Source organism: Schistocerca cancellata, chromosome 4 (genome assembly GCF_023864275.1).
Source record: "Schistocerca cancellata isolate TAMUIC-IGC-003103 chromosome 4, iqSchCanc2.1, whole genome shotgun sequence".
NCBI lineage: Eukaryota > Metazoa > Arthropoda > Insecta > Orthoptera > Acrididae > Schistocerca > Schistocerca cancellata.
Genome location: NC_064629.1, coordinates 869,600,530 through 869,672,618, shown reverse-complemented (window position 1 = coordinate 869,672,618; position 72,089 = coordinate 869,600,530).

The window sequence follows — 72,089 nt, the reverse complement described above, 5'->3', positions numbered from 1 at the left end:
ATCAGAAATCATTGCTGTTACCTCTTTCAGAGAATTCTTTGTAGAAAGACATAAAAGTACCTTTATTTCTCACTATGTCAATAATAGTTTCAGTAATCTATAATGAAGTTATAAATAGCTCACCAACTTCACTACCATGCCATTGTAGACAATCTCTTCCAGCACTGAACTATGGAGGTCTTCACATAAGAATCAGTCAATCGTAAACTTTACACTCCTCCCCTGTCTTGCTTCCGCTATTAAGATATTTGAAGAAATGTAGGTGTGTAAGACATTTCTAGAATGTTTACATCTGATTCCTAATTTGATCAAGCTGATATGGGTTTCAAACAGTTTTCCCAAAGTATTGCATCCATATAACATATACAGAGGTGACAAAAGTCATGGGATACCTCCTAACATTGTGTTGGACTTCTTTTCACCCAGAATAGTGCAGCAATTTGATGTGGCATGGACTCAACAAGTTGTTTGAGGTCCCATTCAGAAATATTCAGCCATTTTGCCTCTACGGCTATCCATTACTGTAAAAGTGTTGCCAGTGCAGCATTTTGTGCATGAAGTGACGTCTCAATTATATCCCATATATGTTTGATTGGATTCGTGTCAGGCAATCTGGATGGTCATATTATTTGCTTGATTTGTCCAGAATGTTGTTCGAACCAATTACGAACACCTGTGGTCTTGTCACATGGCACATTGTCATCAACAAAAATTCTGTCATTGTTTGGGAACATGAAGTCCATGAACAGCTGTAAATGGTCTCCAAGTAGCCAAACATAACCAGAGGTCACATTCCATTTCATGTAAACACAGTGCAAATCATTATGGACCACCAGCTTGCAAAGTACATTGCTGACAATTTGGGTCTATGACTTTGTGCGGTCTGCACCACACTCAAACCCTACCATCAGCTGTTACCAGTTGAAATTGGAACAACCAGAACATGGTTTACAGTCAACTTGGGTCCAACCAATGTGGTCACAAGCCCAGGAGAGATGCTGCAGGGGATGTTGTGCTGTTAGCAAAGGCACTCATGTTGGTGGTCTGCTGCTGTAGCCTGTTAACTCCAAATTCTGCCACAGTGTCCCAATTATAAGTTTGTTGCATGTCTTACATAGATTTCTGTGATTATTTTATGCAGTGCTGCTTGTATGTTAGCACTGACAACTCTTCGCAACCACTGCTCCTTCCCATTGCTAAGTGAAGACCATTGGCCACTGCATTTTCTGTGGTGAGAGGTAATGCATGAAATTTGTTATTCTCAGTATGCTCTTGACACTGTCAATCTTGGAATACTAAATTCCCTAATGATTTCCAAAATGGAATGTCCCATATGTCTACCTCCAACCACCATTTTGTGTTCAAAGTCTGTTAATTCCCATTGTGTGGCTGTAACCATGTGGAAAATGTTTTTACACGAATCACCTGATTACAAATAACAACTCCACCAATGCACTGCCCTTTTATACTTTGTGTAGGCAATACTACTACCATCTGTATATGTGCATTTCACTATCCCATGAATTTTGTCACCTCAGTGTAAGCTCTCCTGAATGTCAAATCTAGGCCTTTTGGATATCAGCCCAATATTTGATCAAGATAAATTTTTAAATATTGTAACTAACTATTCAAAGTGATTAGGTGCATTATATACTGGTTTTCACAACTAAAAATTTGCCATAGATCGAGTCTGTGTCCAATGTTTCACTGAAATGCAGATAACCAGAGTGAACTATAACTTAACTTATAAACTATAGTGATAATAGAACTGTAATTCCTGACAAAAACTGATATGGCTCTAATACCTTCAGTGCTCAATGGGTCTTATAAGAATAGCATTGATTTAAGTTAATCCTAATACAATGAAAATCAATCACCATTCCTTGCTCTTAAAACACCCATTACTTCTTAACAGTTTTACAGTTCACTTCTGAGATACACATCCTTAAATTGTTTACCATATGAAAAGCTGTATTAGTCTGATTTTTTTGTGTATGATAAGTAAAAATAGTTATTGTGGTATAATTTGTGAAGATGGAGTACTAAATTCTCATTCAGTTATTCTTGTACAGGATCTTCATATTTCCGTGTAAAGCCATGGGTTAAACCTGGTGTCTTCCTATCACTCAAGGTAGCACATTAATTAAGCCTCAGGTCGTTCATTCACAAGTTTTCAAGGAAGGGGAGGAGGGGAGACCAACTCCCCATTCGGTTATCCCCATTTACATTTCCTATAATTTGTCTAAATTGCTTCACGTAAATATCAGAATGGCTCCTTTGGAAAAGCAGTGACTGTATTATAAAATTTGTCCTTGCCAAACAGAGTTTGTGCTTCATCTCTAACAACCTAACAACTTCTGTTTCATGTTGAATCCTACTGCTTCATCCTCCCTTCAATATAAATTTTTATTTAACTCACGGCTGAACAAATTTATTTGCAAGTTGATGTAGTTTGTATTGATAGCCTGGGAGATCTTCAAGTAGTACTATTGCTATTTGTAGAAATAGAAGTCAACTACTTTCATTTTACACTGAGGACACGATAGTGATGTTACATGTCATAGTTTAAGACGAATCACTCTTCTCAACCTCGCTCATCTACATTTCTATATCGGTGCTTTGTATTACAGGGAATTCTTGATTTCAAATTTTGGCTGTCCACTGTTTGATATAAATGCCACAAAAGTATGTAAGGATATTATAGTTGTAAACACACACACACACACACACACACACACACACACACACACACACACACAAACACACACACACACACATCAAAACATATTTGTATGTTGGTGGGTACAATGTGCAAATTATTAATGCAGAATCAGAAAGTCATTCTGATAAAACTATTACTGTCAAGTTAGAAGTTTATAAAGAACACAAAAACTCAGAATTTGCATCTTAACATTGATTCACTTTGATATGCCAATGAATAACTGAAAAGTGGAATGGAAAAAAAACCTCTGCTTTTCTCTGTTCATATGCATCACTCAGTGCCACACATCCCAAAACTGATTAGAAATTAACACTGTTCACTGTCTCTTTATGAAATAAACACTTCATGAAAGTACTTCCCCCTTTTTTTGATTAAGCCAGTAATTTATTCCCTGACTGAAAGTTTTTTTTATTTTTTCTTTGCTTTTGTTAATATCAGACCTACGGAGGTCCAGCTGCAGAAGTCACATAGTGGCTTATGGCAGTCCAGCACACTTCTTTTATAAGCAATAAAAATCTGCTTCCTACTATGTGCAGCATAATTTCTTTAATGTTGTCCTGTTGTGACAGATCTTTAACTTGTACTTTCACATTTACCCCTTTACAGTGCACATCAGAATTAGCAATAGAAATCTATTCTTGAGAATAACTTAACTGCATTGTGTCATGGATAGTGGCGCAGCTTAATCTTGGGAAGGAACCAGACTCGTCAAAAAAATTACAGATCCACATCACTTCTTTGCCACATGTACAAATTGTATGAGAAGCTCACTAATTCTGAACTACGTGGCACACTCTGTCGATTTAAAATTTATCCCTCAATAAGCTGGCCTTCGACCCGGAAAATCAACTATCAATTAATTTTTGTACCTGATAGAACTTATAGAAGAAGGGTATGAAAGTAAAAGGATTAAAGGGCTAGCATTGTTAGACCTCAGCTCTGCAAACGATACAATCAGCGATAGGTTGCCTTTCCAGAAAGTCTACAGTGCAGTCAGAGAATACCACTCTGTCATGATAGTTGAGACTCTCTTACAAAATAAACAATTTTACGTTGTTCTCGATGAGGAAAAGAGCCAGTAATGAAACCAAAGAAATGGACTGGCTGAGGGAAGCATTCTGGACCCTTTCCTTTTTAACCTGTACACTAACGACCAACCAACACCTAGTCATACTAAGCATTTCCTGTATGCTGATTACATGGCAATCACAGCTCAAGAGAGTACTTTCGAGGACGTCGGGCAGAAGCTGGAGAAAGCATTCAGACTTGTCCCAATATTATCAAAATAACTCTCTTAAACCGAATCCTTTGAATACTGAAGGAAGAGCTTTCCATCTTCGATTTCAGCAAGGAAAGTGAAAGCTCAGTGTTTCCTGGAATAATACATCGGAACACACAAATAATTCAACCTGTCTGTGTGTGACGTTGGATAGATCTCTGACATATGGACACAAGTGCGAAAAGATCCGTCAGAAGGTGGGCTCCAGAAATAATATTTAGCAAAAATTCGTCAATAGCAATTGGGGATAAAAACCCACTACCTTGAGGACCACCACATAAGTACTACGCATCTCTACAGACGAATACACCTGCTCGGTATGGAGTAGATCATCCCACGCAAAGAAAGTTCAATTAATTCTTAATGAAATATGTCGAATAACAGCGTGGCATATGAAACTGACGCTCCTATTGAAGCTATACAGAGCTGTTATTCTTGCAAGTCCCATCTCACGAAGAACATCTCAGGAATTCACAGAGAGGTTCAGACAAACCATCGATGATCGACGTATTCTCACTGGCACTGAGTGCGAGCCTGGACGATTGACGTTCAATAAAAGGTTCTTATACAAGGCCACTGAAGACCCATCACCTGACTATCCGCCAGCACATATAGTTCTCGGCGGCTCCGCAATAAACTGGCCACATGGAGGACCCTGAACCAGAACATGAAAAAGGGTGGCCCTGGTGAAAGCTAACATGATAAGATAGAATCATGGCAATATGGGTTACCAGAAGTGCGATTGTGGTGCTGTACAAGACATGGAAGATCTCCTGCCCTGTCCAAAGTGTTCCTACAGATGCAACATCGACGATTTGTGATTGGACAAGAAAGAAGCTCTGGACGTGGCTCAGTACTGGTCTGAAAGACTGTGATTTGGTTTCCGGATACGAAAAAGTAAAGTAAAGTTAGTCTAAACAAACCTTATTTTTTGTAAATGACTCTCTCTGAATACTAAACCTTTCTACGCTACAGTGAGCCCATTACCGCAGTTGAGACTACTAATGTGTGGTGGTTCATTGACACTAGAATGTTTGTAAAAGAAATTTTCATCACTATGGTTTAACAAGAAAAGGGAATGCACTTGTTGACCACTAGAGTTTATTTCACTGTGCTGAGTCAATGATCAAATCTTTCCGCAGTGAGATCACTTTAATGATAATACGTCAGTCTGATGACAGCATTAATGTTGATGGCTCCTTCGGCGCTCTTTGGGCAGAGTCGAGAGGACTACGTTTACACAGACACATCACTCTTTTACATTAATCTCCTACCAGTTCCACACATTGGTTTGGTGTGACAAAGTTTGTTCTCAGTACATAAGAATCACTTTCTATTTTTCTTGAAGTATAATTCCTATTATCTGGTTCTGTACGGTCAGTCCACTTTAGAAAACTCAGGAAGCATACTGCTAGTTATTTTACACATTTTACTGTTTCCAGCGATTGCTCCCCATTCGTGTAAGTATTTCAGCGCAATACGTCCCATTTTATTTCGGTTGAGGATCAGCTACTGGTCCTGCAACATGCGTCGATTTTCAGCAGTTCTTCCTACATTTAGCTACAACTTTCTTGCTTTAAAATAAGTTTTTATTGAAACTGTCTCGATACGCTTCACACAATGACAAAAAGACGAAGATGCCATACATATTATTAAATATATGTTGCACTCGTATTTTTGTCTTGTCCGATGTTTTTTAGATTTCTGATGATTACAGCTTACTAGTCAAAAGCGCTCAACAGTTTTCTTTGTATTTAGTATAAATAAAGCGAATTTAATAAAAAAGTACGTCTATTTGAACAAAATAGGTCACGTGCTCCATTTGACAATGTCAAGTTTCATTCTAACTTTACGACTATCCTCTATATAACAGACTCATGAAGCTTCCCATACATCAATTTTTCATTCTCCATAAGGATAATAGCTCACGTTCAGCAATTTAAGCCAGTCGTTACGAACGTTTGTACAAGGACCCTTCTTAAACACAGGAATGACCTGCGAACTTTGCTGATCACTTGGAAATTATCGTGCAGAATGGGAACAGAAATCAACAAAATGGTGAAGGTACAGAGACTGAACAGGTGCTAACGGAAATCTAGCAGGACCAGTTATGCTCTGTTCAGGCCGAGGCGCGCCATACATTTGTATGACGTTGCGATGATTCGATGATTATTGACATACGTAACGAAAACTACAGAGAAGCAAAACTTAATGCAAGTGTCAAGTACCATAAAGACAAAAGAAAGTAAATGATGATATGGTTAATGCGGTACTGTGAGAAGTTGGCGAAACACTGAAAGTTGTTGTTGTTGTTGTTGTGGTCTTCAGTCCAGCGACTGGTTTGATGCAGCTCTCCATGCCAGTAAAGTTGCATGTCCTTGGGAAAAATTACGGCTGTGGTTTCCTCTTGCTTTCAGCCGTTCGCAGTACCAGCACAGCAAGGCCGTTTTGGTTAATGTTACAAGGCCAGGTCAGTCAATCATCCAGACTGTTGCCACTGCAACTACTGAAAAGGCTGCTGCCCCTCTTCAGGAACCACACGTTTGGCCTCTCAACAGGTACCCCTCCGTTGTGGTTGCACCTACGGTACGGCTATCTATATTACTGAGGCACGCAAGCCTCCCCACCAACGGCAAGGTCCATGGTTCATGCGGGGAAGATCGAAGTCAAAACAAGGCAGCTGGAATCGTAACATTCGATTAGAATTATTAAGATATTTGAGAGAACCACCTAATGTGGATATACGAGATAGGGGTAATACCCTCAGACCTTAAGATGGATAAAATAATGTTGTATCAAAGAAAGGTGGCAACAGATGTCAATATTACTAAACTTCCTGTTTAATAAGGTATGGATGTAAAATACTAACAGAAATTGTATAGAAAAAGACGTAACGATTGGCAGAAGCCGACTTGTAGAAAGATCAGTTTCGATCCCAGGGACATACGAAAACACGAGAAGCAATACCGAAACAACGATGCACCTTATAACATATGTTGAAAGAACCCAAACTCAAATTTATAGCATTTGTAGATTTGAAAAAAAAACTTTTGTCAAAGTAGAGTAGTATACACTCTGTGCCATTCTGAAGTTATCACGGTTAAAGTTCAGGGAGTTGAAGACTATCTACAATATGTACAGAAATCAGGCTATTGTTATGGGTCCAAGGACATGAAAGGGAGAAAGTAATTAATAAGAGTGCGAGACAGAGTTGTAGCCTGTTTCTCCCGTTCTTTAATCTGCACATCCTGCAAGCAGTAAAGGAGATTAAAGGAAAATTTGGAAAGAGGGTTAAAGTTTAGGAAGAAGGAATAGAAACTTTGAAGATTGTCGATGAGGTAATGATTCTGTGAGAGATGGCATCGACAAAGGACTTGGAAGATCAGTAGAACGGAATGAATAGTGTCTTGACAAGAAATTATAATATGGGTAGCTACAAAAGTAAAATAAGGATATGAAGGATAGACGATTTAATTCACGTGATGCTGAGGGAATGAGATTAGAAAATCAGACAAGTCTACTAAAAGTAATAGACGAGTCTGTTCCAGTAAATTAACCGACGACAGCAAAAGCAAAGAGGATATTTTACGCAGAGTAGCCAAGACAATAAAAATACGTTAACTTCGAATAGGAATTTACGTGTTAGGTATTGTCTCAGATAGTTTTTGGGGCGTACCCATATTTGGAAGTGAAACTCGGATAATAAGGAACACAATAAAAAAAAGAAAGTTTTCAAATGTGTCTACAAAAGGATGCTGAAGATTGGATGGGTTGATCGAGGAACTAATAAAGACGAACTTAGCAGATTCGGGGAGAACAGATCTTATGCCATAATTTGAATAAAAGAAGCGATATTTTGACAGGACACATTTGGAATCGTCAAAGATTAGTAAATTTGATGATTTAGGGAAGAGGGAGGGGAGGGGTAAAAGGCTTGAGATAAGTAAGCAGGTTCAAATGGATGATGTAGAATGCCGTAGTAACGCAGGTATGAAAAGACTTGCACAATACAGACTAGCGTAGCGAGCTGAATCAAGCCAATCTTAGGACTGAGAACTACAATGACGACAACATCGAATAGCTTCGCACAGCCATCAAAGGCATATAGTTGTACTTTTTGAAGTACTTGTTTACAACTTCTTGAGTATATTAAGAGTATAAGAACAGCCTGCAGACGTCAAGTGTCCAGATTCAAACAAACAACGTCTGATACACAGTTTATGCTTACCATATCACACACGGCCATATAATTCCTCGCTAGACATGAGAATTCTAATTATTATTATTCTCGAGTCAGAAACATGCAGATTTACAGTAGCCATACATATTACATGTGCCCAGTACTTTGCAACCTCCAAGGCGCTTGGAGTGGCTTGCAGGAGATCAATCTTCGTGCAGGATGTAGGGCACAAAAGGCACTGGAGCATATGGCTTGTGGTTTGTTCTTGTCCACAATCACAGGAAGTATCTTCTGTTATGAAGCCCCATCTCTTCAGGTTGTCTCTGGATAGTCCAACTCCTGATCGTAATCTGTAAAGATTTCTACACCAGCCAGCTCGCGTTGTGTCCAGGTGGTAGTTCTTCAGCTTCTGGCGTCTGCAGGGGAGGCGTCGACTTCTTCCATAACTCCAGCCTTGCCTTCTCTGGTGAAATGGTGAGCTTCTCGGATGTTCTCAGGAAGCTCTTTCGCGATCTCAGCCGTTGCTGTGGTGGATTATGTCCGTGCAGTAGATGGGCACTGTCCTGTTCCACTTTCAGTCTCTCCTTGTTGGCAGCCACTGTTCTGCGTACCCATGGTGGCGCTATTCCAGCCAGGCAGTAGTGCTTATCAGTTGGGGTAGGTCTTAAGCAACCTGTGATCAACCTGCAGGTTTCGTTGAGAGCAATGTCTACTTGTCTGGCATGAGATGACCTGTACCAGTCTGGAGAAGCATATTCAGCAGTAGAAAAGCACAGTGCCATTGCAGAACAGCGAATAGTTTGTGGATGTGATCCTAACTGTGTCCCCGCTAGCTTGCGAATTAGGTTGTTTCGAACGGAGATTTTCATTTTGGTGTTCTTGAAGTGAGTTTTGAATGTCTGAGTTCTATCGAGAGTGACTCCCAAGTATTTAGGTGCGTGATGATGCTGGGGTTGGATGCCTGACCATGCAATATTTAGCTCACGATTAGCTTACCTGTTCCTTAAATGAAAGGCACACACTTGTGTCTTCGAAGGGTTTGGTCTGAGTTGGTTCCGATCACAGGATCACAGGTTCCGGTTGTAGTAGCTTGACAGTGTTCTAAGTGCTGTTGTCAGGTTTCTTTCCACTCTTTCAAAGCATGAGCTCTGCGTAGCAAGGGCTAGGTCATCTGCATATGAAAGGAGCCTCCACGAAGATTGCAATGATTTCCGACCAAGATAAGACTTGCAATCGGGCGTACCCTGGGCGTCAGGTTTCTCTTGCAGCTGATCCTTTCACACCAGAAACATCATTTTGGTCCTTTTCAGGACCACAGTTGACCATCATATCGATGAATATAGGATTCTAATGGTATTTTACTACCAAGCGTGCACTAGTTTAATTAAAGATATCATTCTACGACGGCGTGCTGAAAGGTAGTGCATCCGAACTTTTCATGTGAAAACACTCAAATATTTTTAAATAAAACGGACGTTATTAACATTCTACATCTTTATTCTTCATATCTATATATTTGCAGTCCTTTGCCGCAAGAGAACTCCGAATTGTAGCGTGTAACATGGCCGTATGTAGCGTAACTACGATGGTCCTTGCGAAACAGCGTGGTGTAATCGAGTTTCGAGTTTGAACAGTTCGTCCACTTATAGAGCACCCTCTCTTTCAGCATGACAGTGCCAGACAATACACTAGCTCTGCGACATCTGCAACACTCCGACGCCTTGGGTTCACAGTTAGTTATTTAGTTACCATGGATCATTTGCATGATAAATCGTTACGATGTGGAACGAGTCATTTTACAGTGACATCACAAAATCATGGCTACATACTGAACATTTACAAGTTTTATTTATTTATTTATTTATTTTTATTTTTAATATACTTTCGAAATGTGGCGCTACAGAAGAACGCTGAAGATTAGATGGGTAGATCACATAACTAATGATGAAGTATTGAATAGAATTTGGGAGAAGAGGAGTTTGTGGCACAACTTGACAAAAAAGAAGGGACCGGTTAGTAGGACATGTTCTGAGGCATCAAGGAAACACAAATTTAGCATTGGAGGGCAGCGTGGAGGGTAAAAATCGTAGAGGGAGACCAAGAGATGAATACACTAAGCAGATTCAGAAGGATGTAGGTTGCAGTAAGTACTAGGAGATGAAGAAGCTTGCACAGGATAGGGTAGCATGGACTCAGGACTGAAGACCACAACAACAACAACATACTGATGTTAGTTAGTAATTCCTGAACACCACCTTCTACACATTAGAACAAATGAAGTCGATCATCCGCCATACAGTTCCGACTAGGTCCCATCCGATTTTCATCTGTTTCTAAAACTTACAGAACTTCCTCGAAGACTTCACTTTGATGGTGATGAACCGGAGCAGAGGTGAGGTTGTGGCTCCGTCAACAAAATCAAACATTCTGTAGTGACGGAATCAACAAACTGGTCTCTCGTTGGGAGAAATGTGTTCGACGCCGGATTGATTGTGTTGAGAAATAAATATATAGACATAAAGAATAAAGATGTAGACTGTTAATGATGTTTGTTTTATTTTAAGAAGCTTTAAGAGCTTTTACGTAATAAATTCAGAGGTATTACTTTTTAGTTCGCTCATGTAGTAGGGTGCAGCAAACGCTTTCACTCCAACGACGGCATCAAAAAATGGTTCAAATGGCTCTGAGCACTATGGGACTTAACTTCTGAGGTCATCAGCCCCCTAGAACTTAGGAATACTTAAACCTAACTAACCTAAGGACATCACACACATCCATGCCAGAGGCAGGATTCGAACCTGCGACCGTAGCAGTCGCGCGGTTCCAGACTGTAGCGCCTAGAACCGCTCGGCCACCCAACGACGGCATCCATACATCGCGGAGCTGTCTCCAGACACAACGAAAACGCTATTAATTAAGTGGTCATAATGTTCTGGCTCATCAGTGTATCTATTCGATTTGGTTGAGTTACTTCGGTGAATAGCCTACGCTCACAAGCCACTGAATGACAGGCGGCTGCTGTTTTGAAGAGAGACTGTCGGGAGCGCCACAGCAAATGCTGTAATTCGGCGTATCACGTGACTGGAATTTAGTCAAATCTTTTACTGGCCATAGCCGAAACAGTGGAAGACAGGGTAACCAAGACGCGTGATAACAGCACACTTGATCTGGGCCAGATCCTGACTGCCTGTCGTGTTGAACGCTTCGTCTCCAAGATGGTAAACGCACTGGGCTTTACAAAGTGTCATGTTAGTAGCCTTCAAAAATGGTTCAAATGGCTCTGAGCACTATGGGACTTAACATCTGAGGTGATCAGTCCCCTAGAACCTAGAACTACTTAAACCTAACTAACTCAAGGACATCACACACATCCATGCCCCAGGCAGGATTCGAACCTGCGACCGTAGTAGTCGCACGGTTCCGGACTGAAGCGCCTAGAACCGCTCGGCCACCAGGGCCGGCCGATAGCTTTCAGTTATCGCAGGTCGTAACAGTGGATAGACAATGCAACAAACAACAACTAAGAACCGGGTAGGCCACGCGGGATTAGCCGAGCGGTCTAGGGGCGCTGCAGTCATGGACTGTGTGGCTTGTCCCGGAGAAGGTTCGAGTCCTCCCTCAGGCATGGGTGTGTGTGTTTGTGCTTAGGGTGATTTAGGTTAAGTAGTGTGTAAGCTTAGGGACTGATGACCTTAGCAGTTAAGTCCCATAAGATTTCACACACATTTGAACATTTTTTGAACCGGTTAGTAAGTGTACTCTCCACAAGAACGTCCATTCTATGGGTCGCAGAAGCCACCACCCACACTTCTTCATCAGAGTGCATATAGATCAGCATCGGTGCAGGGGCATTGACATGTGACGGTCGAAGCTAGGGAAAGGGTGTCCTGAACTGCTGAGTCGTAGTATACGGTAGAACACGTTGATGGCAGGGGAAATGTAACCCGAAGCCTGCATAATTTTATGCACTCCGCTTGCCGACAGGGCACCATTCAGTCATGTGGAGAAGGTACTTTTACATGTGTATACATATGAGTAAATGATGTGTACGGCATTGTGTGCCACCAGCAAACGGCAGAGTAACCTACCATCCGATCATTTGCAGCCGTCTGGTCGCGTATACCACACTGCAAGTGCTACCAAAGGTCATCTAATCGCAACCCTGTTGAGAAATTCTGAGGTTCCATCGAGAGAGATGTGCGGTCCTTGGTCGCAACGCAGACCAAAATCCCTTAGCTGTGGACAGCTTCTGAACTATCGTGGTTCCCCAAAGTTGGACATTTCTCGTGGAAACAATGCCATGACACGACGATGCCGTCGTCAGGACGAAAGTGTTTGCTACACCATAACAGGTTGATGTCTTTAATTCAACTAGTGTTCTGTTACTGGAAGCCGGCCGGAGTGGCCGTGCGGTTCTAGGCGCTGCAGTCTGGAGTCGAGCGACCGCTACGGTCGCAGGTTCGAACCCTGCCTAGGGCATGGATGTGTGTGATGTCCTTAGGTTAGTTAGGTTTAATTAGTTCTTAGTTCTAGGCGACTGATGACCTCAGAAGTTAAGTCGCATAGTGCTCAGAGCCATTTGAACCATTTTTGTTACTGGAAACGTGGCGACAAGGACGCTCTCTCCAGAGCAGGAGCTACCATCATTTCAGTTGCTCTTGGTGTACATAATGAAGTAGGCTAATAAATAGAGTAGACACATGGGTGAGCCTAAACATTAACACCACCTGATTAATAGCGTTTTCATAAACATTTGGAACGCAATACAGAAGGGATTCGGCGTGGCATGAATTAGACAGGTCCTTGGTAGGTTTCTGGAGGTATGTTTTACCGACTGTCTACTCCCTGGCAAGTGATCTTTGGGCGTGGAGTTGGCGCCTGATACCGTCCCAGATATGTTCCACTGGTTTCAGATCATCCGAATTTGGTGACCAAGACATCAAAGCGAGTTCAGTGTCATGCTCCTCAGACCACGGCAGCACGATTCTGGCCTTGTGAAACAGACAATTATCCTGCTTAAAGATGCCATCGCCGTCGCGGAAGACATCAAGCACGAAGGGATGCAGGTGGTCCGCAGTACTGGTTAATTGTAGACAGATGTCATGGTGCCTTCGATTACAACCACAGGTCCGTTGAAGGTCCAGGTGAATGACCCCATAGCATAATACTTCCCCCACCAGCCAGCGTTCATGATGTCGGTGCATGTTTTGAGTAGCTGTTCGCCTGGATGAGAGAGTATTCGGACATGACCATCGACCTGGTAAAACAAGAAATGTGGTTTATCCAATCAGGCGACACATTTCCACTGATAAAGCATTCAATATCGATGATCCTGTGCCCAATGCAGTCGTAATTGACGACGTCATTATTTCAACATGGGAACACATAGAAATTATTTGCAGTGTAACTAGATATTCCACAGTGAACACTGAGCTGTGTGTTTCGAAACACTTGTGCCTGCAGCATCATTGTACGCTGACATCATAGCTGCCATAGATCGCTGCGTATCCTGCTTTACAGTGTGTCAAGCCTCTGACCTCCAATTTCTGTGATGAGGCGTGCACGTCCAGCTCCTTGTCGCCTGCTCGTGATTTCAGGGTGCTTCAACCGCTTTCCATAGTTGCTCATAACAGTAGCAAACAAACAGCTGACCAGCTTCGCCGTTTCGAAGATGCTTATTCCCTGATGACCGGCCATAACAATCTGCCATTAGTCAAAATCTTTCGTGTATGTGGATTTCCTCATTTGCGGCTTGAAACTCACCGTCCAGAAATTCGTCTTGAGCGATTTAGGAAACTAAAGGAAAACTTAAATCTGAATTGCCGCACGGGGATCATAACTACCGCTCTCAAGAATGCTGTTCCAGCGTCCTAACTACTGTGCCACCTCTCTATAACGATTATTCTGACAGTACTGTTAGTACAATGTACCAGGAACTCCCTTCACACCAGAACTAAATGCGTATAACAGTGAAACATGGTAAGATGTTTGAGAGTGAACCTCCCACCCTGATCTGTGGTATGGCAACAGCTCTCCTCGTGTGAGTTGCACTGTAACTGCGACGTAAGTGCAACTTGACTGCCTTGGGAGACAAATAAAGTCTGTGCGTTGACAAGTTCATTGTCCGTCTTCCCGTGTTTGCTGCATAACAGTGGCAGATACCAGAGACTTCAAAATGGCTCTGAACACTATGGGACTTAACATCTATGGTCATCAGTCCCCTAGAACTTAGAACTACTTAAACCTAACTAACCTAAGGACATCACACAACACCCAGAGACTTCACTTTGGAGGAGCGCTTAGTGACAAGTGTGTGGTTCCTTGAACGGAAACACAACAACAGAAATATGGAGAGTTTTCGTGATTGTTTCTGCATGGGCCGACCAAATCGTCAGACTTTGATCGCCTAGGGAAAGAAAGCTTTTCGCCGGGGATATTGTTACAGCCTGCTCTTGTCATCCATTATCTCGAAGGGAAACACGTGCCGAAGTTAGTGCACCCTGCAAGTCGACGAGAAAGCGTGCTGCAGAACTTGAAATTGATAGAGCACAATGCAACTCCACATGAAAATGGACTTCAGCTTGCAAGCATTCTGGACAATGGTTATTAGTGAACTGAAGAACGATGACTTAAACTGTTGGCAGGAAGGATGCAGGATCTTACGATCTTAAGATACCAGACAATTCCCCGTAGGGTACCATTAAATCAGACGTCAGGAAGAAGCAGCGTTACATGGACAATGGTGCACTGTGGGTAAGTGTGCTCGAAGCCTTTCAGCATGTGGTACTGCAGCGGTTGAAGCGGATAAGGAAGACATGCAGGCGTATCAACCACTGCAGGGCTAACGGTGATGCAAATAGGAAGTTTTTAGACAAATAACTGTACGTTTCATTAAAGTGGCAGTTAAATAATTGCAAGTGTAAAGGACGTCCTTGTCACTCTGTACTTCATTAATGAGACAACAGATTAATAGCAGTTTCGCCGCGAGGAGAGACCGCGCGGTCTGGGGCGCCTTGTCACGGATCGAGTGTGCCCCCGTCGGAGGTTCGAGTCCTTCCTCTGGCATGGGTGTGCGTGTTGTCCTTAGTGTAAGTTAGTTCAAGTTAGATTAAGTAGTGTGTAAGCTTAGGGACCGATGACCTCAGCAGTCTGGTCCAAGTTGTCCAATAGCAGTTTCATAGTATTAGGACTGTATTACTTCGTGTTAATAGAATGCGGTAAACAGTTGTCATTATATACCGATGTATAAACATGATCCATTTAGTTACCAAAGTAATAATCTATAATTCATATACATTTACATAGATACTCCAGAAGCCACCGTACAGTGTATGGGAGGCAGTACTTCCTACCAGTATAAGGTATTTACTCTCTTATTACTCTCGAGCGTTGAGCGACGGAAAAATTACTATCTGTTTGCCTCGGTAGGCTGCCTGATTTCTATTACTTTATTTTCTTGACTCCTACGCGAGAAATACAAGGGCTATTCGTTTATTTATTAAGGTCCGATCGATCGTGAAATGGGAACCACGAGAAAATCCGATCAAGCTCTGCACAGATGTTGTTCAGTGTCCATAGTATGCCCGTAGACCGCATCACGTCACTGTTTTCAGCTCTACCGCACAGTGAGCGCATAAAAATGTCTACAAGATAGTGTCTCCCGCCCTGTAGGCCTGTGTGTCTACTAAGCGATTTCATCTGATTTTATGCAGCCCACATAATGTAAATGTTATGCATTTCCTTTTTCATTACAATATTTTTGGACAAACTCTGCAACGTCAATGAAGACAATCTTGCAACGTTTTCGATGGGATGTGTCTGAACACCCACCGCACAGCCCGGAATTAGTTTCCTCTGATTTTCATCTCTACTCAAAATTAACCGCTGACTATGAAGACAATATTCTGGCACAGACAACGAGCTGCAGTCCAGCGTAGAGAATTGTCGGAAAGCGCGGCCGGCTGCCTTCCATTACAAGAGTGCTGGAAAGTTGGTACAGCACTACAACATACGCTGAGGTGATAAAAGCCGTGGGATAGCGATATACACATATACAGCTGGCGGTAGTATCACGTACACAAGGTATAAAAGGCCAGTGCATGGCGAAACTGTCATTTGTACTCAGGTCATTCTTGTGAAAAGGTTTCCGACGCGATTACGGCCGAACGACAGGAATTAACAGACTCTGAACGCGGAATAAATGGTTCAAATGGCTCTGAGCACTATGGGACTCAACATCTTAGGTCATAAGTCCCCTAGAACTTAGAACTACTTAAACCTAACTAACCTAAGGACATCACACACACCCATGCCCGAGGCAGGATTCGAACCTGCGACCGTAGCAGTCCCGCGGTTCCGGACTGCAGCGCCAGAACCGCTAGACCACCGCGGCCGGTGAACGCGGAATAGCTCGCCGTTTCCTTTTCCAGTATATTCCTCGATAGAAGGTTAGGTAGTAACCAGTCCGACAGAAGTAAATGAAAGATTCATCTTCCTTTGTCACAATTCGGATCCCACTGATTAGTCTGACCTTTTTTCGTATTAGGAAGCACAGAGGAAAACAATATGCAAATATAAATCTGTCAAACAGGCAGCTGAAAACATTTTCCAGATCTCGGAGAGTGAAGATTTCAATTGCTTCACAGCAGTTAGTACTCGCATATTGATCCTGAGCATGACAACCGTTTTTGAATGAGAAGCTCTTCACTATATACCTGTAAATTAAAGTCCCACACCTTATTTTATGTCTGCGTGTGAAAAATAATTTCAGGAACTACTGTGGGGGATTTTGATACGGTTTTCACTAACAGACAGACTGATTCACGAGGAAGGTTTGTGTGTATAATTTATTACCGCTACGGCATACAGTCCGTCCGGTCGTAATTACGAGGCCTACTCAGAAAATAACTGAACGTTTCGAATTACGCTTCAACGGAGATATTTAGTGATATGCGGTTGGTAGTCCTGCCTTCCGCATTATCTCCTTTGAAACCATACGTTTTTGGAGTGTTGACATTGCGTTTAATTTTCGTGATATCTCTATTTGAGTGCAGCGTATTTAAGTGCTGGTGGCGATTTTTGAAATGTACGATTTCTTTGGAGCAACGATCCTATGTAAAACAGTGCTTGAAACCGTGGAAAACTTTTACAGAAACGTTTCAGCTTTTTCAAGAAACTTCTGAGATGCTGCTCTCGGCCGTATGCAATATTACAAACGATTTTCACGATTCAAAAGTGGTTGTCAGTCAATTGCAGATGATTCCCGATCAAGGAGGCCGTCCACTTCAACCAGTGACTGACACGTTCACAAAGTCAACAATATGTTGCGTGAAAATCGCCGACTCACTATAAGGGAAGTTGCAGAAGAGTTTAGCATCTCAAATGGCTCATGCCAAGAAATTTTGACGGAAAAATCTAACAGCGTCGAGTTACAGCAAAATCTTTCCTCGTTTGACTACAGAACAATAAAAAGAAAATCTAGTGGACGTTTGTCGGGCACTCCTTGAACAAGCCACTGCCGATAAAGCATTCATGCACAGGATCATAACAGGAGACCAGAGCTGGATTTAAAGCTATGGCATTGAGACAAAAGTTCAATCATCACAATGGACCTGCAAAGGGGCCCCACCCTCCAAGAAAGCACGACCATTTCGATCCAATGTCAAAGTTATACTCAAAGTTTTTTTTCGCCATCGATTGAATTGTGATTTTTGAATTCTTTCCTCAAGCTGAAACAGTGAATCATGTGTATTATCAGGTCAATTTCCAACGGTTACGCGTAAACATCTGCGAAAAGAGATCAGAGTTGTGGCGAGACAGCTCACGGTTCTTGCACCATGACAATGCGTCCGCACTCTTAGCTTTTTCAGTTCTTCACCTTTGTGCAACAAAATAGATGACTGTCCTCTCGCAGCTTCCTTACTCGGCAGACCTGGATCTTCGCGATTCCTTCTTATGTCCGAAATAAAAATCAGTGCTGAAAGGACAGCGTTTTCAGAGTACTGATGACATCAAAGCAAATTCATCACAGACCTAAAACTCCGTCTCATATAAAGTTATCCAGGACTGTTTCGCGAAATGGAAACTCCACTAGCAAATGGGTGGGGACGGGGGAGGGAAATACTTTTAACTTGACAAAGACTAATAATCTGCAAAATGAATAATAGAGTTTAAAAAATAGAGTTTGGTTATTTTCTGAACAGGCCTAATACTTAGTGCAACGCGTGGTCGTGTGAAGCTATGGCGAGTCGCTAGTTTCATAGTAAATTTTCTTTGAAGCTCCATCGTAAGTTCAGAATATAGGAAATTAATATTAAATATTATTTGATTGTGACTTCAATAACATACCACAGCGTTTTATTTCTGGCGTTTTGCAAACTTTTGTCGATTGTTGGGGAGCGACGAAAAGTGATTGATAAGCCCAATGAGTGGAGTCGCCTACAGCTAATATCTTCCGTATAAAGTTCTATCTAACGCATAGTTACAAACGACAAACGCTCACGCAGTCTCTCTCTCTCTCTCTCTCTCTCTCTCTCTCTCCCTCTCTCCCTTCCTCCCACCACCCTCCCTCACACACACAAGAATACGTGGCCAGAAAGGTTAATGTTCAGCTTAAATGAGTAATGAGCTTTCTAACGTGATTACTGGAAACTTCACGGAGCACCACCTCATTTTATTAACTTGTAACCGAACTGCCGTAACAAGCGGTGGACTGCAATAATCGATAGATGAGCTTAAACGACGTTGTTCAATGGAGCGGGTAGTCACGCTATGTTACTAACACCATGCTGACAACGTGGTCGCCCGGCCATCGCAAATTCTGTGGGAGCATCCCACTGTTCGGCACAAATCGCAGTGCACGCGGCCGCTTCGTCATCACACTTCCCTGACTTTATCCGTGTTTCTAGAAAACAAAATTGCATGAGAATATTGTCCCTTTCTTCACAAGGTTGAGTTCAAATAACAGTCAAGACAGCGCTTGCTTGAGTTCGGAAAATTATTTCTAATTTCTGTTGAAAAAACTATAAACTAAAAAAAATTATTTATTTAGCATCTGAGTGGAAACTCCTACAGCTAATATCTTCCGTATAATATTCGATCTAACGTATAGTTACAAATTCACGCGCAGTCCCCCCCCCCCCCCTCCTCTCTCTCTCTCTCTCTCTCTCTCTCTCTCTCTCTCTCTCTTCCTCACACACACAACACATATCACATACACACTATACACTATACAGGATGTATCATAATTAATAGCGACGAGCACTCATACGGGTGGAAGTATACGAGTGCCGAAGCGAAACCGTTCACTTTAACGTGGGTTATCTGTAGTTGTCAGTTTTTTCCCTGCACTTTCATACTGTACTTGAAATGGTTTTATACCTCTCATCTTTTATTACTTACGGTATCTACCCTCATTTCCGATTCACCTGTCGAAAAGTAAAATATTTAAATAAATTTGGAGTAGTTGGAAATATCAGCCAACCACTTGCAAACAAAGGTTTATTGGAACCCTTGACCTAGGTTTAGACAATTTTCAAAGTTATATGCGTGGTGTCTGTTCTTTCGGACGTATCTGAAAGAACAGACACCAATGATCGACATAATCACCTTTTGTATTCACAATTAAATGAAAATTTATATGAAATGCGACTAAGTGCGTTGAAATACACTAAAGCGCCAAAGAAACTGGTATAGGCATGCGTATTCAAATACACGCAGAATACGCCGCTGCGGTCGGCAACGCCTATATAAGGCAACAAGTGTCTGGCGCAGTTGTTAGATCAGTAACTGCTGCTAAAATGGCAGGATAGCAAGATTCAAGTAGTTTGAACATGGTGTTATGGTCGGCGAACGAGCGATGGGACACAGCATCTCTGAGGTAGCGATGAAGTGGGGATTTCCCCGTACGACCGTTTCACGAGTGTATCGTGAATATTAGAAATCCGGTAAAACATCAAATCTCCAACATCGCAGCGCGGAAGAAGACTCTGCAAGAACGGGACCAACGACGACTGAAGAGAATCGTTCAACGTGACAGACGCCCAAACCTTCCGCAAATTGCTGCAGATTTCAATGCTTGGTCATCAATAAGTGTCAGCCTGCGAACCATTCAACGAAACATCATCGATATGGGCTTTTGGAGCTAAAGGCTCACTCGTGTACCCTTGATGACTGCATGACACAAATCTTTACGCCCCGCCTGGGTTCGTCAACACCGACATTGGACCATTGATGACTGGAAACATGTTGCCTGGTCGGACGAGTCTCGTTTCAAATTGTATCGAGCGGATGGACGTGTGCGGTTATGGAGGCAACCTCATAAATCCATGGACCCTGCATGTCAGCAGGGGACTGTTCAAGCTGGTGGAGGCTCTGTAATGTTATCGAGCGTGTGCAGTCGGAGTGATATGGGACCCCTGATACATCTAGATACTACTCTGACAGGGACGCATTCTGTTTGAGCACCTGCATCCATTCATGCCCATTGTGCATTTCGACGGACTTGGGCAGTTCCAGCAGGACAATGCGACACCCCATACGCCCAGAATTGCTACAGAGTGGCTCCAGGAACACTCTTCTGAGTTTAAACACTTCCGCTGGCCACCAAACTACCCAGGCATGAACATTAATGAGCGTATCTGGAATGCCTTGCAACGTGCTGCTCAGAAGAGATCTCCACCCCTTGCACTCTTACGGATTTATGGACAGCCTGCAGGATTCATGCTGTCAATTCCCTCCAGCACTGCTTCAGACATTAGTCAAGTCCTTCTGCGTGCTTGCGGGGCCCTACACGATATTAGGCAGGTATACCAGCTTTTTTGGCTCAACAGTGTAGTTAAAGACTGTGCTTGAAAATTTGTGACAGGACCGGGCCTCGAACCCAGGTTTTCTGCTTCTCACGAACGATTGCCTTGCCTACCTCGGCGTTCGGACACGCATCTCGGTCGACTCAACTTGCCAACTGCTCCTCATCACTGATGTTGTGACCCCATTCAGTTTCTCCACTGCTTGCTCCAAAAGAATATGCACCAATCAGGGCTCGCAAAGAATAATTTAAGTGCTCTTTTATCCCGCGCGCCGTTCGAAAGTGGAATGGTAGAGAGACAGCTTGAAGGTGGTTCGTTGAACCCTCTGCCAAGCACTTTATTGTGAATAGCAGAGTAATCACGTAGCTGTAGATGTAGATGATCGACTTACGCAACTTTCATATTCATAACTAAAGGGAAAATGAAGGCGGTCACAACATCAGGGGTGACCAGCACTTCGGAATTTGAGTTGGATGGGAAGCATGTCCGGATGGCCGAAGCGGTCATTCATCTTACGAACATAAGTAATCACAAGCCATGACTTAAGACTACAACAACATAGTATCTCAGGAACGAAGATAATTGCTACGTGTAGTGGCATGTAGAACGTATCGTAATTGGGTAACTGCAATTTGCATTTATCATCACAGGTGAAATACTATATTTCTGCTGTCTTAAGTCATTATTTGTGATTATTTACGTTAGTGAGATGCATGCCTCGTATGACAAGAGCCTTATGGCTTCATTTTATGTACTTTATCAGACGAGGAATTTTAGATTACGATACAGCTAATAGCAAAGTAATTACCTTCTCCGCACAATACTAATATTACACTTGTTATTTCCTATAATGATTGATTTTGTTAGCGAAATGTTAAATATATTTGTCTCATTTTGGAAGTATTTCGAACACATCTTTGTAATATGAAATATCTTTGAACTCCGAATTCATGAATCGCTGTATTTGTTCACTGGTGTGTGTAGGGATGGTGATAAGTTCCTATGGGACCAAATTGTTTAGGTCTTTGGTTCCTAGTCTTACACACTACTTGATATAACTTAAACTAACTTACGCTAAGGACAACACACACACCCATGCCCGACGGAGGACTCGAACCTCCGATGGGGGGAGTTTCGCAGACCGTGGGAAGGCGCCTCAGACCGCGCGGCTACCACGCGCTGCCGTGTGTGTAGCAAACAGTTGTGTGTTAGTGGTAGTAGTAACAGTAGTAGAGTGATGGCGTATTGGTTGGGCTCTGGAATCTGGCACTGTACAGTTAAGACGGAATGAGATGTACACAGTCATGATGAGATGTAATGAATACTGTTTTTTGTTAATGTTTTTATACAATTATGCAAAGAGATATCGACTGATGTTGTTAAGTGAAAGTTTCTTCATTCATTAAAAACAGAGTTCAGGCTCATACCATCATTTCGTAGTACTTCTATCAAAACAATAGCCCATCCCACTCTTAGGATGCGCTATCATCGAACTAGACAACTTGTCAAAGCCTACGAGAACATAAGTAACTTTTATTCTTTTTAACAGTCGCTTGCTCATTTTATATTATCACATAAATGGTCTCATTGTTATTAAAAGCCTATTTTTGCAAATGTTTGTTGGTTGTTCGATAACTGAATCCAACAGAACCAAGATGCTTGTTGAAACATGGAGACGTCACCGAATGTTTCTGGACGTCCCCATGAATCACTCTGTGAATGAAATTTCCCGATTTGTTGTTATATCAGTGCGGCATGTCCAACGTGTCTACAAGGAATGCTGTAATTACTGCCCGCAACCATGTAACACGGCATATTACACGGACCAGAGATGACTGTCATACGTCGATAATCACAATAGGTTTCAAATCGGACAGGAATTTCCACTCTCAGTGAATACAGGTCCACCCAAATTAGTTTCCTCGTGAACATTCCAAAATGATCTACATACGACGGATATGGAGACGGGTATCTCGCGACAAGCCATGGCTCACAGCTGCACATAAAGCTGCGTGTCATCAGTGGCCAAACAAGCCAGAAAATAAACATTTGCTGACTGGAGGCGTGTAGTGAGTCGCGAAGAGCTGCGGTATTGCCCCTTTTCAAACGATGCAAGGTGATCTAAATTCCGTATAAAGTGCCTGAGAGCATTTGGAACAGGACGTAAAATCTAACAACCAACATCCCGGCAATTTAGAATCCCTACTTGATCTAATTTTCAATTAGTGGCTTCAGATGGACATGCATCCCTGAAGAAACTGAGGTCGGATCAAGACTACAGGAGGCTCTATGGCTCTAAGCAGTATGGGACTTAACATCTGAGGTCATCAGTCCCATAGACTTAGAACTACTACTGAAACCTAACTAACCTAAGGACATCACACACATCCATGCGCGAGGCAGGATTCGAACCTGCGATCGTAGCGTAGCGTGGTTCCGGACTGAAGCGCCTAGAACCGCTCGGTCACAGCGGCCAGCACTACACGAGGTGTTTCATGGTAGTAACGTGGTTCTCCTGGGGGTGACAAACTTTTTTCCGGTGTGCATGTAACACAAATTTACTGACTTTATTTGGAATGAAATTTACCTGCATATTTCGACCTAACAAAAAATGGTTCAAATGGCTCTGAGCACTATGGGACTTAACATCTATGGTCATCAGTCCCCTAGAACTTATAACTACTTAAACCTAACTAACCTAAGGACAACACACAACACCCAGCCATCACGAGTCAGAGAAAATCCCTGACCCCGCCGGGAATCAAACCCGGGAACCCGGGCGTGGGAAGCGAGAACGCTATCGCACGACCACTCCTGCCACAGCATTCAGGTTAATTTAGTGGAAATACAGAATCTCTCTGATAGCTTTAAACTGTGTGTCAGACCGGGATTCGACACAATATCATTGCCCCTGCGACTACTGTGTACTCTCAGAGGGGCCGATTCAATATTTGCTTTCCTTTGATTTGCATAATACAGCCAACCGGTTGTAACAAGATTTTACTTTAACCTGGTTTCGAGATCGACCATGGGTACCGTCATGAGATAATCCAGATAGTTACCTAACACGATTACAAAACCATTAACACAGAGAAAAATCAAGAATAGTTGGTTACTATGCCGAACAGATTTATTAAGAGACTGTACTCACAGGTTTAAGAGCCAAATGCTCTCGTCGTATACACATCAAACTAGCAAGGGAGCTAGCTCAAGTTGTGATTGCATGGAAGAGTTATGTGTGCATTACAAATATGCGCACAATATTGGCATCGACAATTATACTGTACTTGACAATCATGCGCATGTTCAGTAACCGAGCTCGAAATATGGGTTCTTCGTAGTTATTTGCAAAATATTACGAGGATGAGCATGAGTGCAGCGTATGATGTGCCGAAAACAGAGTTGCTTGTCATAGCAGGAGTCCTTCACGAATGCCTGCATGAAACAGTCTTTCGAATCACACTGTGTTTGAACATCAAAAATACATTCAGGTGGTGTCTGAAACTTCTCTGTTCTGAAGTCATCATATCTGGCTGCAGTCCAGGAGACGGAACAAAGTCTGCGACGACTGAAGAACAGAACTGATTGTGTAAAATACTTATCATCAATGCCGGCCGCGGTGGCCGTGCGGTTCTGGCGCTGCAGTCCGGAACCGCGGGACTGCTGCGGTCGCAGGTTCGAATCCTGCATGGGGCATGGGTGTGTGTGATGTCCTTAGGTTAGTTAGATTTAAGTAGTTCTAAGTTCTAGGGGACTTATGACCTAAGATGTTGAGTCCCATAGTACTCAGAGCCATTTGAACCATTTGAACTTATCATCAATGAAATTAAATCCCTCGACGACAGTGTGAATTGATAGTCGTGAAGTATGTTGTAATCTTCAAGCAGCCTCAGCAGCGCCTTGAACTGTCGGAAGAATAGCACATCAAGGGCTGAATGTAAGGTGTGCACCCAGCAGGGATGATCTTCACTGTATACACTGTTTTATGGTCGGATAGTATCGTTATGAATCCTGTCACGATATGTACAGAGCGAATCAATCACAAGAGACTCCTTTGTAGCATATCGGAAGTCTACATCTTGAAACATTTGCTTCAGAATATGTTTCGAGATTTGGCCGGACTTGGAGGTAGCGTGAATCGAATTTTGCGGTTTCAGCATGTGTTGCACCATTCGCACTCCAAATTGACCTCTAGGTTACTGGTAAAGTACGAGCGTCTTTGGAAAGACGTGTATCGCCGGCCGGTGTGGCCGTGCGGTTCTAAGCGCTTCAGTTTGAAACCGCGTGACCGCTACGGTCGCAGGTTCGAATCCTGCCTCGGGCATGGATGTGTGTGATGTCCTTAGGTTAGTTAGGTTTGAGTAGTTCTGAGTTCTAGGGGACTGATGACCTCAGAAGTTTAGTCCCATAGTGCTCACAGCCATTTGAACCATTTCAAAGACGTATCCACTGCTGACGTAATGGGATGGATGGTGGAAGAAAGAGTTGTTGCATGATAATTCCGCACTGAACGTCTTACCGACTTCTCTCCCTTGAAATCCAAATTTCACGATGAGTGAAGTTCTTTCCGTATACCACTCTGATCGGCATTATTAACCTATGTACGTTCCATGGCATTCATTACGGACATTACTTCCTTGCGAAACTCGTCACATCTTTCATGCATGTCACCATGTGTATTGCAGGCGTTAGTGGTTACATTTTTTGTTATTACCAGTAAGCCAACTTGGTGTCTCCATTAAAACCTTGCTAACCACCTATGGATAGATCCAGTGAATCGAGTCAGTCCTATTTCTCGGATATTTTCCAAACTCCAGCACGAATATCCCTGTTGTGAACATAGCGCCAACCTGAGTTTTTGAGCTACATAATTGCCAAGCACGTGAAGTTTTGAGCGCTGGCTTTCCTCCCCTTTCTCTACAACGTGAGGTAAATATCGCAGATTAGATTAAGTATATCTTGCACCATACGATATCGTTTCTGTACTGTACTGAAGCTTAATCTTTTAAGTTCCCCAGAATCGTGGAATGCAATTATGTCCTTTGCTTTTTCAAAAGATATACGACCGGACTTCCTCCTCTACGGTGGGTTAGGCAGATAAGCAGACGACTGACTTCCAGCACATCGTAACAACTCTTCGTCCATATCAGGTTCCGGATCATCCATAAGTTTTGCACATTCAGACAATTCTTCTTCTGCGTATCATATTCTTCAAAATAGTCGATTGTATTTTCGTGATTAATATTATTAACCACTGAGTGTCACTGTTTCATCTGTCACATTGATTACGAATGCAGCTGCATTTCTCTCCTACTGTAATTTTTGGGGATCTTCATTTGTGTTTGTGATGGCTAACAATCATGGTCACAATATTTGCAGAATTCATTATAACACGATTACGTTGAGAGTGAGAGTAACGTGACGCTCTACGAAGCCGGTAACACCGCCACCGGACGGATTAGCTACCGAGGTTGATGCAACAGAGACGGCATCACTATTATACTGTTCTACTTGCTCTTATGCGTAGTGTCTGTCTGGTTCCCTGAATGCCGTATCGGACACTGCGTCAGGAGACATTCGGTACTGCGCGGTGTGTGTCGACCATAGAATACACTGCAAATAACTACATTAGCTAGAGGAACACTGTTCGCGATAACTACTGTTATTCAAGTCACGATATCATGTTTGGTGTAGTCCACTGTGAGCGGAATATCGATGGCTCTGAGCACTATGGGACTCAACTGCTGTGGTCATAAGTCCCCTAGAACTGAGAACTACTGAAACCTAACTAACCTAAGGACATCACACACATCCATGCCCGAGGCAGGATTCGAACCTGCGACCGTAGCGCGGAATATCGCATTTTGGTAGCTTACAGTGTAATTAGCGATGACTCTCAGTTTATACATTTTTGTAATCAGTCCTCAAACACAAACAAACCACAACTCATCTGCAATTGCGCTAACACACTTGTAATTTACCACAATTTGGACACGAAACAAGTCGCGCCATCTATTAACAGTCGAAGAAATCAGTTGCTTACATTACAAAAATATTTTAAATAGCTCACAAGTGTTCATCTCACAAGTCATTAGCCAATATAATGCAAAATGAAATTTTACAGGACAATGAATAGAAAATTATTCAATACATTTTGTGCGAAAACGAATTACAATGTAATAAATAAAGAGGAGAGAGAAAGACGATATTTTAGAGTATGAAATTTTTACTACGCAGCTGCAACTTTTCATTCAGAAAGAAACCGTTATCAAGAGAAAAGTGTTTGAAAATTTCTAATTCTTCAAGGATATAAAGTCTGATGCCTTACTTTACTGTGTGCACGATACTGACGTCATGGACTTCCTTAGGCTAATGGCCTGTAACTAATAAATGATCACAAAGGACGAGATATTTATGTTTGTACCTTTTCCCCCTAAGAGATGTTCTTGCTTTCCTTCTAGTTCTGCAAGTCGAGATGGCAGTACTGGACTCACACGAAGCTTTAATCCCCCAGAAAAGCACGCTCTCCGCTGCAGAGTGAACGTTTAATCCTGTAGCGTAGTACTGTCTCCAGTTTCTTGCATAGTAACTTCAACTTGTTGCAAAACTGCATGCATTGCTTTCTAGTCTCTCTCTCTCTCTCTCTCTCTCTCTCTCTCTCTCTCTCTCTGTGTGTGTGTGTGTATGTGTGTTTTGTGAGTTTACGCTTCTGTATACCCGCCGAGCTGCGATCCAGAGGCAGAATCGTTCAAGCGCCCACCGGGCAGTGACACGGAAATTGTGGCCGTGGTCTGTATTGGCGGGGTGCGGCACAGTGTTGTGCATGTAGCGAGAGTAAACAGCTGCACCGGGCAGACTCCTTGGTGGACGAGTGTACGGCAGACCGCAGTCTCTTCGCATCGCATATGAAGCTCGTGGCTACGCGCTGTAGTGCCATTGTGTTGTCGAGTTTGCTTTGCTCTTGGACTCCGGCGTGGATACAATTTGGAGTCTCAGTACTGGGTTTTCGAGGTCCTCTGATTTCGTCTACGAATAATATCTGTCGGAACTTTCCACCTGAAGTAGCCTGTCCCCCTAACAGGGCTCGCACTAACTTTGAATGCTGCTGCAGCTACGCTTTGCTGCACTAAACATTCCACTGCGTATCTGTAACTTTGTGGATTCGTGGCCTTGAACTGAGTACAGCTTTGCAAGACTCACTCTTTACGCGCGTAACAAACAGTTGATGTTCGTATCTTACGAGGTACGAAAACACTGTACTCAATACCCACACACGTAACGCTTATTGCGTGTAATTCGTGTGGGACGGAGGTTATGGCTGTGACTGAAACCTTTTCGAGGTAAGTGGCTGAGACTCTATAAATTTCTACGCGCACAATCCCTCCTTTCCTCGCGTTGTGTGTGAGTTGTGTTAAGCGTATCTGTTTAGTGCAAGTGACTTTAGTGTGGTGTCATGCTTATGTTGTATTATGATGAGAAAAGGGAGATGATGAAACCCGGTGCTGACACATAGCCTTCTCCTCTCCAATAACACCAGTCGAGCTTAAAGTCCCCATTTAGCGGACGATCTTATGCCATTACTTCAAGAGACGCTGCGAAGAAGCCTGGAATGTAATCCAGGAGAGTGGTGCTAAGTCTGGAGATCAGGAGCCTTACGCCACCATCTCTCCTCCGTGGCTCGCCAAATACTGGCGGTGAAAATTTCTTCCACCACCAGGCTTCGAATCGGCTACCTCCGAACGTTCGTTAGCTACCTTGGCTGCAGAAGCAAGTAGATGGTGCACATACACTATGCGATCAAAAGTATCCGAACACCCCTAAAAACATACTACTTTCATATTAGGTACATTGTGCTGCTACCTACCGCCAGGTACTCCATATCAGCGATCTCAGCAGTCATTAGACATTGTGAGAGAACATAATGGGGCGCTCCGCGGAACTCACGGACTTCGAACGTGGTCGGGTGATTGGGTGTCACTTGTGTCATACGTCTGTACGCGAGATTTACACACTCCTGAAGAGCCCTAGGTCCACTGTTTCCGATGTGATAGTGAAGTGGAAACGTGAAGGGACTCGTACAGCACAAAAGCGTACAGGCCGACCTCGTCTGTTGACTGACAGAGACCGCCGGCAGTTGAAGAGGGTCGTAATGTGTAATAGGCAGACATCTATCCATCCCATCACACAAGAATTTCAAGCTGCATCAGGATTCACTGCAAGTACTATGACAGTTAGGCGGTAGGTGATAAAACTTGGATTTCATGGTCGAACGGCTGCTCAAAAGCCACACATTACGCCAGTAAAAGCCAAACGACGCCTCGCTTGGTGTAAGGAGCATAAACATTGGACGATTGAACAGTGGAAAAACGTCGTGTGGAGTGACGAATCTCGATACACAATGTGGCGATCCGATGGCAGGGTGTGAGTATGGCGAATGCCCGGTGAACGGCATCTACTAGCGAGTGTAGTGCCAACAGTAAAATTCGGGGAAGGTGGTGTTACGGTGCGGTCGTGTTTTACATGGAGGAGGCTTGCACCCCTTGTTGTTTCGGGTGGCACTACCACACCACAGGCCTACATTGATGTTTTAAGCACCTTCTTGTTTTCCACTGTTGAAGAACAATTCGGGGATGGAAATTGCATCTTTCAACACGTTCGGGCACCTGTTCATAATGCACGGCCTGTGGCGGAGTGGTTACACGACAATAACATCCCTGTAATGGACTGGCATGCACTGAGTCCTCACCTGAATCCTATAGAACACCTTTGGGATGTTTTGGAACGCCGACTTCGTGCCAGGCCTCAACGCCCGACATCGATACCTCTCCTCAGTACAGCACTCCGTGAAGTGTGGGGTGCCGTTCCCCAAGGAACCTTCTAGCACTGATTGAACATATGCATGCGAGAGTGGAAGCTGTCATTAACGCTAAAGGTGGGCCAACACCATACTGAATCCCAGCATTACTGATGCAGGGCGCCACGAACTTTTAAGTCATTTTCAACCAGGTGTCCGGATACTTTTGATCACACAGTGTATATATTCTGACTTCAAGGTGATTATGCTAGACGTTAGTAGACTTGTTATTCGTCTGTCGATGGGAAATCAAGCTTGAAAGATGCAAACAGGAACCGGTGCATATGGCTTGCATTATATCCTGTCCCTAGGTTCTGCGATACACGTGAATGTTTTCCACTCTCAGAGAATATCTCAACAGCGCAGAGAATTACCTCTCCGGTTCTGTCTGTCTTATTGCTACCGTCTGCTCTCTGATAGTCGTGCATGGCGAGTTGAGGCTTCTTGTGTAAACGGAAACCGTCACCTAATCAGAGCAATTCGCCGCTTCTCTCTAATAAATTACAGTCTACAGTAGTTGTCGGGACAGTCGCGAGTATTCTCGCTGCCGTTGCTTACGGTGGGTCAGCTCTTAGTTCAGATTCTGCTTACGTTGTAAAAGGTCCCTCGAAGTTGAAATTTATTCGCAGTTACCATCAAATAGTAATTGTTTGGAAAAAGCTCACTTGCGTGAACACTACATCGAGCTACTCCATGCAGAACTAAACTCTTACGTTCGTACCTAGCTTAATAGACTTCTGTTGTTGGAAATGAAAATTAAAAGAGAACGATACAGTACCAGTCACGCACCGTGAGACACATACCACCGAGCATGAAGTCACTGATTTTTCTTTTCCCAGTTTTATCCCGCGCTCAAGTACTCAGAACAACACAACATGAGAGTGATTGTGATAAAAGTAAACGGTTAACTTTAGTGACGAATCGCAGCTGTCTTGCGATGGTACCCTTAGCAGTACCCTCAGCGAAAATACGGAAGATAGCCGGCCGGAGTGGCCGTGCGGTTCTAGGCGCTACAGTCTGGAACCGAGCGACCACTACGGTCGCAGGTTTGAATCCTGCTTCGGGCATGAATGTGTGTGATGTCCTTAGGTTAGTTAGGTTTAATTAGTTCTAAGTTCTAAGTTCATGGTGTGGGTTCCTGTAGTCATGTCCTAGTTCATGAACCACGGGCAACGTATGAGTGGCCAAGTAAGTGGTCCCGACAGTCGGGATACCAGTTACTTTGGAATAAGGCTGGGCATCTCGGACATATTCTGAGTCGTGGTCACCTTTGTGCTCATACGGCAAAGACTACCAAATCCACCGGTTAGTCCCTCAGCCGTTAGGGGTAAAACTCAATGGGACTCGGGGCAAGTAAGGCTAGCAACCTGCTTCCCTGGTACTTTAAATATGATGCTGGCAACAATCAGAGCAAAATGTCTCGGACCTTTGGAGGTGACGGAGTCCCACGTCTAACTGACAAACCAGGGACTACTAAGATACGACTTGGCAAACAAATGGTAATGAGATGGGGAGCTATTAATATCAATGGGGGCTACTCTGGGAAGAAGGTAGAGCTGGCAGAGGCTGCAAGTAAGATGGGGCTGGACGTTTTAGCTGTTAGTGACATTCGAGTAAGGGGTGAGAAAGAAGAGGAAGTGGGAGAATACAAGGTCTACCTGTCAGGAGTCAAAGCAGGAATAGCACAATGGGGTGTAGGGCTTTACATCAGGAAAGAAATGGAACCCAGCGTAGTTGCAATAAGGTATGTAAACGAACGACTGATGTGGATAGATTTGACAGTGTCTAGCAAGAAAATTAGGATTGTGTCAGTATATTCGCATTGTGAAGGGACAGATCAAGATAAGATGGATAGTTTTTATGAGGCACTCAGTGATGTAGTTGTTAGAGTAAAGGACAAGGATAGTGTTCTGCTCATGGGTGATTTTAACGCCAGGATTGGAAATCGAACAGAAGGGTATGAAAAGGTTATGGGTAAATTGGGAGAGGATATGGAGGCCAACAGGAACGGGAAACAACTCTTGGATTTCTGTGCCAGTATGAGCTTAGTAATCACAAACTCCTTTTTTAAACATAAGAACATTCACCGGTATACTTGGGAAGGCAGGGGAACCAGATCTGTCATTGACTATATAATAACAGATCAGGGATTCAGGAAGGCTGTGAGGGACACACGTGTATTCAGGGGATTCTTTGATGACACTGATCATTATTTAATCTGCAGTGAAATTGGGATTGTGAGGCCGAAAGTGCAGGAGGTCAGGTCCATATGTAGGAGGATAAGAGTGGAGAAACTTCAGGATAAGGGAATCTAAGGGAATCAGGCACAAGTACATAACAGCGATCTCAGAAAGGTACCAGTTAGTTGAATGTAGCCAATTACAGTCGTTGGAAAAGGAATGGACAAGGTACAGGGACACAGTACTAGAAGTGGCTAAAGAATGTCTTGGAACAGTAGTGTGTAAAAGTAGGAAGAAGCAAACAGCTTGGTGGAATGATACGGTCAAGGCAGCCTGTAAAAGGAAAAAGAAGGCGTATCAAAAATGGCTACATACCAGAATACAGGTAGACAGAGAAAGTGATGTTGAAGAAAGAAACAAAGCCAAACAGATAATTGCAGCATCCAAGAAGAAATCGTGGGAAGACTTTGGAAACAGGTTGGAGACTATGGGTCAAGCTGCTGGAAAACCATTCTGGAGTGTAATTAGCAGTCTTCGAAAGGGAGGTAAGAAGGAAGTGACAAGTATTTTGGACAGGTCAGGAAAACTGCTGGTGAACCCTGTGGATGCCTTGGGAAGATGGAGGGAATATTTTGAAGAGTTGCTCAATGTAGGTGAAAATGCGATCAGTAATGTTTCAGATTTCGAGGTAGAATGGGATAGGAATGATGATGGAAATAGGATCACATTTGAGGAAGTGGAAAAAATGGTCAATAGATTGCAGTGCAATAAAGCGGCTGGGGTGGATGAAATTAAGTCGGAACTCATCAAATACAGTGGAATGTCAGGTCTTAAATGGCTACACAGGATAATTGAAATGGCCTGGGAGTCGGGACAGGTTCCATCAGACTGGACAAAAGCAGTAATCACACCAATCTTTAAACATGGAAACAGAAAAGATTGTAACAACTACAGAGGTATCTCTTTAATCAGCGTTGTGGGTAAAATCTTCTCAGGTATTGTTGAAAGGAAAGTGCGAGTATTAGTTGAGGACCAATTGGATGAAAATCAGTGTGGGTTTAGGCCTCTTAGAGGTTGTCAGGACCAGATCATTAGCTTACGGCAAATAATGGAGAAGTGTTATGGGTGGAACAGGGAATTGTATCTATGCTTTATAGATCTAGAAAAGGCATATGACCGGGTTCCTAGGAGGAAGTTATTATCTGTTCTACAAGATTATGGAATAGGAGGCAAACTTTTGCAAGCAATTAAAGGTCTTTACATGGATAGTCAGGCAGCAGTTAGAGTCGACGGTAAATTGAGTTCATGGTTCAGAGTAGTTTCAGGGGTAAGACAAGGCTGCAACCTGTCTCCACTGTTGTTCATATTATTTATGGATCATATGTTGAAAATAATAGACTGGCTGGGTGAGATTAAGATATGTGAACACAAAATAAGCAGTCTTGCATATGTGGATGACTTAGTTGTGATGGCAGATTCGATTGAAAGTTCGCAAAGTAATATTTCAGAGCTAGATCAGAAATGTAAGGACTATGGTATGAAGATTAGCATCTCCAAAACGAAAATAATGTTAGTGGGAAAGAAATATAAACGGATTGAGTGCCAAATAGGAAGAACAAAGTTGGAACAGGTGGACGGTTTCAAGTACTTAGGATGCATATTCTCACAGGATGGCAACATAGTGAAAGAACTGGAAGCGAGGTGTAACAAAGCTAATGCAGTGAGCCCTCAGCTACGATCTACTCTCTTCTGCAAGAAGGAAGTCAGTACCAAGACTAAGTTATCTGTGCACCGTTCAATCTTTCGACCAACTTTGTTGTATGGGAGTGAAAGCTGGGTGGATTCAGGTTACCTTATCAACAAGATTGAGGTTACGGATATGAAAGTAGCTAGGATGATTGCAGGTACTAGTAGATGGTAACAATGGCAGGAGGGTGTCCACAATGAGGAAATCAAAGAAAAACTGGGAATGAACTCTATAGATGTAGCAGTCAGGGCGAACACGCTTAGATGGTGGGGTCATGTTACACGCATGGGAGAAGCAAGGTTACCCAAGAGACTCATGGATTCAGCAGTAGAGGGTAGGAGGAGTCGGGGCAGACCGAGGAGAAGGTACCTGGATTCGGTTAAGAATGATTTAGAAGTAATAGGTTTAACATCAGAAGGGGCACCAATGTTAGCACTGAATAGGGGATCATGGAGGAACTGTATAAGGGGGGCTATGCTTCAGACTGAACGCTGAAAGGCATAATCAGTCTTAAATGATGATGATGATGATGATGATGATGATGATGATGATGATGATGATGATGATGGTGATGATGAGTTCTAGGCGACTGATGACCTCAGAAGTTAAGTCGCATAGTGCTCAGAGTCAGCCAGATACGGAAGATAAAGATTTAACGTCCCATCGAAGAGGAGATCGCTAGAGACGAGCCATCATCTCCGATTGTGACTGAAGCTTCGCAGTACTATTTCGAAAGGAACCATTACGACATTTGCCTCAAGTGATCCAGGGAAAAGACGGAATACATAAATCTGAATGACTGGACGAGGATTTGAACCAGTGCCCTTCCAGTGTCTTGCCAATGCGCCACCTCGCTCTTCAAATGGTTCAAATGGCTCTGAGCACTATGGGACTTAACGTCTGAGGTCATCAGTCCGCTAGAACTTAGAACTACTTAAACCTAACTAACCTAAGGACATCACACACATCCATACCCGAGGCAGGATTCGAACCTGCGACTGTAGGGGTCTCGCGGTTCCAGACTGTAGCGCCTAGAACCGCTCGGCCACTGCGGCCGGCCACCTCGCTCTGTCCGAGCGAAAATAAGCCCTTCTCTATGTCATGCCATTACAGCGTGGAGATGTTTTATGTATTTATGAGGTATTAACTGTCGAGTTCTTCGATCCGAAGCACGAAGTTTCCGTTACTGAACTGTGCAATTAATTTTTGTTAAAGTTGGCATGTTACCTCTTCTGACGATTCCCAGTCGGCATATGTTATTTCAGCAAGCGCGATAGGTAAAATATTGTATTTCTGAAGAGCGTACATTTCTAAATGTTATGCACTGATATTGCAAGACATTACATCTTCATTAATTTCATCTCTGCTGACCCGTTCACTTCATTTCTGTGCATTTAATTCAAGTCATAATACGACTTTTTTCTGTTTTGCAAATTTGAGAAATTTTTCCAATCCCTGCGCTCTATGACTAGCAGATGTGATGGTCATTACAGGAGAGAGGGGGAGGGGAAAGGAAGATTAAAGGAAATGCAGGTCTGCAACTGTCATCGGGCCGCGGCTTGCTTGTTTACGAGGTGTGCAGGCTTCCGCTGGCAGAGACAAGCCGCAAGCCCAGCTATTGCCGGCAGTGTTTGTTGCCGCGGTAAGGCTAAGGCCCGCCTGTTTACGCCACGAGCGACAGCGCAGGTGCGCAAAATTCTATCCAGTGCCACTGGCTACCCTCTGCTGAGCCATCTGACATCGGGCAAGCTCTATACTTATCTTTATCGTCATCCAAAATGTGTACAAGAAGGATTTCATTGCATATTACTGTTACAAGAGCTTCTTGTCGCAACGTTAACGTCTTCACGTGGAACAAGGCACAAAGAAACCGGGGAACTTCTATGACACACAAAATCTTTCCACTTTGTACAGCCAGCTCTGTTTCACATATATTTTTTTTTATCTGATTATATTTCCATTGCTTTTGGCGTGAAGTCCATACAGTCAACTCTCGGTGTTTCAGAAATTTTGTAGGATTTTGCAGGGTTGCATTTATTTAAAAGTGTTATAATAAGTTTTAAATTTAATATATTATTTTGATGAAGCAGAGCTGCTATATCAGTTGGTAGTGGTTGATGAGATTTGATTAACTTTCGTATGAAATCAGTTTGTTAGTTTCCATAAAGTATACATTTTAAAAAATGACTAACGCCCTCTACTGTTACTCCATGTCTTTCACAATAGGTATTATTTCGAACGATTATTCGGTGAAAACGGCTGGGGCATGAATGATCTATGATTAAATCCCATGCGATTTATGGATCTTACAAACTTTTCAGTCGTCTTCATTGTGTGGCACAAGGGCTTCGAGGGAATATTTGGCTGTATTTGTTCATAATATTTATTTACTGTGTATCGATAATCGATATTCGCCTAGCCGGCCCCTGTGACAGAGCGGTTCTAGGCGCTTCAGTCCGGAACCGCGCTGCTGCTACGGTCGCAGGTTCGAATCCTGCCTCGGGCATGGATGTGTGTGATGTCCTTAGGTTAGTTAGGTTTAAGTAGTTCTAAGTTTCTTCCCATGGGTGCTTTGTTCTTCAGGGCTAATGGTGGTAATACGATATTTTTAAAAGATCCACTTCGAGTGTCAGGACTTAAGTGTGAATTGCAGAGTAACCAAGTAGATGTAAATGCAGTCTTCGCTAAGTAATCAACTATTTCATAATATTTAGTATTAGCGTGTCCATTGGTCCACATCAGTTTTACCTTCTTCCCAAGATTTTCGTTTTCGTTCCTGGATTTCATAGTATCCATTACAAGTGCATTATTTTTTTTATTGCTGTGAGGTTTTGCATGTAATGTGATGCCGTAAGTATAACTATGGTTTCCACAGAAAAACGAAAAGTTTCACTGGGAAGCGAAATCAGTTCCTTGTAACACGCAACCCACTTTGCCATTACCCATGGTATTGTTTTACTAATTACTCCGCTCTCGCGAATGTTTTATTGCATAGTATAAAACGTAGGCTACAGAATCAGCTTCGTTACACAGTTATTAGGAATTAGGATATGTTGGTGTTCTTCGGAGATTGGGAGAAATTCCCTTTAAACCGATGAAGTTTGAACAGAATTCTGATTTTTGCGCAGTGTTTATTCTCCATGCATTCATTTCTCCTTGAACTTCTGCTAACAATGGATTTGTTGGCGTGGAACACCTGGTAAGTCCTAAAGAAGCTAAAGTGGATAGTTTCTAGTTTATATTTACTGCTGCCCTTGCGCACTAACATGCTACCATACTCGAATTTAGATCTTATTAGTTTGCTGTATATCAACAGCAGATTAATTAAGATTAACACCCCACCATACTCTGGTAACTAACACGTTGAGGTAAGGTTGAATCTTCTCTAAGAGATATTCAGTAAACCCCGTACATGAGAGACGACAGTGCAGTATCCTTTCTAAAAATTTAGAATGACTCTTCAGTAAGAGAAACAGATCATTTAGTCTGATGTGTATTAGTCCTTGTGAAATCCTTCGTGTGCCAAAGGTAACAATAGTTGTCTTGACAACTGAAAGTTGTAAGCCGTTAGATAGCAAACAGTTTTGTTACTGGGACATTACTTTACTCATTACACTCCTCGTTTCTTCAAGGGTGGTGGCAGAAGTACATATACAAATATCATCAGCACACTGAAGTACCTGAACAGCTCTTTGCAGCTTGGTTTCCATATTCACTGTGTAAAAATTGAACAGTATAGGGCTTAATGTCGAGCACTGTAGACGTACAACAGTAGCGTTTTATGTTATAGGTGTATTACACCTGGCCATTCGCCTGGTCACTCAATTGCTGGCACTACACCTGTAACTTGTGGCTAATCTAATGCATAGGCCATCAGTACTTCTTCTCCAGTGGCTCCAGCTTCAGCAATAGTTCCACACACACTGCTGACAGGGGTGCTACAATCACAGAACCATTCATCCATAGTCATGTGCTTCCATGGTGAATATCCTTCCACCTTCCTATATAGGTCACAGCATGACTGCCGACAGGCAGATAGGTCCTGTTCTGTGCATCACATCGGCTGCATTCCAGGGCCCATCGATCAGAGCCACATCATATTCTCGCTGGGCTCCTGCTGGTCCACAGCCACCAAGCCCCATCGAAGCCCGCACCACAACATCACGCTGGCCTTCCCCCACATCGACGTCGCTGCTCATGTCAGGTTCCTGCTGAGCCGACGCTGCCACTCCTATTGGGCTTCTATCGAGCCGTTACTTCAGCATCCTGCTGAGCTCCTGCCACCACTCCAAAATGGGCTCCAGTCAAGGCGATGCTGCAGCACTGCCGGCTCCTGCCGAGCCAATGCAGCAGCACCCAGCTGGCCTCCTGCCGAGCCTAGGCCAGAGCCTACACCATTCTACTGCCTAACTGAAGCTGCAATTCACGCCGAGCTCCTGCCGAGCCATGCTATAGTGTGTCTTTGGACCTGCCAAGCTATGACAGATTGTCGCCGGGTTCCTGCTGAGCCATGCTGCAGTGTCTCCGAGCTCGTGCCGAGCCAAGCCACAGTATTGCCGGGTTCCTGCCGAGCCATACCGCAGTTGCCAGACTCTTGCTGAGCCTGGCTTCTGTACCGCTGGGCTTCTACTGAGCCACGTTGCAGTATCGCCGAGCTCCTGCCGAGCCACACCGCAGCGTTGGCAGGCTCCTTTCACCGAGCGAGGTGGCGTAGTGGTAGCACACTGGACTCGCATTCGCAAGGACGACGGTTCAATCCCGCGTCCGGCCATCCTGATTTAGATTTTCCGTGATTTCCCTAAATCGCTCCAGCCAAATGCTGGGATGGTTCCTCTGAAAGGGCACGGCCGCCTTCCTTCCCCATCCTTCCCTAATCTGATGAGACCGATGACCTCGCTGTTTGGTCACTTCCCCCAAAACAACCCAACCCAACCCAACCAGGCTCCTTTCGAGCCATACCGCAGTAACGCCAGGTTTATGCCGAGCCACGCCAAAATATCTCCAGGCTCCTGCCAAGCCACATTACAGCTTCGCTGGGCTCCTACCGAGCCATAATGTAGTATCACTGAGCTCCCGTCAAGCCACGCCACAATATGACTGAGCTCCTGTTGAGTCCTACCGCAACATCGCCGGGCTCCTGTCGAGCAGTGCCGAAGTACTGCTAGCTTCCCACTGAGCCATGCTGCAGTGTCATGGAGCTTTTGCTGAGCCGTTCTGCACCATCGCTGGACTTCGGCTGAGCCCACGCCGCAACGCTACGGTACGTTCTTGCAAAGGTCAAGCTCGTGTCTGTACGACTGACAGGTCGGCAACGTACCTAGTAGATCCGGAGGAGCACTATCTGTTATATTTACCAGATTCCTACCTAGGAAAAACCTATTATTTCGTGCTACCCTTAGCACCACACATGGACACAGAAAGGTGTAAGAGGATAGTCCTTCTAATGAAAAAATTGCCTAAAATGTAAATGTCGTTTTATGGTAATCCATTCTCTCATCATTCTTTGACATTATAAGGAACGATAACACTATCGTATGGCCGTTCAGTATTCACAGACCTAGGGGTAAAATGATGTCTTTTCACAAATGCTCTTCGTATGCCTAAAGTGAGTTGTGTCAAATTATTCAACGCGGAACGTTGTTTGCGAAAATCATTTCGATAATCTGGTAATATATTATTAGTTTGGAGCCATCGCTCGAGATGATTTTCAATTAATCGTTCCAAGTTTTCGTAATGCACGACGAAAGTGCCATGAATCTGTAGGACTGCCGGCCAGAGTGGCCGAGCGGTTCTAGGCGCTACAGTCTGGAACCGCGTGACCGCTACGGTCGCAGCTTCGAATCCTGCCTCGGGTATGGATGTGTGTGATGTACTTAGGTTAGTTAGGTTTAATTAGTTCTAAGTTCTAGGGGACTGATGACTTCAGATGTTAAGTCACATAGTGCTCAGAGCCATTTTGAATCTGTAGGACTCTGCAGACCATGGATCCTTTCCAGACTTCAGAATTCGTATAATTATCTATGTAGCCCAGTTTCAGGAAATGAGTCAGATAAAAGTATTCGATTGTGAATTTCCAGTAGCCATCCTTTTGGTAGGTTCAGATAAAAAAAAAATCCTGCGCTCTTGTACAGAGCGCGGGTAAAAACAAGAATTACATCTTTCCGTGTGAGTTCTGATTTTATGATCATCTCTCCCTATGTAGGTGGGCTCTAACAAAATATTTTCACTCTGATGAGAAAACTGGTGACTGAAATTTCATGAGAAGATTCTGCTGCAACGAAAATAACCTTTCTTTTTAACGGTTGCCACCCCAATTCGGATATCATATCCGTGACACTCTCTTTACCGTTTCGCGATAAAACAAAATGAGCAGCTCTTCTTTGAACTTTATCGATGTCTTCCATCAGTCCTCTCTGATGCGGATACAACACTGCACAACAATATTTCAGAACAGGGCGGACAAGTATAGTATAAGCAATCTCTTTAGTCGGTCTGTTGTTCTGCAAATAAATCGCAGTCTGTGGTTTGCTTGTCCCACAACATTATCTGTGTGATCGTTCCAATTTAAATTATTTGTAATTCTAATCCTCAAGTATTTCATTGAATTTACAGCCGTTAGCTTTGTGTGATTTATCGTGTAACCGAAATTTGGCAGATTATCTTTAGTAACCATGTGGATGACTTCAAACTTTTCATTATTTAGAGCCAAATTCCATTTTTGGACCATACAGATATCATTTCTAAATCGTTTTGTAATTGGATTTGATCACCTGATGACTTTACTAGAATGTAAATGACAGCATCATCTGCAAACATTAGAAGTCAGTTGTGAGAAACGGTGACAGAAGCCTTCTTGAAATCGAAAAATATCGAATCAATACCAGCGTCTTCCCGTCAGAAGCACATCTGTTCCTACGTTATATGAACGCTTTCTTGAACAAGTGACGTTTGAAGTACCGTATGTTCATATAATTTGTATGACATCATTGTGTCCAGACAAACACCGGAACAACATATAAAAAATTTTGAGTCTCTTCTCAAGTTTTAACCGACGCAGAGCTTAAGTGTAATTTACAGAAGTGTTCTTCTTCGAGCATAGGATACGGTATGATGCTTCTCCTGGATCACTCAGAGGTTGTGATGATCCCGAGGGGCACTGTTCAGTCCGCGAACGGTTCTGCGAGTGGTTCATTCATCCTTTTGAAACTAATAGTTCCTTGGTTCCTATGTCGAGGAGTCTTAATAACTCTCCGTATATCTATGACATAAGCATCTTTAAGTAAGTTGCTAAAGTATGCTGCCCAACTCTCTACCTGCATTTTCTTGTCTTGTAGTGAGTTATCGAATCACTGGCTTTCACCATATCCGCTCAGTGCGTTTTTCCCTTACCACAACTGTTCGTGAACATTCTGCAGTATCGACCGTCACTTTGTCGACTGCACACGGCGCGTCGCGTGCCGCTCGTATCTCCGCAGAAGAAACTTTTAAATCAGCCACCGTGAACTTCTACTATGGAGGGCTTGCCAGACGCCATCAGGTGTCGCTATACATGCCACCAGGGGAAGCTGAATTCTCATCATCTCACCGCTTGCAATTTTGGATGGCCCACGCGTATTCTTGAGCCGACGCACTTGCTGCTCCGGCTCAGATTATTTTCAGATTATCCTCAGACCACTCTCCGACCACGGTGAGAGTACGGGCAACAGTGCAATGAGACCATAAGAACCTAGTACGATGACAGTGAGACCTTACAACCAGGAACAATGCTATTGCTACTCCGACTGCTAGTGAATCATCAACATCATCATTTGCTGTCAGCATTTGTCCCACTGCAACGCAGGGTCGGCCGTGTTACAACGGATTTGGCAGTGTTAGGTGCAAGAAGGTGGCTGGATGCCTTTCCTGCCACCACCACGAACCCCCCTGGGATGGAATTAGTGTACCCTAGCTGTCTGCGTCTAGTGTAAGCCATGAAAGAGTGCGAACGTTTTCAAATGTCTGTGATTCGTGTAACTGAGGCGGAACGTGAGGAACAGCCCGGTATTCACCTAGTGGGATGTGGAAAACCGCCTAAAAACCACACCCAGGCTGGCCGGCATACCGGCCCTCGTAGTTAATCCGCCGGGCAGATTCGATCTGGGACCAGTGCGCCCACCTGAGTCCAGAAAGCAGCGCATTAGAGCTCTCGGCTATCCTGGCGTGTTCCGACTGCTAGTCAATACTAATAACGAATACTAGTGGAACAGAGATAGAGATAGAGATAGAGAGAGAGAGAGAGAGAGAGAGGGTGAGTGAGTCAGTGCGTCTGCAGAGAGACTATAGGATACAAAGTTACGTATACCCAACACTTAATGGACTGTCAATAAATACACATATTTTAATGAGTGTATAGTGTTTGATGTGTTCTGGAGTATTTATACACCTCATAACACCAACGGACAAAACAGACATTTCTGGCGATTAGTTTAAGATTAGTGAATGCTTCGATCTACGGCAGAAGTACAGACATCTCTTTATCCTGAACTAATCAATATTCCTTTCAGAGCTGCTGGAGCTAATTAAAATTTTTCTTTTCTAGAAAGAACTAGGAGCGGAAAGTCTCCAGATTTATTCATTTTTGCATTATTCTTACAGTGTTACTACATTTGTTACATCTATTGTGGAGGTAATTTAAATTTTGCATGCAGTGGCAGCTTTTGGAGAGCAACCACTCATCACAGTTACACTGTTTCAGAGGCAACTGATCCAAATTTTGCTAGAAAGCATGGTAAACTAGTGGAAGCTTAGTAATCAACAACAGCTGAGGCAAAGAATTCCGATGGCCAGATGTCGCCTCTTCCCTTCCACTCTTTTGATGACAGAAAACGGGAATGGACAGAATATCGGATGCACCTCGAAGAACATTTTCCAGTCTAAAAGATCACAGGTGACTCACGAAATCCTCTCTTTTTTTCCTGGGTATAAGTGCAAATCGTTCTCTCAAGAAGAGCCCTAAGTTGTTCGGAAGCTAAATGAGTTTTTGGAAGTGCTGGTTCACGTAACTGAAGCTCGTTTCAAATTTTTTCGTAGGCGTCATTTTAGTAATCAACCTTATAAGGAATTGGTCGCTGAATTCAAGAGCATGACTAAGAACTGTAAATTGAACTGTACTTGTGGTGATTCTTTTCAAAATTAAATGCTTCTCGATGCGCTTATTCAGAACCTTGCATCAACAGAATACAGATTGAGATTCTAAAGCATCGCAGTCCTAGTCTCAATGATGTACTGAAAGTACTCGAAGCTAAGGAGGGTGTCCGCCGCTCGTGGTCTCGCGGTAGCGTTCTCGCTTCCCGAGCACGGGGTCCCGGGTTCGATTCCCGGCGGGGTCAGGGATTTTCACCTGCCTCGAGATGACTGGGTGTTTGTGTTGTCCTCATCATTTCATCATCATCCAGGAAAGTGGCGAAATTGGACTGAGCAAATGTTGGGAAATTGTACGGGCGCTGATAACCACGCAGTTGAGCGCCCCACAAACCAAACATCATCATCATCTCGAAGCTAAGGAAGGATAAGAGTTCGTGGATACTGACTTTAAAGTGCCTGTTGTAACGCACACCGAGCCTAGTTCTAAGCGGGCCCCCCATAACCCGTGTTGAGAACAGCCGCAAGCCATGGCGCCCAACCATTTATACTGCGAAACCATACCCTTCGAAGTCTTCTGTTAAAAGTAATGTCACATAATCGTAAATACTTTTTCTGCCAAGCGGAATGCCGGCACAATCATAAGTCAGGACACATACAAGAAGTTTGCCTGCAAAAGAAGCAAGAAGTGCAAAACAATCTGTGTTCCAATTCAGACTAGATTTGAAGAAATGGATATCACTATAATCTGACAGTCTCAATCTGTAACCACTCCAGTTGGCAATACACTCAGGATTCGCAGACGCAAGCACCTGAATCGCAAAGCAATGCGCACCGTGCAAAACATGATTAATTCAAATCAGCTTTCCTCACATGGAAAATTTGTGGTAAGGTCTTATCGCACCCAACTACTTAGGTCATCGGTCCCTAGGCCTACACACTAGTTAATCTGACTTAAACTAACTTACGCTATGGACAACACACACACTCATGACCGAGGGAGGACTCGAACCTCCGACGTAGGGAGCCGCACGTACCGTGACAAGGCGCCTGAGACCAGGCGGCTACCCCGTCGGCTTTCCTCACATTCGCAAACAGCAAAAAGCTCTGTCTCTAGCAAAAGAGATAACAGGATTCTTCCGAAAGTCAGAACTGAAAGTCGTATTCATAGAACAAACTGCAGAGTATTCATATCTTTACAGATTTTTAATCAGTGTGCACCACTTCAGTCAGGTACTGGTGTTACCGTCACACTGATTAATCAAACTACGCAGTGCAAACTGGTGACTTTGTTCTGGTTATCACAAGAAAATATAACAAGTAAATCAGAGATTGTGCCGACTTTTTACGCAACGATTATTGATTCTTTCTCGCTTCCAGATATTATTGCCGGCCGAAGTGGCCGTGCGGTTAAAGGCGCTGCAGTCTGGAACCGCAAGACCGCTACGGTCGCAGGTTCGAATCCTGCCTCGGGCATGGATGTTTGTGATGTCCTTAGGTTAGTTAGGTTTAACTAGTTCTAAGTTCTAGGGGACTAATGACCTCAGCAGTTGAGTCCCATAGTGCTCAGAGCCATTTGAACCAACCAGATATTATTCTTGCCTTCAACTTCCCCTGGATAAGGAAACGAAGTGACAGTGATCAGAACACATGTCGGTTTGTATCAGAGCAACAGGATGTACGTGATTACTCGCCAGTTCTCAATTATGTGCCTGGTAGTGTGTTCATCGAACCACTTTCAAGCTATTTCTCTACCGTTCCACTCTTGTACAAAGCCCGGGTGAAAAGAACACTTAAATCTTTCCTTGCGAGTTCTGATTTAATGATCATCTCTCCCTATGTAGGTGGGCTCCAACAAAATATTTTCATTCTCTGATGTCCGCAGCTCGTGGTCGTACGGTAGCGTTCTCGCTTCCCGCGCCCAGGTTCCCGGGTTCGATTCCCGGCGGGGTCATGGATTTTCTCTGCCTCGTGATGACTGGGTGTTGTGTGCTGTCCTTAGGTTAGTTAGGTTTAAGTAGTTCTAAGTTCTAGGGGACTGATGACCATAGATGTTAAGTCCCATAGTGCTCAGAGCCATACTCTGATGAGAAAATGGGTGATTGAAATTTCATGAGAATATTCTGCTGCAACGAAAATCGCCTTTGTTTTAATGGTTGCCACCCCAATTCACGTATCATATCCGTGGCACTCTCTCTCCCGTTCCGCGATAACACAAAACGAGCAGCCCTTCTTTGAACTTTATCGATGTCCTGCGTCAATCTTATCTTATGTGGACACGGCACAGCAAAGCAATCCTCCAGAACAGGGTTGACAAGCGTAGTGTAAGCAATTTCTTTAGTAGATTTGTTGTTCTGGAATTAAAACGCCGTGTTTGCTTTGCTTGCCCCACGACATTATCTGTGTGATCTTTCCAATTTAAGTTATTTGTAATTCTAATTCTCAAGTATTTAACTGAATTGACAGCCGTTAGATTTGTGTGATTTATCGTGTAACGGAAATTTCCCTTTAGTACTCATGTGGATGATTTCACACTTTTCATTGTTTAGAGCCTAATTCCATTTTTTGCACCACACAGGTATCTTTTATAAATCATTTTGCAATTGGATTTGATCATCTAATGACTTTGCTAGATGGTAAATGACAGCATTATCTACAAACATTAGAAGTCGCTTGTGAGGAACAGTGACAAAAGCCTTCTTAAAATCGAAAAATATGGAATCAATACCAGCACCTTTCCTTCATAAGCACATCTGCTCAGTTATTCGATAAATCAATGTAATCTAAAGGCCGTAAATTCAATTAAATACCTTACAATTACGAAAAATTTAAACTGGAAAGAACACACAGAAAATGTTGTGGGCAAGGCAAACCAAAGACTGCGTTTTATTGGCGAAACATTAAGTAACTGTAACAGATCTATTAAAGAGACTGCCTACACTACGCTTGTCCGTCCTCTTTTGGAGTGTTGCTGCACGGTCTGGGATCCTTACCAGATAGGATTAACGGAGTTCATCGAGAAAGTTCAACGAAGAGTAGCACGTTTCGTATTATCGCGTAATAGGGCAGAGAGTGTTATGGACATGATTCAAGATTTGGAATGGACACCACTAAAACAAAGACTTTTTTCGTCACGGTGGAATCTTCTCGCGGAATTTAAGTCACCAACTTCCTCCTCCTAATGCGAAAATGCTTTGTTGACCCCGACTTACATAGGGAGAGACGATCATCATAATAAAATAAGGGAAATCAGAGGTCGTAGGGAAATATATAGATTTTTGTTCTTTTCCGCGCACTGTTTTAGAGTGGAAACTTTAAACATTGTTTTTGGCTGATGTCCAGCAACCGTATGTCAACTTAATGATAAAATGTATGTATAGCCACCTGGGACTAATAAAATTGTTGTCAAATTGACCATGGTTTCGACAGCACTAAAGAGGTCTTCATCAGAATAAAAAATGCATAGGATTACCTAGAAAATATAATGACATGGCTCAAAAATACAGTATACTTAATAGGATTACTTCCATGCAATGTACAAACAGTGTACTTACATGTAATCACAGAGAAGGTGAGACACATCTGAGCAAAAATGCTCTTGTCAAACTGAAACTATCACAAGAATATCATTTAAACTCTAAAAATATAACATGTGTGTCACTTACAATAAAAGGTTCCATCGAAAAGCAATGCCAGTCGTGAGGTCGCTTAGGGCCAAGAACGGCATCAAACTGCCGCTACCGTCACACTAGACGGGTAACAGGGCAAGGCAGCCACGAGTTGGACACGAAAACAGATTCGAGCCATGTAGCAAGAATCGATCGAATTACAGACAAAAGCAAATGAGGCACTGCATAGACAATTTAACATTACAGGCAGCAGCAGGAACCAGTGCATAAAAATTACAACATACCGTAACGGTCTTATTTTACAAAAGAAATATAGTTAAAAAATGTACATAGAAAATATAAAAATGGGAAGGAAACCAGTTTTTAATAGTCTACATTGAGGAAACTATCGCCATTCAGACCATTTTTAATTAGCAGCTCTATACCTTTAAAAAAGGTTTCGTTGAGTAATTGCAACAGTTCTTTAAGAATGAGACCGTCCTTCAGAGATAGGTATTTAAAAATCTCTAGCTCTTCTAAGATGTTAAGCCTAAAGCCTATTTTCTCCGAGGGGAGATCTGGACGTCTTTTACATCTTTAGGATTATGTCCTGTGATTAACAAATGGTCAGCGAAAGGTGAATTGTGAACATTGGTGCCTTTTTTGCCGAGAAGGTGTTCCTTAAATCTTGTCGAAATAGCTTGACCTGTTTGGCGTATGTAATAGGCAGAACAATTGCCGCAAATAATTTTATAGACACCAGAATTCTGCAGAGGGGAAAGCTTAGGTTTCATGTTATGTATGATGTTACTTTTTAAAGAATTATTAGTGGAGAAGGCTACTCTACCGTTATATTTATTTTGAAGCAAACGCTGTATCCTGTAAGAAATTGGACCCAGAAATTGTATAGAGAAAAATGTTTTCTTTTCATTAGGTTCGTTATCAGAAAGGCCTAGGGTGGTGACTCTCTTATTGGCTTTCTTACTAAAAATATTATAGAAGGACGATAGCCATTTTAATCTGATTGATTTCAGAATTGAGATTTTCAGAAGAAAGGGGTGTGGAGGTGGCTCTATGAACAGCTGAATGAAAAAAGGCCATCTTATGAGAATGCGGGTGTACCGACGTGAATGAAATAATTAAAAAACACTAGAGAATTATTGTGAAGTTGTTTCGATGAACCCTCTGTCAGGCACTTAACTGTTATTTGCAGAGTACCCATGTGAATGTAGATGAGATTTAGACCTGGAAGTTTCTGGAGGAATTGCTGTCTTCCGTACAGTTGTACTGTTGTATCCCTTCGTGGTCTAGTGGGCAATCCGCTTGTGGCCGCGGCTGAATGAACGTGTGTTATCTTCACGATCCTCGCTGCAGTTAACCAACGCTGACAAGTGTGTGGTGTGTTAGACGCTGTTGCAGCGTTTGAAAACACCGCTGGTAGCGTAGAAAATGTAGACAATTGAAAGAGGAAGCAACCAACTATGAAAGATACCTTAAAATCCACATTTGATGATAATTTTGCACGCACTAAACCATGCAGTAGAAACGTTCATAGAAGAAATAGTAAAGCTAAGTTCTGATGATGTACCTGAGATCCATTTGGCGATTGTGACTGTGTGTATAAAAATACAGAATTCAGAATATTATAACAGAATAATTGCATCATATGTGAGAACTTGTAAGTTTAGGCATTGTGATGGAAAGATAAGAGAGGCTGTCACTCATGCAAGAACTGGAATTATAACTGTACATATATCTGAACTACTATTTGAGACTTCCGCAAATCTGATTAACTCAACCATAGAAGCGTATGGAAAAGACTTAAGTAATACTGCAGAAAAGTGGACTACCTCCCACAAATTGACTGTTCTAAACGGTGTTACAAAAATAAAAGAAGATATACAAAATGATGTTCTGTCTTATGTCTACATACGTGGATGTAGGGCAATTGAAATGTACGATGGCTAACTGTGTATGTTCTTGGATTGTGTGTTAACCGGAAATGTACACTTAGAGCGTATGCAACGGAGGTTGACAGCTACCAGCAGGGAAGCAGTCATTTCCATGCAGATGTCAGCGTTGACAGTAACATGTGCAACGGTAACACAGGGGAACACGGCCACATCAAGCGTAGCAATGGACACACACAGTGATATCAGCGATAACTGCCAAGGCGTAGCAATGGAAATCAGCAACATGGAAGAGGCTATAGGACCAGAGATTACAACCGAAGCAGAACGTGAACAACATAGTGTGAAAACAGCAGAACACGGCGTACGACACGACAAGGGAGAAGCGCCAGATCCAAGCACAACTTCAGAGAATGAGGAATGTAAGAAAGGCGGAACCTCTCCAAAGAAGCAGAAAAAACTAAACATAGCTCGGTCGGATGCCGACTAAAGAGCGAAAATTATGCATGAAAAGGCAAAACAAATAGGAAGCAAGTGAGTGAAGAAACTCCTGAAAACTCGGACTCAGGGCCATCACATTCCAAGCACAGTGAGCAATGAAGGGAATTTGTCCGGGGTGGAAATTCATAACCAGGAAGAATGTGAAAAGAAACAGATCACTAAAAAGACGCGAGAGGTAGGACCAAACATTAACGTACAAATGGAGAAGAGATTTCTAAAAGCATTCCGACAGGAAAATGGGCAGATGAAATGGAGGAATCACTCACAGACAAAAAGATAACCGAGACTACAAACCCGACAAGGGACATGTTATGGTCTTCGATGGAAGATGACATGGAGGAGGAGACGTAATCTGGAAATTTGTGGTAAGTTCCTATGGGACCAAACTGCTGAGGTCATCGGTCCCTCGGCTTACACAGTACTTAATCTAACTTAAAATAACTTACGCTTAGGAAAACACACACACCCATGGCTGAGGGAGGACTCGAACTCCGACGGGGGGAGCCACGCGAACCGTGGCAAAGCGCCGTAGACCTCACGGCTACCCCGCGAGGTGAGACGTCGCCAAAATCCACTAAACGAAGAGTGATAGGCGTTACCGCAAACAAACTGCAATAACGAACATACGCACTCGAACATGACCTCGCTGCAACCATACAGAATAAACTAAACTTGAAAAATTTGCAAGTTATGTTATACACAGCCAAAAACTCGCCAGGTTAGCCGAGAGAGCTAATGCCCTGCTTCCTGGACTTGGGTAGGCGCGCCGATCCCGGATCGAATCCGCCCGGCGGATTACCGACGGCGGCCGGTGTGTCGGCCAGCCTGGATGTGGTTTTTAGGCGGTTTTCCACATCCGGATAGGTGAATACCGGGCTGGTCCCCACGTTCCGCCTCAGTTCCACGACTCGCAGACATCTGAACACGTTCGGACTACTCCATGGATTACACTAGTCGCAGACATCTGAGGTATACAAATTCCGTCCTGAGGCATACGGGGTAGTGGCAGGAAGGGTATCCGGCCATCCCTAAAAACTAACCTTGCCAAATCCGTTCCTAACCGTGCCGACCCTGCGAACCCACGGGACAAGGCACCAGCAAACGAAAGAAAGAAAGCTATACATAGCTGAAACAGAAATTGTGACTGAAGAAGTAACAGATATTAGTTTGGAGACAATAACAGGATATAATACAATTGGAAAACCATGGAACGGAAATGAACTCGGAACGTAAATACTAAGAAAACAAGGGATAATAGTAAAAGACATAGATAAACTCGCAAACGCCAGAGCCATAGCATGTGTCATACACAGTATCTGACTCATAAAAATCTACGCACCTTCTAGTACTGGGAATAGAAGACGAACGACGGAATTCCTTAAAAACGACAGTCTCTGTCCTCAGTGCACGTTACCAACAAATACTTTTCGGTGGCAACTATAGCTGCCTGCTGTCTCCCAAAGACCAGATGCCACATTTTAATAACTGTATAGAATTCGAGTACATAGTTAAAGAATTAAACTTGACTGACAGGTGGGAACACAAGAACGATGCACTCCCTGGATTCACATACAGGACATGTCGCTCCACGAGGCGACAGCAAATCTGAAAAAATACACTGGTGTCCAAAATTAAAGCAACAAACGGAAATTTTGCAAAGTAGCGTTTATTTTGCCACAAAACAGTATAAACAGGTGACAGCACATAGAAGCCATGTAAAGAATACAGAACGTAAATAACTGCAACATGTATAACACTAGACAAAAATGTTCTTGCACACACATTGCGACTACTAGTTAATGTACTCACTATGGGATGCGACCACCTCTGGCAGCAATACAAGCCTGACAACTAAGGAGAATGCTGTGAATAACATCATTAATGTCATGTTGAGGTAATAACACCTATTCTTCCTGCAGAACTACTCGCAAGTCTTGGACATAGGTTGGTGGATGCTGATGTGATGCAACTCGTCTCCCTAGTGCATCCCAGACATGCTCTGTGAGATTCGAATCGGGAGATCGAGCACGCCACGCCGTGTGTGCAATATCTTCCGTTTCCAAGGAAACATCAGCCACTCGTGCTCTATGAGGTCAAGCATTATCGTCCATCAGTACGAAGTCTGGGTGTACATCACCTCCCAACATCTATACATGACGTCCCAAGACCTCGTCACGATACCTGACAGCAGTTAAAACTTTCCGATTCACCTGTACAATTTCATGAAGAGGGGTTCGAGTGGTCAACATAATCCGTGCCCACGCCATTAGTCATTCACCTCGATATGGGTCTGTTTCCACAATATTCGGGGCTCAAAATCCTGTTCCACATATCCTTAAGATGCGAATCCGTCGAAAAGTATTCTCCAGACTAAATGGGGGCTCATCTGTGAAAAGAACATTGGCCCACCCTTCGACTGAGCAGGTGGCATGTTGACGGCTCCACTCTAGACGTTTCCTTCTGTGAAGACGCGTCAGGTCTCAAACAATAAAGGACACACTGTCGAAGCATTGTCTACACTGTTTGCCTCGATTCAACACGTCCAGGGGATGCTGTGAGGTCGGATGCCAGTTGCTGCTCAGTACTAAGGCGGTAAAGTTGTGTCCTTGCAGCCAAATAACGGTCCTCTCTTTCTGATATCACACGTGGTCGGCCCTGACCTGGTCTTTGAGATACAGTTTCGGTCTCTACAAACTGTCGCCACATCCGAGAAACAACAGAACGATTGACGTTAAGCCATCGGGCCACATGAGTTTGCGACTGTCCTGCTTCCATTCTTGCCGGCTGCGGTGGCCGTGCGGTTCTGGCGCTGCAGTCCGGAACCGCGAGGCTGCTACGGTCGCAGGTTCGAATCCTGCCTCGGGCATGGGTGTGTGTGATGTCCTTAGGTTAGTTAGGTTTAAGTAGTTCTAGGGGACTTATGACCTAAGATGTTGAGTCCCATAGTGCTCAGAGCCAGAGCTTCCATTCTTCCTATGTCCCTCCACCGCAGAGAGTCTGTTAGGCGTCTTCTCTGTGTCATTCTGCACCGTCTGTGACAGTGTACACAGCGATTGTGGATGTGGGACTACCCGACAAACACTGCTCCATTTGATAGATGCCCTGACGCCATCGTAGGCGTATTTTCCGTTGACCGAATTGCGATCTTCCGTGCAGAACACGATCGTACGGATAAATGTTGACAGTTTGTATGATTATATCGTTAATTAGACATAAGATGGGGAAATAGCTGTTTGTTGCTTTAATTTTGGACACCAGTGTATGCCCTGCAAGCCGAAATACGGTCTATCATACTTTCAGACGTCGCGGCGTACATATGCACAACAAACTTAAAAGAACAGGAAACGTACACCAAAAGAAGACATTGAAGGCTGAACATAGAACACTGACGGATCCCAGATGCCACGAACAACACGTGGAACGAATACGAGAAAAAAATTCTCTTCACACAACTCAAATAATTGGCAACAATGGGAAGTTGAATTTTACTGTTAATCCTTAAGAGACCTGCACAGACATGATGCGACAATCAAACGAATCCAAACTAAAATCTTAGCATTGAAATGGAAACAGCTCGAATGTTGGAAAATTGAGGCTCGTCTCCAAAACGCAGTGCCAGGTGAACAAACATCATTATACGAGTCATATTTTTTTAAGTAAGGTCCGTTTGAACATAAGTACACAATGAAAGGTTATTTCTAAAAAGTAAATTTGTTTTCAGAAAGTACATACTTCACTCTATTTTTTGGCATAGTTGCCAAGTTTGTTCAAACACGTATCATACCTCTCAACCAATTTTAAAATACCCTCTTCATAAAAACTTGCCACCTGCTCCGATAACCAAGAGTTCACTGCCGTTTTCACGTCGTCGTCATCATTGTAACGGTTGCCACTGAAGTGTTGTTTCAGGGGGAGGAACAGATGGTAATCGCTCGGTGCAAGATCGGGACTGTAGGGTGGGTGGTCTAAAACTTCCCAGCCAAAACCGTCCAATAAATCGCGGGTCTGACCTGCAGTGTGAGGTCTTGCATTGTGATGGAGAAGGACAATTCCCTTTGTCAGCACGCTGCGTCTTTTATTTTGAATCGCTCTGCATAGCTTTCTCAGGGTTTGGCAGTATGCTTCTGCATTGATAGTGGTTCCTCGTTGCATGAAGTCAACCAACAAAACACCATGCCTATCCCAAAACACCGACGCCATGATTTTAGTCTGGGACAGAATCTGTTTGGCTTTCACCTTGACAGGCGAGTGTATGTGTCTCCATTCCATGCTCTGTTGCTTCGATTCGGGCGTGATATGCGAAGCCCATGTTTCGTCTCCAGTTACGATCTGACTCAAGAAGCCGTCACCTTCTTCATGGTAACGAGTCAAGAACTTCATCGCACACTCAAATCTTTGGATTTGGGGTCCTCTGTTAGGAGTTTCGGGATCCAACGGGAGCACAGTTCCCTAAACTTTAGGTGTTCAGAAACAATGTTGTAAAGCACTGATCTCGACATGTCAGGAAATTCGTTTGAGAGACCTGTTATTGTGAAGCGCCTGTTCTCACGAATCCTCGCTTCAAGTGAAGCCACCAAATCGTCTGTAATCAAAGAAGGGCGACCGGAGCCGTCCTCATCATGGATGTTGTCACGGCCATATTTGAATTCTCCACTTACGCACTTTGCTTTGACTCATAACAGTATCACCGGCGATGAATTTCTGCAGCAGACAGGTTCCTTGCTGACAAAAACCGTATCACTGAGCGAACTTCATATGCGGCGTGCGAGTTGATAGTCTTAAACATTTTGAAAGCACAGAACAGAACCGTACAGGTTAGCTACAGAGCTGAAACTGAGCACAGTTGTTCCCGAGGCATGCCGGTACACGATGCACGACCTCGTTGCGGTATGCGCGGAAACTACTGGTGTCTACAACAAAACGGACGTTACTTAAAAAAAACACGCCTCGTACCATGTGACACATGAAAACAAAAGGAAGAGCAGAAAAATAATAACCGAGATAAGATCTACCGACGGCAGATGACTGACAAAGCAGCACAAGATCAATCAAGAAATACACAACCACCTTAAAGAGTAATTTGCTAATAAAGTAACTGATATAACAGCGCAGAATGATTCACAACAGGGCTGATAGGAAGGCTCTACCTGGGAAAAGGTGACCACATCTTAATGGAAATAACGGAAGAAGAAGTTGAGGAAGCCAAGATGTGATGACATCCCAGCACTACTGTACTAAACATTCAGAAGACAGAAGGCAGCCAAGCTAACGTGCATCTCTTATGAACTAATGAAACTGGCTAGCGATGTCCCAAGTGAACAACCTTTTTGTTTCATCAGATGCAAAATATTGTCTGTTCACACTGCCTATTGCTCGAGGAGTACTCTTTTGTTAGGGTACAGTCATTAATATTTTTTCTTAAGAAGTTAGCATTAAGGTATCGCAACCCTGTCACCAGAAACAATATCGCACAGGAATGATCGATGAGCGAATTGATGACGGCCAAGAAAATATGCAGTAACTGTCACCACTTTGAGCTTTGTTGCTTTGATCAGAATATTCCTTCTACATCCAAGTTTTGAACCTTGTCTGTCGAATGCAAATGTCACACAAGGTTAAATGTTCTCACTTCATCATGTATGTCAGTTATCAGCTCCATTTTGTTTGTATATCGAGAGGTTGTAACAATGGAAAATTGTACTGAAATGCAGGAGGACCTGCAGCGAATTGACGCATGGTGCAAGGAATGACAATTGAATCTCAATGTAGACAAGTGTAATGTGCTGCGAATACATAGAAAGAAAGATCCCTTATCATTTAGCTACAATATAGCAGGTCAGCAACTGGAAGCAATTAATGCCATAAATTATCTGGGAGTACGCATTAGGAGTGATTTAAAATGGAATGATCATATAAAGGTGATCGTCGGTAAAGCAGATGCCAGACTGAGATTCATTGGAAGAATCCTAAGGAAACGCAATCCGTAAACAAAGGAAGTAGGTTACAGTACGCTTGTTCGCCCGCTGCTTGAATACTGCTCAGCAGTGTGGGATCCGTACCAGATAGGGTTGATAGAAGAGATAGAGAAGATCCAACGGAGAGCAGCGCGCTTCGTTACAGGATCATTTAGTAATCGCGAAAGCTTTACGGAGATGATAGATAAACTCCAGTGGAAGACTCAGCAGGAGAGACGCTCAGTAGCTCGGTACGGGCTTTTGTTGAAGTTTCGAGAACATACCTTCACCGAGGAGTCAAGCAGTATATTGCTCCCTCCTACGTATATCTCGCGAAGAGACCATGAGGATAAAATCAGAGAGATTAGAGCCCACACAGAGGCATACCGACAATCCTTCTTTCCACGAACAATACGAGACTGGAATAGAAGGGAGGACCGATAGAGGTACTGAAGGTACCCTCCACCACACACCGTCAGGTAGCTTGCGGAGTATGGATGTAGATGTAAATGTAGATGTAGATGTAGATGTAGAACTCACTTCGAAAACCTCCATACCATTGTAAGTTTGTATTCACTAACAATTACGAGCAATATATCATCCCTTACTGAGATTTCAACATCCTGATTACATCTTGTTTGTTCACTATATGTGTAGGTATGTACACATTCCAGTAATTGGTTTTTCAAGCCTTTTCCTGGATTAACTTATTTGCTGCCTCACTTTTCGCAAGCTGTTCTGACAGGACTCTTCCCAGTAGCTGACAAATTCACAGTATAATTCTCCATAATAGGTTATTTTGAATAAATGTGTGTACCCAAGGCCATTGGGTAGAGAGCTTCAGCGCACGCCACATGTGGTTCCAGATCTTTCCTTTATATCTATTTTGAGATGTTCGTCATCCTGTCTAAGATGACTGTGACATCTCCCGCGTGTTCTCGACTAGCTGGCACTTGTTTTCGGTTGTGGAGGCTTTCCTGTCTTTGTGTCTTTTCTAGGAGGAGGGGGAGGTAAGTGTTTAATGTCCTGTCGACAATGACCTCTGACCTCATTAGAGACGGAGTGCAACCTCGGTTTAGGGAAGGATGGGAAAAGAAAACAGGTTCAAAGGAACCATCCTGGCATTTGCCTGATGTGATTTAGGGGAATCACGGAAAACCTAAATCAGGATGGCCGGACGCGGGACTTCCCGAATGCGACTCCATTGTGTCTTGTACAGTCTTCGCCGGAATTTTCACTTTTCATCTTTCTTCAGGTATCTCAACGGGTCTTTTATTTTAGTTCTTCAACTTCTTCTGACGTCATTTATGACGAAATAGTTGACGGGTGAACGCTCGAATTTCCGTGACCAACGGGCGCCATATTTCAACAAGCGACCACGTTACCATCGGTGATGAATTGATCTTTAATTCGTCGTTCTTGTATCAGTATCGAGCTCAGTCTCAAAGGCTCCTCATCTCTTGAGAATTTACCCCGACTATAGTATTCATTGCAGTGACTACGAAAGAGCCTAGTAGCGTTTCTGGAATCTATGCATTGTTTATGGTGGACATATGCTGGTTTCTTGCTTCGGTAATTCCTTCACACGCGCCCTCACCAAAATTTCTATAAAAAATGCTGATAATCTCGAGGACTAGTACTCCCAAACAGCAATAAACCCATTACCTTACTGAAATTAATATTTGAAGCTATAGCGCACTATTACAGAATTATCACAGTGCGGTGTGTCGATATCTTGCGAACGTTTAAGGGGAAACAAACGATGTGCATCACAGTTAGTTACAAAACGAGAGAAATTTTAATATGATTAATAGTAATAAACTATTAGTAAAACAATGAGAATATGATTTGAAACAACATTTGAATGTATGTAATGCTATTTCGAGTAGCAGTACTGACTAACAACCAACAGTTCTCGCCATACTACTATTACTAATGCTAACAGTAATCGCAATAATAACAGTAGATGATACAAAATGTATTTATGTGTGTACAAATACAAAATTTTACGATGAAGAGAAATTGTGGTAGACTACACCAGCTGAGGACTATGGGAAATGAAGAAGACTTGTTGGGAAGGAATAGTACTTGATTGTAATGTACAGGACGAGGACAGAAATTGTTATTGTTGTAGTAGAAATGCCATTACCTGTGTTTCCACGCTGTAGATGTTTCTCAGTTCTCTGACACGAGAGACCTTCCCAAATACGGGTTTCTGCTATTGGAAAAGATTGAGAAATGGCGGCAGTACGACTGAATGGAACAAAACACATATGGTTCAAATGGCTCTGAGCACTATGGGACTTAACATCTATGGTCATCAGTCCCCTAGAACTTAGAACTACTTAAACCTAACTAACCTAAGGACAGCACACAACACCCAGCCATCACGAGGCAGAGAAAATCCCTGACCCCGCCGGGAATCGAACCCGGGAACCCGGGCGTGGGAAGCGAGAACGCTACCGCACGACCACGAGATGCGGGCACAAAACACATATATGCCTCCTTTTTTCTTGTATGAGTTTTGTAGCGTCTACAAAAGCCTGCTGTTGCATTATACTCTCGGTACATCAGTTTCCAAATTCACACGTTTACCAGCAAAGGATCAATAAAACGTTTCCTAGTTCGTTCATCTCATAACAGCTGGGCTCACATTCATTCAAAGCCACTAACAGGGAGTGATTATGGACCGCACGCGACCAACTCTCCACCAATCGCTGTCCAAATACTGCCAATGAAGTTTTCTTCCTCTGAGAGGAATCGCGCTAACTTCCCTTGAGTCCACCTCCGAGGCACGAACGTGTGTCAGCACCTCCAATATTTGAAACTAAATCTCTTTAAATATTAGATAAAGATTTGCACTTTCAGTTAAAGCAAAGAAATAAACGCAGACAAAAAACCGCCAAGGATATCTTTGCTTATAGATGGCGCATTAAGGGGACATTGTATGTCCTACGCCGCCAATTTAACATTATCGAATTTTGTGGCTCATTATCTTAGAAACTTTTTAAGACGCCAACTTACAATTTTCCATAATTATTGAATGCACCCTTCTACATACAATGAACTAGAATTATTACTAAAATTGTTTGTGGGGCATGTTATCTTTTTTTTTCAAACACTAAATTTTTGACAGAATTTTGCAAATAAATAAACATAAAACAAAACAACTTAATATATTTTAATTATTATAGTTCCATACGTGTTGAATCTCACACTTGGTATACTGTGAAAATTTCATGCCTCTACCATCAGTACTTTTTTAGAAAATGGGTCATTTATTTCAAAAAATGTAGTTCAGAGATATTGAGGTTTAAAAAAAAATAGTTCAAATGGCTCTGAGCACTATGGGACTCAAAATCTTAGGTCATAAGTCCCCTAGAACTTAGAACTACTTAAACCTAACTAACCTAAGGACATCACACGCACCCATGCCCGAGGCAGGATTCGAACCTGCGACCGTAGCAGTCGCGCGGTTCCAGACTGCAGCGACAGAACCGCTAGACCACCGCGGCCGGCGAGGTTTAAAACTTTTTTATTACAAATTCTTATACAGACTTACATGTCTACGGCTTTTATGCACTAGAATTGCTCTGGCTCATAGTCTGTGTCTTCTTCAGTGTCACAACAGCCCAGTGCTTGCCTCCTCCTTTTCTTTCTTGCTTCTTTCGTCGTTTGCTGAGCGGCTAACTCTGCTTCATGTACACTAATCTCATCCAGTTCCCGCAGTCCGTTAGCTGTGTTTTGTCCAAATCTTACCCATAATTCTCCAGAACCTTAAGTATTTCATAGTTCCCACCATTAAAAGTTATTACAGCATCAGACAATGCTAACTTTAGAGTAATAAGGCCAACCATTACATTTTTAGGCACATGGCACACACAACATTACTGAAGGACTCATTCACATTCTGGGTCTTCCAATGCAAACACTTCATTAGTAGCTCACGATCTGCCAAATCTCTGTAAATAGGTTAGATTGTAATAATATCATTACTTTTATCACCGTCACCCATTTCTAAAGTTACTTTCCTTATCGGAGCACTAGGGTGCGTGGTCAGTTGAGAGACATTATCGTTGTTTCCTTCACCCTTCACTGCTAGCACACGTGTTTTCAAGTACTTCAGAAGAATATGCAGGTCTCACATATCTGTTACCCGAAAATATGCTTTTCTTGAAGTTACTTTTACGCTTAGTTATTTTATTTACGTATAAAAAGGAATAGAAGTTAGCTTACTACAAAAATAGCCGATAGGCACACTACTTTCAACGAAAACTAGTATCAGAAACTTATTTGTTTATTCGTAATGACAACTTCTGAGACGTAGCAGTAGGCACAAAACAAAGCAATTCACAGCATTCTAGACTGTGTACTTCCCAAGATATGAATGCTCGACTATGGCAGTATATGCGTAGCTGCGAAATTTGACTCACACGTCAACATTCAAAATATTATTTGAAGATCTCACAATTGTTTGATTTTAATGTATTATATAGCAAAATGTTCACGAAAGTCCAAAGTGCATTATGGCGTAGAAAACAGAAAATGTCAAATTTCAAAGAATTTCACGTACAATGTCCCCTTAATGTAAAACTGCAAGGGTTAAAACTGACAGCTCCGTAGTGCTTGGCAGCGAAATACAAGAGAAGAACCGAACTTAATTGCAAGATCGATCATTTGGTCCACGATTTAAACAAATTACTTGTTGAAATAGCAGTGAGAATGACACAAACTGGGATCATTATATGAATTTAACTGTGTGGATGCGAGTATTAGTTTTCGTTTTGATCAGTAAAATATAATCTACCTGCGAAAAATTGGTTCTGAAAGCCCTCTCTTCGGCTAGTACTAACACAGGTATTGACGGAACAAATTGAAGAGATTCAATCAGCGGCAGCCGCGCTTCGCGATTAGTCTATTCATTCTGCGCACGGGTCGAGTGGCGGTGTTCGCGAGGCGAGGACGAGTACCTTCCGGTCGCCTGTTCGTCGAGTGTCTGGTCAGGTAAGCTAAAATTCCGCACAGCATTCATGTCCAGATGATATAATTAGTAAAGGAGGAGGAGGAACAGAAAAATTGTGAGAAATATCAGTAAATCACCGTCAACATTTCCCCAAAACCGGTATAATGCTATGCCTATGCGGGACGAGTACACTTAACAAAAACTTGACATGTGATTTAGAATAACGAAAAGCAGTTAATTATACCAAAAAAACGCACCTCCGTTGTGAGCAGAATTGACTTTTGTACCTTGTGTCGATACTCCGCAAACCACTGAAGTACGTGGAAGACGGTACTTTCCTTTCTAAAAAAAAAAATGGCTCTGAGCACTATGGGACTCAACTGCTGAGGTCATTAGTCCCCTAGAACTTAGAACTAGTTAAACCTAACTAACCTAAGGAAATCACAAACATCCAAGCCCGAGGCAGGAATCGAACCTGCGACCGTAGCGGCCTTGCGGTTCCAGACTGCAGCGCCTTTAACCGCACGGCTACTTCGGCCGGCCTTTCCTTTCTACCAAGGAGAGTAGGCTTTCTTCCCTTCCGTTCGCATAAGGAACGCGGGAGTAATGACTTCATAAACATCTCTCTCTACACGCTGCAACCAGTTAATTTAGTTTTCGAGGTACTTAGGGCGAATTTCTAAATTTGATACTTGATACTAGCTCTTGAAACACTGTAATTAGGCTTTCGCTGCATAGGATGAGATGTATGGTTCAAATGGCTCTGAGCACTATGGAACTTAACTTCTGAGGTCATCAGTCCCCTAGAACTTAGAACTACTTAAACCTAACTAACCTAACGACACCACACACATCCATGCCCGAGGCAGGATTAGAACCTGCGACCGTAGCGGTCGCGCGGTTCCGGACTGTAGCGCCTAGAACCGCTCGGCCACTCCGGCCGGTGATGAGATGTATATTCAGGCGTCTACCAACTCAAGTTTTTCAGCATTATCGTGACGGTCTCCCGGCGGTCAAAGAAACCTATGACTATTCGTCATGCCTTTCTTTGCTTACGTTCAATATTCCCTGTTAATCCTATTTGATATGTGTCCTACACACTTAAGAAATATTTTAGTGTTGGCCGTACAAGCCTTTTGTGGACAATATTTTTGTAGGTTCAAATGGCTCTGAGCACTATGGGACTTAACATCTGTGGTCATCAGTCCCCTAGAACTTAGAACTACTTAAACCTAACTAACCTAAGGACATCACTCACATCCATGCCCGAGGCAGGATTCGAACCTGCGACCGGAGCGGTCACGCGGTTCCAGACTGAAGCGCCTAGACCGCACGGCCACACCGGCCGGCCATATTTTTATAGGCTGATGAAACGAAGTATGAGCTGTCTGATTCCATTTGATACTCATTAACATTGCAGTCAAGCGTAAATACCTGGTGGTTATAATTAAAGCGCAGCTACTCACATAGGTCCAGTGTGAACTATAATTATTGCATGTCAGTGAAACACGGTAGATATTTCAATACGGTAATGCGCAACCTATTTCTGCTGGAATAAAATTATTTACAGTTTTAGACTCCAGTTGCCAGTCTGGGGCTATACACTGTTTGTATGACAGTATGACGTTCACTGTCATTTAACAAGCCATAAGTTAAGTGAACAGTATTGTTATCGAGAAGAGAAGCTATGCGTTGACAGAGAAATTGTTTTAAGGGGGGTAGGACGTCAAACGGGCCGATCTAGAGCAGGAGAGGCACCACAGGAAATTTTATTTTCTACTGTCTATACTTTTACAAATAAAGTCGTAAAATTCATTCATTTTTTCATAAATTAAATAGATTCTAGAGTTTCAGAACCTGTAAGTATGGTTTGTATGCTGTGCAAAATTCATCGAACAGTCTCTCTTACTTATGAAGAAAAGTGTACCTATAGCAACAAATACAGTCAATAGTAAGTGAAAAAATGATGACATTTCACATGTAAAAGAAATTATTTTGTTATGTTTTTGAAGTTCCGCTACTACGAGTGTCAATCCTGAATCCTTCCTGCTCATGCTGACAAAGTTTTATGAATTTGCTTGTAAAAGTATAGACAGTGGAAATCAAAATGTCCTGTGGTGCCTCTCCTGCTCCAAGCCGGCCCGTTTGACGTCCTACCCCCCTTAAGTGAACAGCAGCAATTACAACACTATATTGAGAGAGTATCGCCGACTGAAATGTCTGAGGAGAGGTCGGATGTCATTAAGTGATTTAAAGAAGATGATAATGAAATTCGAAAACATGGACGAGCTTGCCACCTCTTCCAAGCTCGCATTTCGTATTTCTCCCTTCAACCTATCTAGTTCAAAATACGCCATTTCTGAGCCTGCCTGAAGGGCACAAATGTTTCTTCCCTGTTCCACGATTCTCTTCTCTCGAATACATAATATACAACCCCATGGGAATTCGTTATCTGACACTTTACTGGCCTCCCTGTTTCCTTTGAAGGGTAGGCCTCTGAGCATCAGGCGGTCAGTTCTGAAACCACCGCTGCAGTGGTAGGAGTGGCGGCAGCTGTCCGAAGTGTTGTCTAACAGGCTGTGTCAGGAGTTGGTGGCACGTAGCTGCCAACTTGCGATGTGGCGGCAGTGTTGCTGTTCCGGCGAAGTGGCCGTAGCATGACCCAGTGCAGTATTTGCTTAAATAAGTAAACGTTCTTGTTCTATCCTGTCCTACAACACGCACACAACCATAATTGTTTAAACATTTAAAGACCCTAATTTATGCTAATCTACATGTGTCTACATGCCGACCTCGGGGAAGATCCGTTTGGATTCCGTAGAAATATCGGAACACGTGATGGAATACTGACCCTACGACTTATCTTAGAAGCTAAATTAAGGAAAGGCAAACCTACGTTTCTAGCATTTGTAGACTTAGAGAAAGCTTTTGACAATGTTGACTGGAATACTCTCTTTCAAATTCTGAAGGTGGTAGGGGTAAAATACAGGGAGCGAAAAGCTATTTACAATATGTACAGAAACCAGATGGCAGTTATAAGAGTCGAGGGGCACGAAAGGGAAGCAGTGGTTGGGAAGGGAGTGAGACATGGATGTAGCCTCTCCCCGATGTTATTCAGTCTCTATATTGAGCAAGCAGTGAAGGAAACAAAAGAAAAATTCGGAGTAGGTATTAAAATCCATGGAGAAGAAATAAAAACTTTGAGGTTCGCCGATGACATTGTAATTCTGTCAGAGACAGCAAAGGACTTGGAAGAGCAGTTGAACGGAATGGATAGTGTCTTGAAAGGAGAATATAAGATGAACATCAACAAAAGTAAAACGAGGATAATGGAATGTAGTCGAATTAAGTCGGGTGATGCTGAGGGAATTAGATTAGGAAATGAGACACTTAAAGTAGTAAAGGAGTTTTGCTATTTGGGGAGCAAAATAACTGATGATGATCTAAGTAGAGAAGATATAAAATGTAGACTGGCAATGGCAAGGAAAGCATTTCTGAAGAAGAGAAATTTGTTAACATCGAGTATAGATTTAAGTGTCAGGAAGTCGTTTCTGAAAGTATTTGTATGGAGTGTAGCCATGTATGGAAGTGAAACATGGACGATAAATAGTTTGGACAAGAAGAGAACACAAGCTTTTGAAATGTGGTGCTACAGAAGAATGCTGAAGATTAGATGGGTCGATCACGCAACTAATGAGGAGGTATTGAATAGGATTGGGGAGAAGAGAAGTTTGTGGCACACCTTGACTAGAAGAAGGGCTCGGTTGGTAGGACATGTTCTGAGGCATCAAGGGATCACCAATTTAGTATTGGAGGGCAGCGTGGAGGGTAGAAATCGTAGAGGAAGACCAAGAGATGAATACACCCAGCAGATTCAGAAGGATGTAGGTTGCAGTAGGTACTGGGAGATGAAGAAGCTTGCACAGGGTAGAGTAGCATGGAGAGCTACATCAAACCAGTCTCAGGACTGAAGACCACAACAACAACAACATGTGTCTTTAGATGGCGATCCTGAAAGCAGTTGAAATGGTGTAGCTGGGTGACATCTAAAAGCAGTTGAAACTTGGTAGCTGAAGGCACTGCTTGCCTCATTTTTTACCAATATGAGCACAGCGCATGTGAACTTAGACTGAATGCAAATCAGCTTCATATTTAGTTGGCGGTTATTATTTAAACTGCTCAAATGAAGTGGTGGAACAATGTTAAGCTATAACACCAGAGTGGTTTAAACATTCAGGTTGTGCTGCTTATGAACTCAGAAGTGCTGTTGCAACCATGCTGGAAATGCTTGTATGCTCACATCTAGAATCTTGAATACTATACTTAGTAGAAGTGACCTGACAACCGTGTAGTTTGTTCTTTTATCGTTAGGTCTGCCGTATTGAATTGTGACGTCAAATGATTGTGCTTGCATTCCCAGGATCGTCATCTTGGCTTCCGATGTCGTAGAGAGTTTGCTCATATCCCCAGGTCAGCCATCTTGAATTCTGATGAGATAGATTTGTGCTCTTATTTCCAGGTCCAGCATCTTGCACTGTGGCGTGATGAGGCTGTGCTTGTATTCCCAGGTCAGCCATCCTGGATTATGACGTTGTATGGCTGTGCTCATATTCACTAATCAGCCATCTAAGATTTTTAGCCAATAAGAAAATTGCCCATCTTGGATTTCCCGCCAACATACACTCAGGACAGCTTGGGTCTGAAATGCGTCTTCATAGGTGTGGGGGAAAAACCCTGTAGCGCAATTGCGCTATTTTGAATTACCCTCCATTTTTTTATTTCCCGCCATTTTATGCATAGGGAAATTGGCCTATGATGTCACATTGTTGGGGGGGGGGTATGGGGAGGAGAAAATCGGGTAACAATGCATGATATCATCAATGAAGTCGCAATGGGAGGGTAAGGTGGGAAATCTGACAAAATTGTAGGTGGTGCTCAAACTGGCCCAGCCACAGTACTTTTCTGTGATACCTGTCACATATCTTACCTTTTTCAAAATTTTAAAACTAGAATTTAGCAGTGTAAACTGGTCTGCAGGTATTAACATACCTGTTCTAATACTTTTCTTAAATAGAGGTCTCAAGATGGCATACTTTATTCTGTAGGGAAAGATCTAATTCCCAGTGGAGGTTCGAGTCCTCCCTCGGGCATGGGTGTGTGTGTTAGCCCTTAGGATAATTTAGGTTAAATAGTGTGTAAGCTTAGGGACTGATGACCTTAGCAGTTAAGTCCCATAAGATTTCACACACATTTGAACATTTTTTTTTGAGATCTAATTCTTATTTTTGTCAGCATTTTCGCCATATAGGACAGGCTCTGCTGTACTCAAGTTTTGGTAATTTTATTTCATTTAACTTTTAGCCGGAAGCCCTCCCTGTTGCTGCAGTTGTCAGCTACCTAAAGGAGGGAAGTCGTGTGTGCCTCGGTCTGAATTTTCTTTTCAACTGTGTCTGGTTCACTTTCCGTTCTCATAAGCTTCCATGCTGGAAAGATATCTTATGAAAATGATACATTGCTAGGTACAATTGGTACATCATAAAATGCTTTGATTAGATCAGTTCGAGCTGCGGCCAAATAAATTTTCCATAATGTTTCTGTTATAAGATGTAACAGCACATACTAGTTATACATTCACTGGATTTGTCTACTGACGTGATAGAAGAAGAAACAGTCGTCGATTTGAAGACATATGGGAACCGGAGATAGTGTCAGAGGTTCAAAGAACTTCGAAAGACTTGCCTCAAACAAAGCATAGTTCAAGTTTTCAATTTTCTGACAAGAATAGTAGACAGAAGAAAGCAAGAAAGTCAAGATCTCTTAGATTTCGATTGGTTTGGCTTTAGGGAAGGTAAAGGCACCAGACAGGCAGTTGAGACATTGAGCTTGATGACGAAAGAAAGAAAAATCGAGACACGTCCGGGAAGGTGTTTGAAATATTCAGAAGAATAGTTATACGAGTAGTAGTGCAGTAATCATTCTGGTCCATTTAAATTTTAAGAATTCACTAATTATCCACATATCTCGCAGAAAATTGCTCAGTGGATATTTACTTCTGAGCAGCATTCGGTTAACATATGAAAAATAGGTAATGACCTTGGTATAATAGTGGATGACCATCTAAATTTAGAAGAACAAACTGTAGCAGCTTGATGGAAATTGCCTCCTGTTTACATGCAATTCAAAAATTCAGAAAAATATTTCCACCTCAAATTTAAAAAAAAGTCCTGTCTTTAGTACTGCCTAATATTTACTATTGCCATGTAATTCAACACAGATCAAATAGAACTCCAGACAACTCGATCTAATGATTGTAGGGGGAAACTACATTAGGAGGCTGTTTGATACTGATTTTTTGTGATTTTTTTGGGTGGGATGAATTAATTAGAATATAATCAAATTTTGACATCATTTCATTCATATTTGGAACACTCTATGAATTTTTTTTGAATAATTTTAGCCAAAAATAGCAAAGTTACGCTGTGATGCCCGCTGAAGGTTGTGAGTATAGTTCTCCAATTGCGTGCAGTGTAGGCTATCCGATTTTCATCTGCAATCAAAAAGGTTTTGATTTTACATTAATAACTTATTTTCTAAGACTATGAACTCAATGCCGATGAAAATAATGCAAATTAAACATTTTGTAGGCGTTGGAACAATTTACTTCGATTTTCACGATTTTTTTCTCTAATTATGCAAAGGGAAATACTCTTAAAATCGTGATATCATCTCATAAGTTGGTTCATGTAATTTGTAATTTTGTAAAGAACCATACTATCAATTTTCATAAAGGTCGGCACTATACATTTTGAGTCAGACTGCACACAAATGCGAAAAAAGTGATTTCGAGATAAAAGTGTTTGAAAAATAAATTCTCGCAAACTAGAAATTCAAGAAAGTTAACAATAATATAAAATGTTTATGGATTAATCTGCGATTCCAACACCACATAGTAATTCTTCTTCTTCCTCGTAGCACTTCCAACTTCGTTGTTATGACTCTGTTTGTCGTCGTGCTGGTTCCCGTAGAAGTTTGTTTTACACGGCTTACTGCGGCGTTCTTTAGACTCATGTTCGCCTTTCGGATGCGAAGACATATTACAAACACACTCGTAGAAGTCTGAGTCAGAACTGACTCCAAGTACAGCGACGCTCTAACGTAATATAACAGAAATAATACCTTGTGTTGATGCTTCTAGTACCTTCTATACCATTATTTGAAAAGAGAAATAGAGAGGCGGGGTTTAGTTTCAAGGCTACGTTAGTATACAAAGTGACTGTGAAGCCTCTCTGAGGTAGCGCTCCGCCCTATCTACGCTCGAGCCTGTACCCGATGTGCACTCGGTTCTATACTCATAAAATCTAAACGAATGCGAATTTCGCTTTGCAGTTTGGCAGCATATTCTTGGATAGTTAAGCTAAATATTTATGCAACAAAAATCGAATTTTTTGAACCTCCTGATGTGGTTTCCCCCCTTAACGCTTGCGTAAGACACGTGTGTAACATTCTATTGTTTGATCATATTAGTCCTTTCTCCACTCAGTACGTTGGCAGCGACTGGAGAGGCGGCGAGATTTACACAAACACGGTTTACTTCATCGGTTCCTTAATCACTGGTGTCCACAGTACCTCTCCTCACCTATCAAATACCTATCATCATTTTACAATAGCAGTACAAGATCGTATATGTCCAGCAACTTGACTGTCTCTTTGTACGACACTAAATTTTTCTCCTTCTCCATTTCAGCCATACGACCATGGAACAAATTACCCTGTAACACATATCTTATTGAAACCACTGTGCATCTGGGAGGGGTTTAAAGCTTTGTCTTTATCATTGCTGTAGCTTCACTTTCTCATCCCTTGGTACTTGTGTTTTCTTCTTTTTATCTCATCTACTAACTTTAACCAATTATTTTCGGTTCCTTTTCTGACTAGTCATCTTCTTCTCCACTTTCAATCCTTATGTATTGCTATCCAACATCTCTGTTAACGTAATTATACACATTCGACAAGAACGTAATGAGGAAATTGCTTAGCGTTAATAACAGTGATATTTCTTAAATTAATTACTATAGATATTGCATTATTATTTCTTTCCTTTCTCAGACGTTATGTCTGGTTAAAACCGGAAAGTGACGCGGACCTTGATCAAGCGTGACTTCCTTTTAACTGTACGCTATATGTTACATTGCATTTAGGAACTTTCGGGTAATTGAACGTGTATCAATAATTACAGATTTCTGTAGTTGTATATAAACGTTTGGATGTAGCTGTATTGCGTTGATGTACTGGTGGTTATTGTGTGGTATGACTCCTGTAGTTGATAGTATAATTGGTATAATGTCAACTTTATCCTGATGCCACATATCCTTGACTTCCTCAGCCAGTTGGATGTATTTTTCAATTTTTTCTCCTGTTTTCATCTGTATATTTGTTGTATTGGGTATGGACATTTCGATTAGTTGTGTTAATTTCTTCTTTTTATTGGTGAGTATGATGTCAGGTTTGTTATGTGGTGGTGTTTCATCTGTTACAATGGTTCTGTTCCAGTATAATTTGTATTCATCATTCTCCAGTACATTTTGTGGTGCATACTTGTATGTGGGAACGTGTTGTTTTATTAGTTTATGTTGTATGGCAAGTTGTTGATGTATTATTTTTGCTACATTGTCATGTCTTCTGGTGTATTCTGTATTTGCTAGTATTGTACATCCGCTTGTGATTCGATCTACTGTTTCTATTTGTTGTTCGCAAAGTCTGCATTTATCTGTTGTGGTATTGGGATCTTTAATAATATGCTTGCTGTAATATCTGGTGTTTATTGTTTGATCCTGTATTGCAATAATGAATACTTCCGTCTCACTGTATATATTGCCTTTTCTTAGCCATGTGTTGGGTGCGTCTCGATCGCTGTGTGGCTGTGTTAGATGATACGGGTGCTTGCCATGTAGTGTTTTCTTTTTCCAATTTACTTTCTTTGTATCTGTTGATGTTACGCTATCTAAAGGGTTGTAGAAGTGGGTATGAAATTGCAATGGTGTAGCCGACGTATTTATATGAGTGACTATTTTGTGTATTTTGCTAGTTTCTGCTCGTTCTATAAAGAATTTTCTTAAATTGTCTACCTGTCCATAATGTAGGTTTATTATGTCGATAAATTCCCTTCCTCCTCCCTTTCTGCTTAATGTGAATCTTTCTGTTGCTGAATGCATGTGATGTATTGAGTGCTTCTATTTCTGTGTTACTCCATTTCACTACTCCAAATGAATAGGTCAATATTGGTATAGCATAAGTATTTATAGCTTTTGTCTTGTTTCTTGCTGTCAATTCTGTTTTCAGTATTTTTGTTAGTCTTTGTCTATATTTGTCTTTTAGTTCTTCTTTAATATTTGTATTATCTATTCCTATTTTTTGTCTATATCCTAGATATTTATAGGCATCTGTTTTTTCCATCGCTTCTATGCAGTCACTGTGGTTATCCAATAAGTAATCTTCTTGTTTAGTGTGTTTTCCCTTGACTATGCTATTTTTCTTACATTTGTCTGTTCCGAAAGCCATATTTATGTCATTGCTGAATACTTCTGTTATCTTTAGTAATTGGTTGAGTTGTTGATTTGTTGCTGCCAGTAGTTTTAGATCATCCATGTATAGCAAATGTGTGATTTTGTGTTGTTATGTTCCAGTAATATTATATCCATAATTTGTATTATTTAGCATGTTGGATAGTGGGTTCAGAGCAAGGCAGAACCAGAAAGGACCTAACGAGTCTCCTTGGTATATTCCACGCTTAGTCTTTATTGGCTGTGATGTGATATTATTTGAATTTGTTTGGATATTAAGTGTGGTTTTCCAGTTTTTCATTACTATGTTTAGAAACTGTATCAATTTAGGATCTACTTTGTATTTTTCCAATATCTTCAGTAACCATGAGTGGGGTACACTATCAAAAGCTTTTTGGTAATCAATGTATGCGTAGTGTAGTGACCTTTGTTTAGTTTTAGCTTGATATGTCACCTCTGCATCTATTATCAGTTGCTCTTTACATCCTCGTGCTCCTTTGCTGCAGCCTTTTTGTTCTTCATTTATAATTTTGTTCTGTGTTGTATGTGTCATTAATTTCTGTGTAATGACTGAAGTTAATATTTTGTTTATTGTTGGTAGGCATGTTATGGGGCGATATTTTGCTGGGTTTGCTGTGTCTGCTTGATCTTTAGGTTTCCAGATAAGTTATTCCTTGTGTAAGTGTATCAGGGTCTGTGTTCATTATTATTATTATTATTATTATTATTATTATTATTATTACACTGGGTGTTTCACAATTCCTATAACAAGTTTTAAAGAAGTGAAGGGGGTCTTAGCAAATAAAGTTTAGGTGAGAAACCCGTGCCCAGAGATGTACCGCTTCGATGTAAAGTAAGTTTGAAGATCGGATCATTTTCAAATCTCCCGCTTCACGGCACGCACTCATCGGACCAGTGAGCTCCGACACCAGTGCTCTGCAGGAGATGCTCCACGTGGCGACCCTGCTGTTTGTTGCACAAAGTGTATCTGCGACGCATTATTTTGTACACACGATCCACGAACACCGGTGGGCGTCCATGGTACACCACAGTCAGTCCGCCGCGCGTGGTAGCCGTGCGGTCCAGGCCGCCTTGCCACGGTTCGCGCGGCTCCCCCCCGTCGGAGGTTCGAGTCCTCCCTTGGGCATAGGTGTGTGTGTTGTCCTTAGCGTAAGTTAGATTAAGTAGGGTGTAAGCCTAGGGACCGATGACCTTAGCAGTTTGGTCCAATAGGAACTTACTACAAATTTCCAAAAATTTCCACAGTCAGTCCTCCTAGTTGTGAACGTACCAGTTTCCACCAGCCGTTTTTGTAGGTTAACGAAAATGTGAATGATGGACTGAGGCGACTCAGAAAATGTTCTCCATAAATGCGTTGTGCAGCTTTACCATTACGTACCGTACCCTGAAGCGGGAGATTTGAAAGTGATACGACCTTCAAACTTATTTTAAATCCAAAAGATACATTTCCAGACATGTGTTCCTTTTAAATATTTATCTACTAAAAGTTTTCTGAGTATCGTACCGTGTCAAGGGAAAAAAGGACTATACTGAAGAACTGATGAAATCAACGTTCGTGCCATGGGTACAGCGGCATCCTCCACTGACTCTACCACCTACTATTTCGTATACATATACATCTGAATGATAAAATTTCACCTACCTGGATTTTGTTATCTCTCTGCAAATCTGTCTGAGCAAATCACAATATTATTTTAGACAAACTTGACGGTTATAGCTTTCACAGTACAGTAAATAAGTGGCTAACTTCATACTTAACTGATAGGAAGCAAAGGGCCATGTTAGACACCTTATGCTATATTCATGATACATTTTGGGGAGAACTTACTACTGCTGTTCCATAGGGTTCAAAATTAAAACCGCTTATTTTCTGGCTATGTAAAAATGACCTTCCATGCTACACTAATGATGAAAGCCTCATAATCAAGCTAAATGACAATGTAAGGGACAATAAATTAAATATTTAGGAAGATTTTTGAGTAGATATCTGTAACACACTTATCACTTAACTAAGGACACTGACAGTTCGTTCAAATCAGAACCAGACATGGTACTTCATAATCGAAAACAACAGAATATTCGGAAAAAGAAATGTGATAAAGTGAATGTTCAAAATTCGAGAGGATGTATATCGACTATAACCTGAATGGGAAATGATGTTTCATAGATCTTCTGAAACGGCTGAGTTGAGTACTGTGTGTTCTTCATATAACTGCTGAGTCTGGTGTCAAAAATTTTGATAAATTTCATTCATTGTTATCACTTGAAATTATATTTTTAGGAAATACCATCCTTAGACAAAATATTTCGTGGATATTAGCTGGTGTAGATCTACGAAGCTCAAGTAGACAACTTGTAACATTATAACCCAATGCCACATGTATTTTTCAGGTTATGTAACTCATGAATTTGAAGCCATTTTTTGTGACTGTGTATATTTACGAATTTTGCCAGTAATTAACTTTTGTGAAAACGTAATGTGTGCTAAAAGAATAAATAAGAAATAATCATGTCAATTCGTTGTAGTGAACACGCTGGCAATGTCAGGGAAATTTATATTGTACGAAACACAAAGAATATCTTTCATGTAACGATAACACTGTTGGCGCGAAAGCGCGCTGTCGTAAACGTGAGTGTAGAGAGAGTTGCGAAGCATGTGTAGTATGGTACAGACCTGTGTGTTG